This window comes from Balaenoptera acutorostrata, chromosome 3 (genome assembly GCF_949987535.1).
Source record: "Balaenoptera acutorostrata chromosome 3, mBalAcu1.1, whole genome shotgun sequence".
Classification (NCBI taxonomy): Eukaryota; Metazoa; Chordata; class Mammalia; order Artiodactyla; family Balaenopteridae; genus Balaenoptera; species Balaenoptera acutorostrata.
This window is the reverse complement of record NC_080066.1, coordinates 133,540,358-133,612,446: the sequence shown is the minus strand read 5'-3', so window position 1 is coordinate 133,612,446 and position 72,089 is coordinate 133,540,358. Positions and strand designations below refer to the sequence as shown.

General features: G+C 39.5%; 2 pseudogenes; both read left to right on the top strand.

Annotated features, from left to right (window-relative positions):
• The first annotated feature begins 41,017 nt into the window (after nucleotides 1-41,017).
• On the top strand, nucleotides 41,018-55,791 carry LOC103020939 (60S ribosomal protein L15-like; annotated as a pseudogene).
• A 2,384-nt stretch (nucleotides 55,792-58,175) lies between these two features.
• LOC103020662 (nuclear cap-binding protein subunit 2-like) lies at nucleotides 58,176-58,652 on the top strand (annotated as a pseudogene).
• Nucleotides 58,653-72,089: the final 13,437 nt, after the last annotated feature.

Below are 72,089 nucleotides of genomic sequence, written 5' to 3'. Positions count from 1 at the left end.
ACGGTGTGACTGTTGACAGAGCACGGTGCCTGCCTGTCACTCAGCCCCCCTCCTGGACTTGCATCTGATTCCCAAGGGGGTGGAGAAAATGCTGAAACATGGCGACATTGTTGGTCTCTTTCGCAGTGGTGGCTGTGTGGCAACAAGAAGGGCAGCAGTGCATCATTAAAAAATCTACAGAGAACAAATGCTGGAGAGGGTGTGGAGGAAAGGGGACCCTCCTGCACTATTGGTGGGAATGTAAATTGATACAGTCACTATGGAGAACAGTATGGAGGTTCCTCAAAAAACTGAAAATAGAGTTGCCATATGATCCAGCAACCCCACTCCTGGGCATATACCCAGACAAAACTATAATTCGAAAAGATACATGCACCCCTATGTTCATAGCAGCACTATTCACAATAGCCAAGACATGGAAACAACCTAAATGTCCATCGACAGAGGAATGGATAAAGAAGATGTGGTATATATATACAATGGAATACTATTCAGCCAAAAAAAAAAGAACAAAATAATGCCATTTACAGCAACATGCGTGGACCAAGAGATTATCATACTAAGTGAAGTGAGTCAGACAGAGAAAGACAAATATCATATGATATCACTTATACGCAGAATCTAAAATATGATACAAATGAACTTATTTACAAAACAGAAATAGACCCACAGACATAGAGAGCAGACTTGTGGTTGCCAAGGGGAGAGGGGGTTGGAGGAGGGAGGAATTGGAAGTTTGGATTTAGCAGATGCAAATTAGTATCTATAAGATGGATAAACAGCAAAGTCCTACTGTATAGCACAGGAAACTCTACTCAATATCCTGTGATAAACCATAATGGAAAAGAGTATGAAAAAGATGGTATACATATGTATAACCGAATCACTTTCCTGTACAGCAGAAATTAACACATTGTAAATCAACTATACTTCAATAAAATAAATTTTAAAAAAAAAAAAGGGCAACAGCGGCCTTGGGCAGTGTCAGGGCTGGCGCCACCAACCTCAGTCTGAGGGTCGGCAGTACCCACAGGGGCACCGTGCCTTCGGGGTAGGAGGGGAACCTGTGGCACCACTGCTGCCTTTGCCATTGCTGGGAAAGAGCCATCATCACTATTCCAGTGACCCAGTGTAGCAAGAAGAGAATAGCAGACCTCATGTTGTGACCAGAGACTTAGTCCTCAGAGAACTTGAATACCACAGGCCGAATAATGACCCCTCCAAAGATGCCTGTGAATACATTACCTTACAAAGTAAAAGAGACTTTGCAGATGTGATTAAGGATCTTGAGATGGAAAGATTATCCTGGATTATTTGGGTGGGCCCAATGTAATCACAAGGGTACTTGCGAGAGGAAGGCAGGAGAGTCAGAATCAGAGAAGATGTGACAACAGAAGCAGAGGTCATAGAGAGAGATCTGAAGGTGCCGCACTGCTGGCTTTAAAGATGGAGAATGGGACCCCCCAAACCAAGGAATGCAGGTAGCCTTTAGAAGCTAGAAAAAGGCAAGGAAACTGGTTCTCCCTTAGAGCCTCTGGAGGGAGCATGGCCCTGCTGACCCGTTTTAGACTTCTGACCTCCAGAACTATAAGAAAATAAATGTATGTGGATTAACTGTGTGGTAATTTGTCATAGCAGCAATAGGAAATAATACACTGGTGACACATTCCTTTAAGAGCTTTCAGAATCATTTGTGAGAATAAGGAGATTCAGATTCCCAGAGAACAAGGAGAAGCAGAGCCAGAATGTTTGAGGGTCTTTCTCATTCCATCTGTGTGAATAGTAGATGCAGGTTAGGGTAGGGTAGACTAGGTCCACAGGTTTGCTTTACACTCCAAATTTTCTCAGCAGAACACTTCATCTTAGATCTCACCTGGAATCTTCATTCAAATCATCAGCATCTGTCTTCTGCCACACTTAAGATTCCAGACCAAAACATGCATTACTTTGCTCTCTTCCCTTCCCTTTAAGAAGTTCTGAGAGGAAAGTCGTGTCGTGTGTCCCTCAAAAGATACCGCTTATATCCATAAATGAGTTCCAAAGTCATTTGAAACCCTGGGACCAAAGCCCATCCCTATATTTTGGATACTAACAATTTAGCATGTCTCAACCAGTTGCTCTAGATTTTAGCTCAACCCTTAAAAGCATTCTGCTGACGAGACATTCTAGAAATGTCTTCAGAGGTTTGTTCTAAGACTACAGAAGAAATCCAACCCACCCACCTGAGGCTCAAGACTCTTCAGCCAGGTCATCATTAAAGATGGAGGACTATTTTTCAGGGCCCAGAAAAGTATTTGAGTTGGCTGTACTCATTCAGTACTTTCTGCCAAATGAACCAGTTGTTTCTTCCCAAAATACAAATGTGTCCTAGATCTGAAAAATATATACAGTCCTCCTATTAGTAGCCATTACAGTATATTTTACTAATATCCAACTCTATTATCTCTCATAACAATAGAGACCAGGGAACACACAAGAGATTGCAATTGACAAATGATTTCCAAACTTCATTTTATCATTCATAAAATTGATCTTAATTCTTATACAAGAGCTATCAACAAGAAGGAAAAAAATTATTAGCTTGTTCAAATTCCTTTTATTATTTTCCCTGACCATCTTTTGGCAAAACTGTTAGATAATACAAAAATAAATAATGGTAGGGCAAAAGCAAAGTAAACATTTGACCATGACTTTCAAGGACTGGAAACAACCTGCTCTGTGGTTCATCCCAGCTGTATTTATCCTCTGAACAAGTTAGACAATCTTGGACGAGTCATAATCTCTTTGAATTTCTTTCTCCTCCATACTTCAGGTTTGTTTTAATATTGAACATTTAATTTACCTGCCAGGTAAATTGTTTACCATTTCTTCTTCACATTTTCAAGTTGAAATAGGCACTGGAGGAAAATGCTCCCCATTTATAATGTGGGCTCAAGGAACTCCACTGGGGAGACAAGTGCCCTAGTTTGAGAAGCATGGGCCATTATACCTGTTACCATGCCTGCTACCTCTAAAACCACAGGTACCCATATGCCGTATATTCCCATCTGCATTGCTTTGGTTCACTTCATTTGTTCATCTTCTACTTTCTTCACCATTTGGAAGTGCCCTCTTCTTCCACCAATTTCCCCACCTTTGAAGGCCAGCTTATGTCCCACCTCCTCCAGAAAGCCTTCCCTGATCACAGCTGTTCAAAGAAATCCCTCTCTCCTTCAAATTCATGGCACTCATTCTATGTAGCATTCAGTTGGAATATAAATTTATCTTCCTTGTGATGCGTTTTACTGTTACTTAACTCTTAAGTTATTTCCCTTGTTTTTTTACACCTCTGGTCTTCCAGAGATCAGAGACCATGGAAGCTATTGTTTTGTAGTCCCTACAACACCTAGATCTGTGCCTCGCACATGAAAAGTACTCATTCGTTTATTTATCCATTCAACATTTATGTATGAAACTATGTGCCGGGACTTCCCTGGTGGTCCAGTGGTTAAGAATCCACCTTCCAATGCAGGGGATGCGGGTTAGATCCCCGGTCAGGGAAATAAGATCCCACATGCCATGGGGCAACTAAGCCCATGTGCCACAACTACTGAGCTCGCGCTCCACAACTAGAGAGCCTGTGTGCCGCAAATATTGAGCCCGCGTGCTCTAGAGCCCGTGCACCACAACTAGAGAGCCCATGTGCTGCAACTACTGAGCCTGCACGCTCTGAAGCCTGCACACCACAACTAGAGAGAAACCCGAGCGCCACAACAAAAGATCCTGCATGGAGGGGGCTACTCTAAGGGGTCTAGGCCAGAGATGGGTTTAAATGCAGGTTCTGGTTCATCAGGTCTGGGCCAGGCCTGGGGATCTGCATTTTCACCATTTCCCAGATAAGGCTGGAGCTCTGGCCAGATGTCTGGGCAGGAGGGCCGCTAATATTCTCCCTGATCCACACATCTTAACCCCAGTCCTCCCACCAGAGAAAAATCGGTTCTAATATTCATCATGCTAATTAATTAGTGTGTCTAGGATTGACTGGTGACTTAAATAAATAAATAAATAAATAAAGATCCTATATGCCGCAACAATGATCCCATGTGCCACAACTAAGACCAGATGCAGCCAAAATAAATAAAATAAATTTTTTAAAAAAGAAAGCAACCATTAAAGTTTCTTTAAAAAATTTTTTTTTTAAATAAACTATGTGCCAATGAATGAGAAGCAAAATAACTCATGTGATCTAAAAACTGAATAATTCAATTCTTAACTCAGAATTTATCCTTCTCATTTCAGATTTACTCTTTGTTAACATTATAGGGTAATTTCTCTGTTGGCAAATTTAAACTGCAAATATTCTAAACAGATTTCAAATATGGGATGGTTGTACATGTTCTTGTAATGACAATTGACACAAAGTGCTTCAGGTTAACTAAGTGCCTAGTTGAACAGATTTTGTAGATTTATGAACTGCAGAAATTGCCAAGACTAACAGGGAGAAAATAACACTCCCTACAAGTAATTGGTAAACTGTGTGTTAAATGACAACATACTTGCTTTTATTTAATCACATTTTGTCTTTATGGAACATAAGTGTACGCTTGTTCAATTCCTTCAGGGGCAATAAAATAGATGCCCTTGCTCCACTTTGTAACCAGAATTAATGGCTACCTGCCATTTCTACCATAAATCTCGAGTTTCAAGCATTGTAAGTACATAAAAATCATATTAAACTAAAATTTACCATCAAAATTATTAAATCAGATTCTAGTGATTCCATTTTAATAAATATCAAGGTGGATTACATTGATTAAATAAATTGTATACCTAAGGCCAGAAGTCCCAAAATAGTCCAAAGAGTTTTTCCCATATTTTGTCTCATAAGCTACATAAAATAGCCTCCATTTCAAAAATAAACGTATTTATGTCACTTTATGAACTGCTGCCTTTTGCAATTTCACCCATGTAGAAGCTGGCAAATTATTTCACTTTAGAATGAAACTATGTGAGGGTTCTGAGCTGTCAGTGTAATTGGAGAAACTTGATCAAGTGCCACCTGGTGGTCAGATGAATATTTTTCCTACCATAGTGAAGGAGAGTTTTGGTGAGAAGCTAGGCAAATATATTTTTAGTAATAACCAAAAATAAATCATTATAATCACTAATACTTTTTAAAAATATTTATTTATTTATTTGGCTGCATCGGGTCTTAGTTGTGGCACATGGGACCTATCATTGCAGTGCAAGGGCTTCTCTCCAGTTGTGGCACACAGGCTCCAGGGAGCATGGGCTCAGTAGTTGTGGCACGCTGGCTCTCTATTTGTGGTGCATGGGCTCTAGAGCATGCAGGCTCAGTAGTTGCAGCACGCTGGCTTAGCTGCCCTGTGGCATGTGGGACCCTAGTTCCCCCGCCAGGGATAGAACCCGCATCCCCTGCACTGGAAGGCGGACTCTTAACCACTGGACCACCAGGGAAGTCCCATAATCACTAATACTTTATCAACCTTTAATTTTGTGGAGTATTGAGCTACTGGAGGAAATATTCAAATCAGATTGATACTGGTTCAAACCTCAGCTCTAGCAATTTTGTTACCAGTTTCTTTACCTCGGGCCAGTAACTCAAACTCTCTAGGGCTCAGTTTTCTCATGCATGTCATAAAGTTGATGTAAGGAATAAGTAAGAAAAGACATAAAGGGAATAACATAATGCCTTGGATATGATAGGTATCAATAAGTGGTACCAACAATTGCTATCATCATTTTATCAGCAAAATGTAACTATTGAATCCTTATTATATATCATATATATACACATTCTTTACTTACATTATCTCAGTTAATCCCCACAAGAACTCTATCAAATTGGCATTATTATCTATCAGTTTAAAAATTAGGAAGCTCACAATAAGTTAAATGATTGACGCAGCATCCTAAGTGGAGAACAGCCAGGATTCAAACTTGACTGTCCCGTACCAATGCCATGAGCCTCAACACTATGCTTATACTACTATTACTGTGATGAATAATGATCATGATGGTAATGCTGATCATGATAAAAAATATTTCATGGGATTCCCCTCAGAAAAATACCTTTTCCTTGCACAAAGGTCATTTGAAATGTCAGGAGAACATTTCTGTCTTTTTTCTCCCAGTGTACAAAAAACATGGTGAAAAGCTACCCATTCTATCGAGGATGATAATTCTATTTCTTTGACAAATATTATCACCTCCTGATATTTCCCCTCAGGGGGATATCTGAGATGCCTCATACACTTTTCTATTAGAATTTTTTAGCAATAGAATTCATTTAGATAAGCATTTGTTTTCAAGTCACTTTGTTTCCAAGAACTACCCAGAGGAACTCAATGTTCTGCGCTCTATTTGCCTCCTTGTAATTAAAATAAAATACAATAAAATAAAAAATTTTGAGATATTGTATTTAACATTTTGTTACAAAATAATATCTGCCCATTGTTATAATTTTAGGAAACTATAAATAACCCCAAAAAAGATAAACATTAACCGTAATCATACCATGCAGGAAACATTATTAATATTCGTGCTACATGTCCTTTAGACCTTCTTTCTCTTTGCAAATACATTTTTTAAATGGGATCATGCTATACACCCTGTTTTAAACCTCAATTTTCATTTAATATCAATTGTTAAGAACTTGCTCTGCCATATGTGAGTGCCAGCCAACCTCCATCTTTCTAATCCAGAAAACATTGTTACTTAGGTGACTTAGAAGCCCCTCAAGCATTTTAAGTTAGAGACTGAATAATTCTGTCTGAAGGCGCAGATTGAAAACTTGTGAAATCCAACCTCAACTTTGCTATATACAACTTTCTTCCTTGTCTTTAAAACATTCCTTTATTCCATCTAGTATTATTCATTCAATTAAAAGATAAATTAAACACCAGTTAGGACAAGATCCTGTGCCAGCACGTAGTGGGCACCAATATGAATCAGATACATCATCGTGGCCTGTTGGGGGAGCCAGGTGCTATGCTAAGTACTTCATGAATATCAAAGGCGTGCTGTCTGGAGTGAGGCTGAGATATAAATGTGTTTCAGGTCTATAGAAGTAAGGCTAGGCAGTTCTTCTTCCCCATATCTGTTGCATTCTCCAGTTTTTTTTTTTTTTTTTTTTTTTTATTTACTTATTATTTATGTATGTATTTATTTATGGCTGTGTTGGGTCTTCGTTTCTGTGCGAGGGCTTTCTCTAGTTGTGGCAAGCGGGGGCCACTCTTCATCGCGGTGCGCGGGCCTCTCACTGTCGCGGCCTCTCTTGTTGCGGAACACAGGCTCCAGACGCGCAGGCTCAGCAATTGTGGCTCACGGGCCTAGTCGCTCCGCGGCATGTGGGATCTTCCCAGACCAGGGCTCGAACCCGTGTCCCCTGCATTGGCAGGCAGATTCTCAACCACTGCGCCACCAGGGAAGCCCCCCATTCTCCAGTTTTTAATGGAAGCTGAGAAGTTTCCTGGGGGGAAAGTTAAAAACCACAAGGTGGGCTTCTGAAATACAAGAACATGTGGGAACCAAGAAGTAGAGCAAGAAGGTCCAAGAGAATCAAATTGAAAAGTTTTCCCTTTTAGGGCTTCTGAAAGAAAATCATCATAAAGGAAGCCAGACTCCACCACCACAGGGCCAACACACAGAAGGGGGCACTGGTTTCAAGATGCAGAAGTGGCCTGTTACTGTCTCGTGAACCTGCCCTCACAGTCCTGTGGCTGGGTCAGGGTGCATCTCGGGTGAGAGACTACAGAGCTCACACCAGATTATGCAGTGATCAGGGCCCACCGAGCTTCAGTGCAAGACCCATCGAACAGAGCATGACACTCTCTGGGGAGAGACTATGTCCCTGCACAGACAGCAGAGGTAGAACCATCATCACAACACTGAGCAGATTGCCAGCCCTGGTGGCTGGGGTCATTGGTAGAGAGCTACATCCCAGAGAGCAGTAGTAACAGCCGCTGTGGTGGCAGCACCTGGCTCAGAGTGACAAACACAAGGACAACCACAGTGTAGTAAATGTGAGATACTGTCCTGGGGACTCAGGAACATGCAGGTGGGCAGAGAGCCTGCAGGCATGCAGCTGGAGGCTAAAGAGGTTGTTCAAGCGCTGTGAACTCAAATGCCTGTGGGCCAAACCAGTAACCCAAACGAGCCATGTGGACTGAGCAGTGCCCGCGGTGAATGGGCCAGCACATGTCCTCTCCAGCAAGGGCCACTGCTCCTCAGCCCCAGCTGATGGAAGCTGGGCCCACCCAAGGGAAATGCTGGCCATATCGGCAACAGCATCGGGGTGGGAAGAACTTGGACACGGCTGAAATAAGAGAGGTGTTTACCCAGAAGCAATGTAGCCAGACTAGAGGAACACAATCACCTCCCTGGTGAGCCAAAGCCATAGCCGAGGGAAAAGGGGTGAAGCATCAATTTTCAAAGAAGAGGCAAGAAACAGCATATCGGCATACCGGATGTGATGAGATATTCACGAGTGTCTCTTCTGCGTCTAATTATTGTCTTGTGACCATTGCCCGGAGGGATCAGAGAACACGAGACCTCCAAGGGCTCAATGAGAAGTGGAACTAGAGAGTAAATGTATCAAACTCTTGGGTTTTGAGTACAAAACACAGAGCAAGCAGCCAATGGAGAGGGTAGGAGCAGGTGATCTGCAATTGCGCAGTTGTGAGTAGCCGTTGAAGCCACACCCATCAGCGGAGAGGGGTGTTCAGCTTAAGATGAAGCACGGACAACATGTAGCACTTACCTTCACATGGTATAAAATAAGGGAGCAACCAAATACCCACACTCAAAATATATCCCTGAGGAGTCTGATACTGGACCGGAAATTCCAAGGCTTCAAGTCGCTGATTAACATCTTTTTTTTTTTAATTATTATTGGAGTATAGTTGATTTACAATGTTGTGTTAGTTTCAGGTGTACAGCAAAGTGATTCAGTTATACATATACATATATCCACTCTTTTTTAGACTCTTTTCCCATATAGGCCATTACAGAGTATTGAGTAGAGTTCCCTGTACTATACAGTAAGTCCTTATTAGTTATCTATTTTATATAGAGTAGTGTGTATATGTCAGTCCCAATCTTCCAATTTATCCCTCCCCCTCTTATCCCTTGGTAACCATAAGTTTGTTTTCTACATCTGTAACTCTATTTCCATTTTGTAGGTAAGTTCATTTGTACCCTTTTTTTAGATCCCACATATAAGCGATATTATGATACTTGTCTTTCTTTGTCTGACTTACTTCACTCAGTATGACAATCTCTAGGTCCATCCATGCTGATTAACATCTTCAGTTTGGTACCTCTAAAACTATAGATATGTCATGAAATACTGGCTTCATTCCCCACCAAGAGCTTAGTGACACATGCTTTCCCTAAAGAACCAGGAGTTGCCTATCGAGGTTCTGGAACAAGGAGATAAGTGATGAGAGATGTCAGGGTCTCAGTGTGGGCCATGACCACAGCACCATGGGAGGGCAGCTCACTTTGGGGTGCTGCATCTGGGTTTAAGACCTGCTGGCTAAGCTGAAGAAGGGCAGGAGGAAAAATAACAAGGTAGATAGGACTTTCCCATTAAATCCAGGGAAGGTTTGGGTAACTCAGCACATTTATAGCTAATGGCAGTGTAAGCTATCCAAATGCCCTGGAAATGACTTTAGTACATCACAGATAGCTCACTTAGTGCCCACCTGTGCAGCCCTCATGGATTAGTGCAATGGTCAGCAGCAGGTAGGGTGGGCACTGTGGAACAAAGATCACAAGCAGGCCATGCACCTTCCCTTTGTCTGTGCCTCTTCTATTATTCTGCCATTTAATCCAGTTTTGTCCTCTCACATTTTTTGAATGCTACCAAATGATTATTTTCCATTAGAATAAATAGACCTATGATTATTTCATTGATTCAAATGCACAGTGAACATTAGAGCAACTCAGGGAGCATAAATCTCAGATAGATGTGGGGTCATGCACCGGAGCTAACCATGTTGACCAGTAGAACAACCATGGCAAAGACCAAGAAGTTAAGACATTAGGCAAATAAACCTCTAATTAACATCAATTGTAAGCAATACATTGATATTTCAGGAAGATATCTCCATGGAGATCATGCTGTGATGACCTCATGTTGTTCCAGATTTAGTCAGCACTTCCATTTCTAAGCAGACATCTGATTTGAAACAGTATCAGAAACTGTAGAAATGATGACCCATTGGCCTAGTAATTTCCCACCCAAGGAATTTAACTTGAGCAGACAGCAGAATCACCCATAGAGCTTGTTAAAACCAGATTCCAAGGCCCCATCTCCACCAATTCCAATTCAGTAGGCCTGAGAATTTGCATTTCAAATAAGCTCTCTGGTGATGCTAATGTGCCTTTCTGCAGATCACATTTTGAGAACGTTCTTAAAGGATCTGCCAATCTCTTTTACTTTTGCCCTACATGTTGCCTTCAGAATCTAATGCTAGTATAGTACTAGGTTCTAAAGATGAGGTATAAAGTAAGTGCCCAGAAGATGCCAGGCCAAAACAGGGCCATTATCATATATTGGACAATAAAATTAAACCATGTAGTATATAACAACATACAACAGTATATTACCCTAAATAGTTATATAGAAGTCCCTGTCTTTCAGAGAGCTCTGGGTACTTCCTGTGTCTTCTTTTTACTGAATATATAAGAATTATAAAAATGTATTTGGTAAAGAAGGAATTTACAAAAACAATTCCCAATTCAGCAGCCTGTGACTGCTCAGACCATGAGACTAACCACTGTGCTTTTCATTATCTAGCGCAATTAACTGACTTAAGAGAAAAATTTAATGGTGTCATTACATCTGATAGGATGCAAACAATTAAGGTTTACGTTTGATAGGATATATACAAAAAAGGTACTTTATTATCAATGTATCAAAATAATTGGATCATGTCATTAAAATCAAAGAGGAAATTTAATTCAGGAAAGCAGGGACATTTTGATCTTGAAACACAAAGACAGTGTTTGTCCACTATCTAATGAACTATAGCTATTGCTGTAGAATTTTATTGTCAGATCAGTTATTAAAAGATAGCTATTGCTGTAGAATTTTATTGCCAAATTTTTACTCCAAAAACAAGCACCATAATTACAGCATTGGAAATACACATTGTATATTCCATTAATTCTGATGCTCAAGCTTGTGTGTGAAGAAGAAAATGTTATTTGGCAGCAAGAAACTACTCTCTGAAATTTTAGTTTAAAATGTAAGAATTCAGGAAACTGATTTAGATGAAATTTATAGAGAACAGCTGAAGGAAACAACAAATTGCCTTAAAAGGATGTTTTCATAACTGTGGTTAATTTTGACCTATTCTCAATGCAGGATACCCTCCCTAAATGCAAGGAGAGCATTTCCCAAAATATTTTCTGAAAATTCCATTTAAAGATCTTGAATCTTTAAATCCTAAGGGTTTTCTATATTTTTTCTTACAAATGAAATATGTAAACCAATTAGTAGATATTAAGGAATATAAATTCTGTTACGTTGAGGAGAAATTATAATACATATTTTGTGTTTCGTGTTTGTATTTTTATACACCTAAGCAACTTTACAACATAAACCTAAATTTTAAACATTAAACTCTACTTACTGGCAGTTCAAATATTTTTCTGACCTTATGCTAGTAGACACACATTTAATAAATATTTACTGGGTATGTACCATACGTAAGTAAGGCTTATAAAAAAAAAATACAGATATAAAATCCGCCCTAAAGGAAAAAGCAAATTGCTTTAAAGGGAGGTTTTCACAACTATGGAATTTAACATATGAACTATTTTTAATGTAGAATACCCTCCCTTTATGTAAAAGAGAGGCTCTAGCACAGAGTTTTCCAAAGTATTCTGAAAATTTCACTACCATATAAGTTTCAGACACACTGACTCGCATTTGTAGAGTTATAAGTTATTCTGGTATATGATAGAAAGTGCAAAGGATCATAAACACTAAAAAACATGACTTTGACCGCACATGGGCTGGGCCTGCAGGTCGGCGAGGAGTGGGAGGCTGACGCAGGGGAGGTGCCGCGGGCAGCCGGGGCGCCTGACTTGGCCATAACCCGGTCCAGAGCCCGGTGGGACCGCGAGGGCCCATGGCCGAGCCGGCTCCGTTACCTCTGACTTTTGAGGATGTGACCATTTATTTCTCCGAGCAAGAATGGCGGAACCTAGAGGCATGGCAAAAGGAGCTTTACAAGCAAGTAATGAGAACCAATTATGAGATTCTCGTTTCTCTAGCGAAGACCCAATTAAAGTAATTGAATCTATAGAGAAAGAAAAATAAACTTGTGTCATGAACACTGTGCCACCCAAAAAGAATGTTCCAAGCATCAAGATCAAATGGACGTGGACTTCCATGGTGGCGCAGTGGTTAAGATTCTGCCTGCCAATGCAGAGGACACGGGTTCGAGCTCTGGTCAGGGAAGATCCCATATGCCCTGGAGCAACTAACCCCATGCGCCACAACTGCTGAGCCTGTGCTCTAGAGCCCACGAGCCACAACTACTGAGCCCACATGCCACAACTACTGAAGCCCATGCACCTAGAGCACGTGCTCCATAACAAGAGAAGCCACCGCAATGAGAAACCCGTGCACCACAGTGAAGCGTTGCCCCTGGTCAACGCAACTAGAGAAAGCCCACGTGCAGCAATGAAGACCCAACAAAAGATCAAATGGATGTGAAGTGATGTATCAATGTGGGTTTGGTTTGCATTTCCTTAACGACTAATTATGTTGAGCATCTTTTCATGTGTGTATCTTCTTTGGAGAAATGTCTATTCAAATACTTTGCCCATTTTTAAAGTGGGCTATTTGTCTTTTTATTGTTGGGTTATAAGTGTTCATTTGTTCTGAATACTGAACCCTTATCAGATATATGATTTGCAGATACTTTTTCCATTTCTTGGGTTGTCTGTTCCCTTTTTGATGGCATCCTTTGAAGCACAAAAGTTTTAAATTGTGATGAATTCTGGTTTATTTTTTCTTTTGTTGCTTGAGCTTTTGGTGTCATATCTAAGAAGCCATTGCCTAATCCAGAGTCACAAAGATCTACTCCTATGTTTTCTTCTAAGAGTTTTATAGTTTTAGTGCATATATTTAGGTCTTTAATCCTTTTTTTCCTTCTTTGATCCATTTTGAGTTGATTTTTTTTACACTGTGTGATATAGGGATCCAGCCTCTTTTGCATATGGATATCCAGTTGTCCCTACACCATTTGTTGAAAAGACTATTATTTCCCCCATTGAATTATCTTGGCACCCTTTTGGAAAACCAATTAACCATAAATGTCAGAGTTTATTTCTGGATTCTCGATTCTGTTTCATGGATCTATATGTCTAGCCTTATGCCAGTACCACACTGTTTTAATTACCATTGCTTTAGGATCAGTTTGTCAATTTCTGCCAAAAAAAAAAAAAAAAGGCAAATGGGGTTTGGGGAATATTGTCATCTTAACAGTACTAAGTCTTCCAATTCATGAACATGGGATATCATTTCATTTATTTAGTACTTTTCTTTTTTTTTTTTTTTTTTTTTTTAAAGTGAAACATAATTTTTATTCATGTGTTTAATATTTTAAAGGGAAAAATGGCAGAAAAGCAAATGGAAATACACATGGACAAAATATACAATAGTTTAACTGTGCATACTAATGGGAAAGGAAATGAGTGTTCATTTATTTATTTCTGTTTAAGTGTGTGAAACGGGAATGCCAGAGCTAAAACTCCCCTAGTCCAGCCTAGTCAGGCCTCCATCAAGCCATTTTCTCGTCCTCCTTTGGCCTACAGAACTTTTTATGTACAACTTTACTACTTACTGAATAACCATGTAACAGTGTATCTGTGTGTCCTCATTTGTAAAAGTGGGATAATACTGATCCTTACCTGGTTGCACCTAAGATGTTTAATCATAGTGCTTAGTACATAGCAATTAACCTGCTGATTCATTATTATTAGTGTATAATATTTATAGATGGAGATTTGATAAATTTCCTTGGCATCAAATTCCAGCATCAGTCACCACTTCTATCAGTTCTTTCTCCAGTTATACCTAAAAGTTTTTTGTTTTTTGTTTTTTTTTTCCACACGCACACACTGTATTTTATTTTTACAAGAGATAGATAGACTGACACCAAGCATTGTACATGGATGACCACAACAAAAGCAACAATGATTGCAATTACCAAACATGAAACACACTTATACTATGTCATAACATTGACATTCAGTCCAGTAATCCTCCACTGTAACAGCTCCTTTACTTTGCAGTGAAAATTGATTTGTATATTCTTTTCCTCTGAGTCCTTGTGGGATTTTTTTTTTTTTTTAATTCAGACAGAAAGTCACAAAAATTATACTCATCCTCATCAGTTCACTCAGTCCCATGTAATTAATTTCTTTTTTTTCATCTTGAGCTTTTGTTAGCACTTTTATGAGTTCATCAGTTTTTCATTAGAGTTCTGAAAATGCTTATTCATTCAGTTCAGCAGTACAGTCAGTTACCAGAAACCTGTACTTGTCAGAGTCTTTTCCATGAATTTCTTGAAGATGAAACTCTTTTATAGGAACATATTTGCAAAATCATCAGAGTACACCCAGAACTGTCTGTAAATGACAAAAGACTTAAAAATGACCATGGTTAAAGATTTGATGAAAGTTCATAATAATGCAGTTGACAAGAAAATTAGTTATTTCTGAGATATACATTTTAAAGTAATAACTAGGATTATTACTTATAACATTATACCAGAACATATAAGATTTTTAGACGTTTCCTGTAATGTCTGAAACATTTATATTAACATATTTCCATACATATTTCCATACAAATACAAATATAAGATTTTTAGAAATTTCATGTAATGTCTGAAACATTTATATTAACATATTTCCATACATATTTCCATACAAATACAAATATAAGATTTTTAGAAATTTCATGTAATGTCTGAAACATTTATATTAACATATTTCCATACATATTTCCATACAAATACAAATATAAGATTTTTAGAAATTTCATGTAATGTCTGAAACATTTATATTAACATATTTCCATACATATTTCCATACAAATACAAATATAAGATTTTTAGAAATTTCATGTACTGTCTGAAACATTTATATTAACATATTTCCATACATATTTCCATACAAATACAAATATAAGATTTTTAGAAATTTCATGTAATGTCTGAAACATTTATATTAACATATTTCCATACAAATAACCCAATGAAAGTTTAGTATTAGTTGTTTTGTTTGTTTTTTTATACTGCAGGTTCTTATTAGGCATCAGTTTTATACACATCAGTGTATACATGTCAATCCCAATCGCCCAATTCAGCACATCACCATCCCCACCTCATCGCAGTTTTCCCCCCTTGGTGTCCATATGTCCATTCTCTACATCTGTGTCTCAACTTCTGCCCTGCAAACTGGCTCATCTGTACCATTTTTCTACGTTCCACATACATGCATTAACATACGATATTTGTTTTTCTCTTTCTGACTTACTTCACTCTGTATGACAGTCTCTAGATCCATCCACTTCTCAACAAATGACTCAATTTCGTTCCTTTTTATGGCTGAATAATATTCCATCGTATATATGTACCACAACTTCTTTATCCATTCGTCTGTTGATGGGCATTTAGGTTGCTTCCATGACCTGGCTATTGTAAATAGTGCTGCAATGAACATTCGGGTGCACGTGTCTTTTTGAATTACGGTTTTCTCTGGGTATATGCCCAGTAGTGGGATTGCTGGGTCATATGGTAATTCTATTTTTAGTTTTTTAAGGAACCTCCATATTGTTCTCCATAGTGGCTGTATCAATTTACATTCCCACCAACAGTGCAAGAGGGTTCCCTTTTCTCCACACCCTCTCCAGCATTTGTTGTTTGTAGATTTTCTGATGATGCCCATTCTAACAGGAGTGAGGTGATACCTCATTGTAGTTTTGATTTGCATTTCTCTAATAATTAGTGATGTTGAGCATCTTTTCATGTGCTTCGTGGCCGTCTGTATGTCTTCTTTGGAGAAATGTCTATTTAGGTCTTCTGCCCATTTTTGGATTGGGGTGTTTGTTTCTTTGATATTGAGCTGAATGAGCTGTTTATATATTTTGGAGATTAATCCTTTGTCCGTTGATTCATTTGCAAATATTTTCTCCCATTCTGAGGGTTGTCTTTTTGTCTTGTTTATGGTTTCCTTTGCTGTGCAAAAGCTTTGAAGTTTCATTAGGTCCCACTTGTTTATTTTTGTTTTTATTTCCATTACTCTAGGAGGTGGATCGAAAAAGATTTTGCTGTGATTTATGTCAAAGAGTGTTCTTCCTATGTTTTCCTCTAAGAGTTTTATAGTGTCCAGTCTTATATTTAGGTCTCTAATCCATTTTGAGTTTATTTTTGTGTATGGTGTTAGGGAGTATTCTAATTTCATTCTTTTACATGTGGCTGTCCAGTTTTCCCAGCACCACTTATTGAAGAGACTGTCTTTTCTCCATTGTATATCTTTGCCTCCTTTGTCATAGATTAGTTGACCATAGGTGCGTGGGTTAATCTCTGGGCTTTCTATCTTGTTCCATTGATCTATGTTTCTGTTTTTGTGCCAGTACCATATTGTCTTGATTACTGTAGCTTTGTAGTATAGTCTGAAGTCAGGGAGTCTGATTCCTCCAGCTCCATTTTTTTGCCTCAAGACTGCTTTGGCTATTCGGGGTCTTTTGTGTCTCCATACAAATTTTAAGATGACTTGTTCTAGCTCCGTAAAAAATGCCATTGGTAATTTGATAGGGATTGCATTGAATCTGTAGATTGCTTTGGGTAGTATACTCATTTTCACAATGTTGATTCTTCCAATCCAAGAACATGGTATATCTCTCCATCTGTTGGTATCATCTTTAATTTCTTTCATCAGTGTCTTATAGTTTTCTGCATACAGGTCTTTTGTCTCCCTAGGTAGGTTTATTCCTAGGTATTTTATTCTTTTTGTTGCAATGGTAAATGGGAGTGTTTCCATAATTTCTCTTTCAGATTTTTCATCATTAGTGTATAGGAATGCAAGAGATTTCTGTGCATTAATTTTGTAACCTGCAACTTTACCATATTCATTAATTAGCTCTAGCAGTTTTCTGGTGGCAGTTTTAGGATTCTCTATGTATAGTATCATGTCATCCGCAAACAGTGACAGTTTTACTTCTTCTTTTCCAATTTGTATTCCTTTTATTTCTTTTTCTTCTCTGATTGCCGTGGCTAGGACTTCCAGAACTATGTTGAATAATAGTGGTGAGAGTGGACATCCTTGTCTCGTTCCTGATCTTAGAGGAAATGCTTTCAGTTTTTCACCATTGAGAATGATGTTTGCTGTGGGTTTGTCATATATGGCCTTTATTATGTTGAGGTAGGTTCCCTCTATGCCCACTTTCTGGAGAGTTTTTATCAGAAATGGGTGTTGAATTTTGTCAAAAGCTTTTTCTGCATCTATTGAGATGATCATATGGTTTTTATTCTTCAATTTGTTAATATGGTGTATCACATTGATTGATTTGCGTATATTGAAGAATCCTTGCATCCCTGGGATAAATCCCACTTGATCGTGGTGTATGATCCTTTTAATGTGTTGTTGGATTCTGATTGCTAGTATTTTGTTGAGGATTTTTGCATCTATATTCATCAGTGATATTGGTCTGTAATTTTCTTTTTTTGTAGTGTCTTTGTCTGGTTTTGGTATCAGGGTGATGGTGGCCTCATAGAATGAGTTTGGGAGTGTTCCTTCCTCTGCAATTTTTTGGAAGAGTTTGAGAAGGATGGGTGTTAGCTCTTCTCTAAATGTTTGATAGAATTCACCTGTGAAGCCATCTGGTCCTGGACTTTTGTTTCTTGGAAGATTTTTAATCACAGTTTCAATTTCATTACTTGTGATTGGTCTGTTCATATTTTCTGTTTCTTCCTGATTCAGTCTTGGAAGGTTATACCTTTCTAAGAATTTGTCCATTTCTTCCAGGTTGTCCATTTTATTGGCATAAAGTTGCTTGTAGTAGTCTCTTAGGATGTTTTGTATTTCTGCAGTATCTGTTGTAACTTCTCCTTTTTCGTTTCTGATTTTATTGATTTGAGTCCTCTCCCTCTTTTTCTTGATGAGTCTGGCTAATGGCTTATCAATTTTGTTTATCTTCTCAAAGAACCAACTTTTAGTTTTATTGATCTTTGCTATTGTTTTCTTTGTTTCTATTTCATTTATTTCTGCTCTGATCTTTATGATTTCTTTCCTTCTGCTAACTTTGGGTTTTGTTTGTTCTTCTTTCTCTAGTTTCTTTAGGTGTAAGGTTAGATTGTTTACTTGAGATTTTTCTTGTTTCTTTAGGTAGGCTTGTATAGCTATAAACTTCCCTCTTAGAACCGCTTTTGCTGCATCCCATAGGTTTTGGGTCGTCGTGTTTTCATTGTCATTTGTCTCTAGGTAATTTTTGATTTCCTGTTTGATTTCTTCAGTGATCTCTTGGTTATTTAGTAACGTATTGTTTAGCCTCCATGTGTTTGTCTTTTTTACGTTTTTTTCCCTGTAATTCATTTCTAATCTCATAGCGTTGTGGTCAGAAAAGATGCTTGATATGATTTCAATTTTCTTAAATTTACTGAGGCTTGATTTGTGACCCAAGATGTGATCTATCCTGGAGAATGTTCCGTGCGCACTTGAGAAGAACGTGTAATCTGCCGTTTTTGGATGGAATGTCCTATATATATCAATTAAATCTATCTGGTCTATTGTGTCATTTAAAGCTTCTGTTTCCTTATTTATTTTCATTTTGGATGATCTGTCCATTGGTGTAAGTGAGGTGTTAAAGTCCCCCACTATTATTGTGTTACTGTCGATTTCCTCTTTTATAGCTGTTAGCAGTTGCCTTATGTATTGAGGTGCTCCTATGTTGGGTGCATATATATTTATAATTGTTATATCTTCTTCTTGGATTGATCCCTGGATCATTATGTAGTGTCCTTCCTTGTCTCTTGTAACATTCTTTATTTTAAAGTCTATTTTATCTGATATGAGTATAGCTACTCCAGCTTTCTTTTGATTTCCATTTGCATGGAATATCTTTTTCCATCCCCTCACTTTCAGTCTGTATGTGTCCCTAGGTCTGAAGTGGGTCTCTTGTAGACAGCATATATATGGGTCTTGTTTTTGTATCCATTCAGCCAGTCTATGTCTTTTGGTTGGGGCATTTAATCCATTCACGTTTAAGAAAATTATCGATATGTATGTTCCTATGACCATTTTCTTAATTGTTTTGGGTTTGTTTTTGTAGGTCCTTTTCTTCTCTTGTGTTTCCCACTTAGAGAAGTTCCTTTAGCATTTGTTGTAGAGCTGGTTTGGTGGTGCTGAATTCTCTTAGCTTTTGCTTGTCTGTAAAGCTTTTGATTTCTCCATCGAATCTGAATGAGATCCTTGCTGGGTAGAGTAATCTTGGTTGTAGGTTCTTCCCTTTCATCACTTTAAGTATTTCATGCCACTCCCTTCTGGCTTGCAGAGTTTCTGCTGAGAAATCAGCTGTTAACCTTATGGGGGTTCCCTTGTATGTTATTTGTCGTTTTTCCCTTGCTGCTTTCAATAATTTTTCTTTGTCTTTAATTTTTGCCACTTTGATTACTATGTGTCTCGGCGTGTTTCTCCTTGGGTTTATTCTGTATGGGACTCTCTGCGCTTCCTGGACTTGGGTGGCTATTTCCTTTCCCATGTTAGGGAAGTTTTCGATTATAATCTCTTCAAATATTTTCTCTGGTCCTTTCTCTCTCTCTTCTCCTTCTGGGACCCCTATAATGCGAATGTTGTTGCGTTTAATGTTGTCCCAGAGGTCTCTTAGGCTGTCTTCATTTCTTTTTATTCTTTTTTCTTTAGTCTGTTCCGCAGCAGTGAATTCCACCATTCTGTCTTCCAGGTCACTTATCCGTTCTTCTGCCTCAGTTATTCTGCTATTGATTCCTTCTAGTGTAGTTTTCATTTCAGTTATTGTATTGGTCATCTCTGTTTGTTTGTTCTTTAATTCTTCTAGGTCTTTGTTAATCATTTCTTGCATCTTCTCAATCTTTGCCTCCATTCTTATTCCGAGGTCCTGGATCATCTTCACTATCATTATTCTGAATTCTTTTTCTGGAAGGTTGCCTATCTCCACTTCATTTAGTTGTTTTTCTGGGGTTTTTTCTTGTTCCTTCATCTGGTACATAGCCCTCTGCCTTTTCATCTTCTCTGTCTTTCTGTAACTGTGGTTTTTGGTCCACAGGCTGCAGGATTGTAGTTTTTCTTGCTTCTGTTGTCTGCCCTCTGGTGGTTGAGGCTATCTAAGAGGCTTGATGGGAGGCTCTGGTGGTGGGTAGAGCTGACTGTTGCTGTGGCGGTCAGAGCTCAGTAAAACCTTAATCCACTTGACTGTTGATGGGTGGGGCTGGGTTCCCTCCCTGTTGGTTGTTTTGCCTGAGGCAACCCAACACTGGAGCCTACCCGTGCTCTTTGGTGGGGTTAATGGCAGACTCTGGGAGGGCTCACGCCAAGGAGAACTTCCCAGGACCTCTGCTGCCAGTGTCCTTATCCCCACGGTGAAACAGAGCCACCACTCGCCTCTGCAGGAGACCCCCCAACACCAGCAGGTACGTCTGGTTCAGTCTCCCCCAGGGTCACTGCTCCTTCCCCTGGGTCCCGATGCACACATTACTTTGTGTGTGCCCTCCAAGAGTGGGGTCTCTGTTTCCCCCAGTCCTGTCACAGTCCTGCAATCAATTCCCACTAGACTTCAAAGTCTGATTCTCTAGGAATTCCTCCTCCCTTTGCCGGACCCCCAGGTTGGGAAGCCTGAGGTGGGGCTCAGAACCTTCACTCCAGTGGGTGGACTTCTGTGGTATAAGTGTTCGCCAGTCTGTGAGTCACCCACCCAGCAGTTATGGGATTTGATTTTACTCTGATTGCGCCCCTCCTACCGTCTCACTGTGGCTTCTCCTCTGTCCTTGGACGTGGGGTGTCCTCCTTGGTGAAGTCCAGGGTCTTCCTGTCAATGATTGTCCAGCAGCCAGTTGTGATTCTGGTGCTCTCGCAAGAGGGAGTGAGAGCACGTCCTTCTACTCCGCCATCTTGGTTAATCTCCTCAGTACTTTTCTTTTAGGACTTTTAAAATTACTTTCAACAACATTTTATGATTTTTATTGTGCAAGTCTTATGTTTCTTTTATTAAATTTATTCCTAAGTATTTTACCCTTTTTGATGTTCTTGTAAATGAACTTGTTTTCTTAATTTATTTTTTGAAAAACAGTTTTATTTTAAAAGATGCTGAGAGTTCAACCCAGATGAAGACTGAGAATAAGTGTATGGATTTTTTTAAATTAATTTTTATTGGAGTATAGTTGCTTTACAATGTTGTATTAGTCTCTGCCGTACAGCAAAGTGAATCAGTTATACATATACATATATCCCCTCTTTTTTAGATTTCCTTCCCATTTAGGTCACCACAGAGCATTGAGTAGAGTTCCCTGTGTTATACAGTAGGTTCTCATTAGTTATCTATTTTATATATAGTAGTGTATATATGTCAATCTCATTCTCCCAGTTCATCTCACCCCTCCTTCCCCCCTTGGTATCCATACTTTTGTTCTCTACATCTGTGTCTCTATTTCTGCTTTGCAAATAAGTTCATCTGTACCATTTTTCTAGATTCTACATATAAGCGATATTATATGATATTTGTTTTAGGTGTAAGGATTTAAATAAAACATGATTCCTTTTTTAAAAAAATTTAAAAAGTAAAAAACATGACTTTTATAGAGTTGACTCCTTCATTTTGCCTCACTTTCCACCAACCAATCTATCACTAAATCATGTGGTTTCTACTTAAATGTATATCTCCAGTCAGTTTGTGAAAAGACACCATGCAATAATAACCAAAGGATTTACATCATATAGTATATGTCCTCTGACTTCATTAAATTATAACTCAGTAAGATAACTAGAAAGATAACTAGAAAATCTCCAAATGTGCAGAAATTAAGTAACATACTTCTAAATAACCAATGAGTTAAACAGGAAATCATGGGTAAAATAAGAAAATGTTTTGATCAGAGTAAAATGAAAACATGACACATCAAAACTTGTGGAATGCAGCTAATGCAGTGCTCAGGGGAAATTTTATAGCTCTAAACACATTTATGAGAAAAGAAAGAAGGTTGAAAATCTATAATATAGCTGCCAAATCAAGAAAAAGAATAGCAAATTAAATCCAAAGTATAAAGAAGTAAATAATAAAATAAGAGCAAAACTCAGGGAAAGAGGAAATATATGTGTAATAGAGACAATCAACAAAGACAAAAGTTGGTTCTTTGAAAAGAGTAATTAAATCAATAAACTGCTAGCAAGACTGATCAAGTAAAGAAAAAACACAAATTACAGATAAAAGAAATGGAAAGTAGACATCACTAATAAATCTATAGACTAAAAAGATAATGAGCCTATTATGAACATTTTGGTGTCAATAATTAAATAATAATTAATCATTTCATCTGAAAAATCAAATGAAATGGACAAATTCCTTGGAAAACAAAAATTGACACAAGAAGAAATAGAAAATCTGAATAGTCTTGTATCTATTTTAAAAATTAAATCCATAATTAAAACTCTTCCAACAACAAAACTCCAAGATTTAATAGCTTTGCTGGTGAATTTTCCAAATATGCCCAGAGCCACACAACCCTGTCTCATCCTCTATCTTCCTTCTGCCCCAGTGCTCAGATCCTCACCATCATGCTCTGCTTTGAGACCAGGGGGACCAATGCCACCATTTCCAACATTCCTGTGTATGTTAGTTGCTATCTGAAGCCCAAGGTCATCTCCCAACACCCTCATCTCCACACAGCTCTGTACATTTCTTAAATGAATCCATTTCTAATGCTTCTCCAACTTTCAAAAACCTTCAGCTGTGCCCTCTGGAACTTAGCTCACCATCAACTACACCACCCATAAATACAACCTCTTATCTGAATAATCCCTTCACTTTGTTGCTCTAATTGAAACTGGTTCTTACCTGAGGACACATTTTTCCCTCGCAGATGGTGGCTGTTTTCTTTCCCACAGTCCTTGTATCTGGGTCTAGAGTATGAATAAAGCACTAACTATACTGGAGTCTAACAGTCTAGATCTATACTGGGGTATAGGTAGAGGAGCCCTGCTTGGTCGCACCTTCTCCTCTTACCTTAAATTCCTTCCCTCTCTACATAACCAATTTATGACCTTACTACTATTTCAGTGAGAAACTATTTCAGTGAGAAACTTCACTATGAGAACTTCTATATAATTTCACCACTACATCTTCCCACAGCTATACTCTGGCTTTCCTCCTGTTACTATGGGTGGATTATACATGCTCCTAGCTAGCCAACACTAAGGTCACCAGGTCAGATCCCCTTTCACCTACTCAAGGACATCACACTAGGAAATGTTCCCTCTCACTCCTAAATCATCGAATGTTTTCTCATTACTGGATCATTCCCATAAATATGCTATAATATCTCCCATCATAAAAAGAAAAAAATTGACCCCACTTCCCCCTCTAGTTACCATCCCATTTCTGTGCCCTCCTTTCCATGAAAATTTCTTGAAGAAGTTATCTATACTCACTGTCTCCACCTTCTCTCCTTTCATTCTCTCTTCAAACCACCCCAGCCAGGAGTTTGTCCCCACCATTCCAAAGCAACTGCTTTTGTCAAGGTCATCAGTGATCGCAAGTCTAATGGCCAATTCTCAGACCTCATTTTATTCAACCTCACAACAACATTTGATCCATTGATCTCTAGCTGCTTTCTCCTCTTGGTTTCTAGGACACCACTCTCTCTCTTGGTTCTTCTCCTACCTCACTGATGGCTGTGTATCAGTTTCCATTGCTGGAAACTTCCTCTCTTTGACCTCTAGCCATTAGAATTCCCCAGACTCAGCCTTGGACCTGTTTTCTTCTCTATTTATACTCATGCCTTAATGATCTCACATAATTCCATAACCTCATGTTATGTAACTATTGACAATTCTTACATTTTCTCTCAATCCCTGGCTTTTACCTTGAATTCCTAGCTTGCACAGGATCATGTTAGGTCCTAGAGGACATTCTCAACCCACAGGGAGTGAGTTGAAATCAGAGGCACAACAAAGGGTAAGAGGTGGAACAGGGACACCAGAGTTCCAATAACTGGAAGACTTCACATTTTCCTTCAAGGGAATATGTTATAACATAAATGGTTTAACATTTAGCAATTGTTAGATCTATAACTCTGAAATATAAAATTATTTGTATGATGTGTAGAAAAAAAGGCAGACCAGATACAGATTATAAATTCTGAAGGAAAACATTCTGAAAAGGTCAGACCTAATTAGGTAGTTTTATTGTTCTACCTAATTTCAAATAATTTAGCTGACAGTATCAAAAGACAAGGAGTCTTCTAAGCAATTAAAATGGAATAAGTTTGCCTGGACAAATGTCATTTAAAAAAACAAAGCAGTAGGGGAAAAGGTAGATTTCTCAAAGCAGTTAGCTTTCAATCGATATGAAAAAGTAACAAATAGAACCAAGTAATAATATATATCTTCTGATGATAAGCAATAATAACTTCCAAAATGATATATACAAAATAGGTCTGTGATTAGTGGTCCACACTTAAGAAAAAAGAAGATTTTAAGGGAACAGTTAAATTAAAAGAGTATGTAAAGCTCAAATATATAAAGTATCCAGAGCCTCATAGACACCGGAGATCAATGGAGGAATGAGAGGAAAACAGAGACCTAAGTGGAGTAAAGATTGTCTTGCAAGAGGATGGAGAGAAGTGTGTGATAACCTCCCATATCCTATTGTCTGACTGGCTTGTTCATCTGCAGCAAGTGTGACAAGTGGTTTCACAAGTCCCATCCCTTGTCCTGTTAACCAGAGGAGAATATTCTGATGAGCTCCCACAGGAAACAGAGGATATATTTATACTACCTCCAGTTGATCAAGCCTGGAACTAACTCCAGTTGGAACTCAACATAATATTAGAGGTTGCAGACTTTGAGGGATTGCTATCAACTGCAAGTATATAGAGGCGCAGCAGGACTGAGAACTGTTGTGTACTTATCCTTTTTTTTTTGAGTCCTTCAAATGATACCTAAAATGTATTGCTTCTTACAATGGCAGAGTAGGCCATTTTTAAAACAACCCCCTTGCAAAGAACAAGTAGAAAAGTTAGATGAAATTTTTTTTTTTAATCTATTGAAAGGTTCTGGAGATCTCTCTAAATGGAGAAGATTATAAAATCAAAAGAGAAAGGAAGCCAAGAGAGAGTAGTATAGCATTTAAAGATGCTTTTTCAAATTTTCTAATTCCAAAAACAGCATCTGAGAGTCTGAGTAGCTGAATAAAAACTTTGTAGGGACTCACTGAGAACCCCAGAATTGGTGTAAAGATTATTTTAAGCAGAAAACATTTGAGACTCAACAGATGCAGAAAGAAGCTTCCTTCGAGCTTCACTTATCTGACTAAAGCAGAAACTTCTCAGAAATGAGGCTGTTATAAATTCCCTTTTCAGGGTAGGTCTATTTCCAGGAGAGAGACTAAGAGTAAACCTACCATAAATCTCCTCTCCAGGGAGTTTCATGGCTATGACAGAAAGACCACTTGCACCTGCATAAACAAACATTGCAAACCTTCTTAGCTTTCGTTTGTTCTCCTAAAAACCCATTTGTCTTTCCTAAAGAAACCTATTTGTTCTTTATAGAGGAGCCTTTTCTCCCCACTCCCTTTCTCCTACTATGTTAGGTGTATAAGCCCCAAGTTCTAACCACCCATCTGAGTTAGTCACCACTGGGCACTCCTGCATGTATGCACGTTACACACATAAGTAAACTTTTTCTCCTGCTAATCTACCTTTTGTCAGTTTAATTTGCACCCGCCCAGGACATTAACATAAGAGAGTAGAGGAAAAGTTCCTCTCAACACAAACTTCAATAAACTAATGGGGCCAGGAGGACAAAAGAGGAGGCTCAGTTTCCCAAGGAAGAGAAATTCTAGTAAGTACAACAGGTTTTGAAGAGTGACACCAAAGAACTATACTCCAGGTTAAGAATGAACACATAAACAGACCGGTCTTCACAGGAACTGAAAACCTTATTTGAATCATTCAGTCCTGGTTAGTGTCGTGAACTGGGATTGATTTCTGGTGCCATGGCTTGCTGAATGCCAGAAGCAAAAGTTAATCCTCTCTAGAGTAAGATATCATCACATAGCATCTGAAATTATCTTTACACAGTTTTCATATTCAATGTTTGACACTCATGTTTGTATGAGTTTGTATATAAAAGGCATACAAAAATACAACATGATTGAAACCCAAGAGGGGAAAAAGGCAGATAAAAGAAACAGACTTCAGAGAGCGGGGAGAGCAGAAAATAGGGAGTGATTGCTAACTGATACAAGGTTCCTTTGGGGGGAAGATGAAAATGTCTTAAAGTTAGACTGCGGCGACAGCTATTCAACACTGTAAATATACTGAAAACTATTTAATTATACATTTTAAACAGGTTGATTTTATAGCATATAAATTTTATCTCAATAAAGCTCTTTCTATATTCATTAATTAATTAATGGGGGAAGGATATGACTGTGAGAATTTTGGCTCAGGACCCTGGAATCGGGGAGACATCGTCAACTGAGATGGAGGAATCTGTGAGTGGAGCCAGTCTAGGGGAATGAAGATCAGGAGCTCAGCTTTGGACATGCTGAGTTTGAGATGCCTGTTTTACATCCAGTGTAGATATCAAGTAGAGAGTTGAAGAGATGAGTCTAGAGTTTGGAAGAGAGATCTGGGCTAGAGATAAAAATTTTGGAGTTCTAATATATAGACAAAGTTTAAAGCTGTGAGACAGGTGGAGATCACCAATGGAGTAAGTACAGCTAAAGAAGAGAAGAGGTCAAGAATTTAGCGCTGGGAGAAAAAGAAAGAAAGACGAAAAGAAAGGAAAGGAAAGGGGAGGGGAGAGAAGGAGAGGGAAGGGAAGGGATGAGAAGAGGAGGGAAGGGAAGAACGGTGGAAAAGCAATAAAGAAGAAAGAGAAGGAGCAACCAGTGAGTGTTCAGTGTCTTGGTAGCCAAGTAAAGAAAGTTTATCAAGGAGTAGGGAATCATCAACTGACAGGCCAATAAGCTGAGGAGTCACAACACTGGATTTAGCAATGCGGTGGCCACTAATGACATAAAAAACGCTTTCTGTGGAGAGCTAAGAGAGAAGGACTGATCGGACTGAGTTTAAGGAAAAAATTAATGAAGACAATTAGGAAATTTTTAGAATAAATAATTTTTTAAAGATATTGTGGAAAAGAGAAGCAAAGGAATGGGTATATAGCTAACAGAAGAGTAGGATCAAGAAATGAACTTATCCTTTCTTCAATGTCTGGTCTTAAATTTTCAGTTGATGGTAAAATCGTAATTTCACTACCACAAAAACCAGACCCACAGATAAGGAAAGTATCAGGTACAAACTTTAAAATAATGATGACTAATATATTAAGGGAATTAAAACATAAGATTGATCATTTTAACAGTTAAATCCAACTATTTTTAAAGAACTGGGAAATTCTACAACTGAAAAAATACAATAAATGAAATTAAGATCTCAGCAGATGGATTTTTTAAGGTTAGTTCAAATATAGGGGTTCCATTTCTGTTAATAGCCAAGTAAATTTCTCTTGTACCAACCATTTCAGAAATAACAACTCTAGACGAATAATAAAACAACTACCTGCAGGCACTGGAGAGGGACCAAAAGCAGGCAGGCTCTGAAGGGGAGTCAGCACTTGGAGGAAGGACCTGGCACTGAGTGTTCCCCCGTTTTACCATTTCTAGCTGGAGGAAAGGTACCAGTCAGATCCCTGCAGGATTTTTTTAAAAAAACCTCACCATCTTTCTGGCGTGAGGAGCCAGAGCACAGAATTTAGAGCAGCCACAGCCGCTGTGAAGTGAGGAGGGAATCCCAGACAGGGAGCGGAGAGGGGAGTCCCAAGTCCTGCTTTAACTTCCTGCTTTCCCTGTGTTATCAACGTGTATTCCTAAACCTAGAAATTCCAAAAGTGACTGTGCTTGTCTCGGGGGGCTAGAGGCACCTGTAGATTGTATTGGGCTCGGACAAGGAACCCTGAACAGAAGTAGTAGGTGGTGCCGAGGGCAGAGAAGCAGGCAGCCTTATCTTTGCTGCCACTGGGAGGAAAGGAAGAGGACCACCAGGGAATCCTCGGCATCTGCGCAGGAGTAAGCATCCCACAGGAGGTCCCCAGCACCCGTCCCCCAACTCCTACAGTATTCAGTCTCCAACTCTTTCTGCATCCTCTCTTTTACTCCAAATTTGGAGACTTGCCTTCACAGCATTAACAACCTCTATGACTTGGAGTATAAAGATTCCCATTCCAACTGCAGGGAAGAATGAAGGTTGCTGGCATCCACTAATATGAAGCTTAAAGAGTTTGATGTTATCAGTTGAGGGTTGAAAAATGTAGTGCATACCATTGTCTTTTCTCCTCCACTAAATATATTGATGTTCCCACCTTTGTTAACTTATATGGTGGAAATAAAACTTTTCCACACCAAGTCATGTTCTGACTCACATAAGAGTTCATAATAATAAATAATGACTATGCGCTTCACACCTATTAACTCAGTTCGTGTTCATAACAACGCTGTGATGTAGGTATTATTCTTATCTTCATGTTACATATGACAGAACTGAGGCATAGAGAGATTAATTTATACAAGTTCAAATTACAAATTCCTAGCAAGTAGGTAGTCTGGATTCACACCTGGGCTCCAGAATCCATGCCCTTAATCACTATACATGCAGCTTCTCATGGGTTCACAAGAACCTTCACCAAAAATATAAAATGCAAGAGTACATTTTTATTCCAATGGGCATCAAAAGATTATAGATTTTTTTTTCATTTTTCACAATTTTGCCCATTGATCAATACCTGCATTTTGTATAATCCTATGCTAGGTTAGAAAAGTAGAAAGCTAGAAAAGAGGTGAGAAACACAAAAGAAAGGGCTAGAATTGAAAAGGCAGCCCGTGAGTTGTATGAGTCTAGTTTTTATGCAGATAAATAAAGAACTATGGAATATTAATACATAGGGACTTCACAGCATCAAGAGACATTTTGAACTGGCTGAACCTAAACATATCAAAGAACAGTGTTTCCATGAAAAAATATATTAGGATTGGCCAATACAGCCTAAATTTTTATAATTAAACTTTTTGGTACCTCAGACATACCTGTAAGACAAAAGTAGGTATTAGAGCATAATTTTGCCTCATTTATTTGTATAAATGTGTATCTTTATTTGTATAAATATTTGTACCTTGTCGATTCATTTGGTACACTTTTTGGCCAAAAATCCTGAGGAAAGAAGTATTTACAGATTGTCACAGAACATACGGGGACTTGAAAACAGTCTGTTAACCGAAAGACTTTTGATTGGTCATGTGGTAATAGTTGGGTTTGATGCGCAGAAGACTTTTCATTAGTGAATTGATTCTTAGCTAAATCCACTGAAAGCCACGCTTATTGTGGCTGAGGACCTTAATCAAGCACCACCTGGCAACCAAATAAATGCATCACCATCCCCAGGACTACTCAGAAAAGCTTCTCCCCTGGGCTTACCTGTGATTCTTCCTAGACCAGGGGATACCTGGCCTTTCAGAAAGTAGCATCCTAGTATATGGTTCTCCTTCCTTCTGTCATGGCTTCCCAATCTCAGCTCAGTTCTGTCTAATTCCACTTAACACACACTTACTGATATTTACAACGCACCAGATGCAGCTAAACACCAGGGATGCAAAGATGGAGAAAGTATGGATCTTGCTCTCAGGGATTTTACAATCAATAGGAAAGACAAGTGTCTAGAGATGACTTTAATTCAGAGTGGTAAGTGACCAGATACAAAGATATTCACAGTGTGGGAGCCCAGGGGAGGGGCCTTTAGCTAGTCTGGGGTTTAGGAATGGCTTCTGGGAGAAGCTGAGTATTAAAGGATAAAGGATAATAAAGGGAAGAACAGAAGCAAGGGCGCCAGCAGGAGGAGCAGCATGGTGTCCTGAGAAACCAGGACGCCAAGGGGTGAAAGAGGAAGCCGCATAGGGAGAAAAGGGCAGGTCGTGGAGGAGGGTTTGCTTTGCTGCAGAGAGGTAGGAAGCATGGGAAGGTTTTAAGCAGGGGAGAGTCACGATCAGATATGCGTGTGGAGGCTGGATCTAGAAGTGGCAAGGCCTCAGTTGGCCTGAGGCTACTCAGTAGCTGGATCTTCTCGAGCGAGGGAGAGCCTGCTCTAGATAGGGTTGGGGGGCTCGAGGGCCCCTGGGTTTTATTTCAAGAGCAATAGAAATCCATGTAAGGGTTATAGCAGAGGAATGACATGACTTCCTTCCTTCTTCCTTCCTTTCAACACATATATACTAAATACCTACTACACAGACCCTACACAGATCTTCCAGTAAAGAAGATATACAGTTAAACCAGCAATTCTTTTTTGTTTGTTTGTTTGTTTTTAACCTGTGCTAAGGGTTATGATAGGAGAAGAACCTAAAAGACCTAACCTGACTTCTAATGGGTCAGGGAAAGCTTTGTCGCAGACAGGGCATTCAGACTGAGCCTTAAAAAAAGACAGAAACTGAGAGTGGTCCGGGCCACTACTATGTGAATGTCCTGTCTGTTCCTCCTCTTTTCTTCTTCAGTCTTCCTTCAGAGATGTTAACTTCCAGGTAGGATACCTAAGTCTGGCCACCATCAAGAGCACCTCAAGACTCTTTGCTGCCTAAATCTAATCATCTTCTTCTAGAATGAGTTTAATTATAGCATAAATTGTCTTCAAAAAGATTACACTATGATTTGTCATTGGTTAAAAAAAAAAATTGCATATACAGAAAGGCAGAGAAACAAGGCAATTGAATGTAAATTTGATATTGGGATGCAAATACTCGGATACATGATTGCAATTCTTATTTTGTTGCAAAACAACAACCAAGTGCTCTCCTGGACCTAGAAAGAAAGAAACACACTTGCCACTGTGAAACTGTTACATTATTTTACTGACTCCCTTGGGAAAGGATTGCCCATCACTTGCCAAGCGTTGTGATTAAAGGCAAAAGGAAATTTCAAGTCTCTCAGTGTAGATAAAAAAGATTTCACTGCAATAAGAGGCTGTTATGATCGATTCATGCCTTCCGCAGAACTATCATTAAGGCATTGTATCATAGTCTTAATGATACATAAAATAATAGTGCATCTTACAACAATGGCATCTTCAAGTTGATAAAATACAGTAATCCTAAAGCCAGGCTTTATTGTTGACAGAGAAAAGAGCTTTTAATTTTTTTTGCCGCCTTTAGTATTTCAAGATTCAACCTTAGTGCCCTAGATCATGAGCTTATTACGGGCTTTACTAAAACAAACTCACAATATAGAGGAGATAGAAGGCCTGTCCCTTCTTCCCAAAGGACTGTGAAAAGGAGAAAGGTATGGCTGCAGGAAGAACACATTGCAAAAATATGTATGATGACCACTCCACATCTAGTGAAAATCCTAGAGAGATTGTGTTAATATAAACCGTTGGGTAATCTGGAGGGCCCCAGGGAGACCGGTTTGATTCTCTGTCTATTAGGCAGCTCTGAGCTAGGTGGAGAAATAGTGGCAGAGGTTGATACATTGATTTTTGTTCCCTGTGGGAGGCATAGCCTGAGAAGAATAGCTGGGGAAAATCAGGTGATTGGGAAGCTCATTTTGGGAGGAGGGTTTCCTGAGTCTCTTGGAATGTAGTTAATTAACTGTGCCCAATAGCTCGGAGTCAGCCAGGCATTTCCCAACCATTCAGTGAGGAAACATAGATCAGGATATAACTCTCTGCCTGGTGTGGAGTAAGCACCATATGATCATGATGTTAATAACCAGGCCACTGGACTTTCCATATGACAATTTATTTAACTAACACTCTAGGGAGAGAGAGTTAAGTTGTATCAGATGTTTTTCCCAAAATAAAGAGAGGTGCAACTCACACCCTTGGGAAGTACTATGCCTGCATCAAACTCAAGCGCCTGGTTCTCTTCCCCCAGACTTCCCCAGCTGTCTGTCTTCTCAGCTCCCCACTGAGACTAGGGTTGAGCCCACCAGACCAGCCCCAGCAGGGAACACAACTTAAAGTCGGGTATGATTCTCTGCTCCCAGAAGTTGGAAATCAAAGTCACCGGAAAAGTCCAGTGACCTGGTTATTAACATCATCATCGTATGGTGCTTACTCCACACCAGGCAGAGAGTTATACCCTGATCTATGTTTCCTCACTGAATGGTTGGGAAATGCCTGGCTGACTCGGAGCTATTGGGCACAGTTAATTAATTACATGCCAAGAGACTCAGGAAACCCTCCTCCCAAAATGAGCTTCCCAATCACCTGATTTTCCCCAGCTATCCTTCTCAGGCTATGCCTCCCACAGGGAACAAAAATCAGTGTATCAGCCTCTGCCACTATTTCTCCACCTAGCTCAGAGCTGCCTAATAGACAGAGAATCAAACCGGTCTCCCTGGGGCCCTCCAGATTACCCAGCGGTTTATATTAACACAACCTCCTGTGCTGGAATGAATCAGAACTACAGCTTCAGGGTGCTAACTCTGGGGATGCAGACCAGGGTTACTAAAAGGCCTCACATATCCTGAGTTGTCTGCCCATATGGTTAGAATGTGCCCCAGACATGGGGCACCACAATGTTTTAGATAAGAAACGCTCAGCAGGATCTAAAAATAATTAATTTATTACGTAACTGATAGCCCCAAACTAAAATAATTAAATATATGCATTGCTTAGAAATTACTGTGGTAAGTAAATTTTATTGATTTATATAACATTAATTATGGATCATTCCAAGCAATTTGCATAGGTGGGTTTATTTTCTTCTTGTACGCACATTAATTTTTCAGCTCAACGATGTTAATGCATTTCATTTAAATAAATTTTTGTGGTTCTTCTTTTATTCTGAAAGATTGTGCTCCGGAGAGAAAATTTGAATAAAAGTAGATTTATGCCTTATTCATTGTAGTGGTTACCATTTCAAGGTACCACTTTCTGTATTAGTTGTAGTAACAACAGCTATACCAAATAACTCCAAAATGTATACTAACTTAACACATGAGAATTTGTTTCCCAGTCCTCTCCAGTCTAAGCAGTAGTGTGGGAGTGGAGGGGAGGCTCTGCTCCACATGGTCATTCAGGGTCCCAGGCTGTTGTAGGTCTGCCATCTTCACCAAGGTCATCCAGGGCACAGACATCCAGGAGAAGAGAGAGAAGGAGATTTCAGAGGTGATTTGGACCAGGCCCCAAAATAGGGGACATCATAGATGCCCTCATTCCACTGGCAAGAATCCACTCGCTGGCCACACCTAGCTACAAGGGAGATTAAGAAATGTAGTTTATCTGGGATTTCAGGAGGAAAACCACATGGTTTGGTAAATAGCTAGCCAATCTCTGCCTCACCCTTTGATCTAATAATGTCATTCCTGGAATCTATCCTAAATAATCAATCCAAAATATACAAAATTTTACACAAAGAAGTCTTATAATAGTGAAAAAAAACTGGAAGCATACAATATATACAAAAATAATTTAATTAAATTCTACTTCAGTCATTTGATACACTGAATTTCATGCATTTTTAAAGTGGTATTATTGAGACTATATAGAAACACTTGGAAATGCTTAAACTACAAATAGGATGAAGTCAAAGCAGAGCCCAAAATTTTATATACTTGTTACAACTATATTTAACTGTTCGCAGGACAATAAAAGATTGTAGAAAAAGCGCTAATAATTTTTAAAGTTATAATAATGATCATTTAAAGCATGCCTGAGATGGGCTAGGCAAAGCACTACCAGCATTTGTATGTATTATCTCTAACGCTAACCACCCTATCAGACAGATATTACCTGCAGCAGACTGAGTTAGTTGCTGACAGGTCTCAGCCAAGAAGACAGGGCTCAACCCCATTCCCACCCTCAATCACTGGTTGATGGGTCCAGAGATGACCCAATTCTGGCCATGAGACATGTCAGCCAGAGACCTTTTGGAAAAGAGTTTCTTCCCACATAAAAGTAGAATCTTCTGAGGAGAGAGTCCTATTGCCCCCATGCCTTGCCTTTCTGCTCTGAATATAATTATGTGAGGCTTTATTTATTTATTTATTTTTGGCCACGCCCCATGGCTTGCTGGATCTTAGTTCCCCAACCAGGGAATCCTGAGGCGTTATTTCTGAGCTAAGGTGGCCATCTTGGGACCATGACTTGACCAGCCTAATAATGAAAATACTTTGGATGTCAAAGAAAAAAAAAAAGAAAATAGAGCTTGGACCCTTGATGACATTGTTGAGATGCTGCCTCAGTCCTGCAGAACTGACCTTCAGACTTCTTTTTAAGGGATATAATTTAATGTCTTTACACATATGGTTGGGTGTTCTGTATGTTTAGCTGAAGATATTCCCGAGTGATACTTCATCCTTCCTTTACAGGCCTCACAGCCAGCTAGTAAGAAGCAGAACTGGGATATAAAGCAGGTTGCTCTGGCTCCAAGGTCCAAGAACTCTCTACTCCACCACCAAATGGTGAAATCAAAGCATTCTCCCCTCGCTCCTTTTCCTTCAAGTTATTTCATATACACGTACACACACAGCAGCCATAGCCAAGAAAATCCCTTTCCCTCTCTCTCCTCGTTACCCTCGGATGCCTATCAGCTTCCCTCATTAACTTGACAGTGTTTTCCGCTGCAGGTGTTTCCGAAATGTCTGTCAATACTATTCCTTTTTGGCATGTCTCTTGATACAGTGATCTTGGAGGTAGATGTTTGAGAAAGGAATGATATCCCCCAAAACATCTTTTTCTGGCCTTGTTTCTGACTGGTTTTGTCAGGTTCAACAGACTGTACTTGAACCTTCACTTTATTCAATGTATTCAATCACTATATACCTTTGGTTTTGAAACTACACTTTCTCCAATGCTGTACTTTATTTCCCATGTGCTATCTATCCTCCAGCTGTTTGCTCAAAACAGAAAACAATCTGAAAGAAATCTAAAATGGTAACAAGTACATAGCTGAAATACTATCTGTACTGCCAAAATCACCTTCAGACAGATTCCTACCCACTTTGTGTCTCTGTAACACATTTTTCACTTTTTTCTGCTTCTTTTATGCACTTTTCTGCTTTTTTATGACTTCATAAAATGAACTTCCTCCCTCTGGCTACTGGTCTCTCTGGCACAGGTCTCCTTTGTTCCCATTTAATTTCTACTCCCTTTTAACTAGAACACAAGAAGCCAGAACATCATGTAGAGAGGACATTAACTTGCTCATCTGGAAAAAGGGACATTTTGTTGTTTACACCCAATGTCTTAACCTCAGAGAGATGCTTTGGAGGGCCCCACCTGTGATGATCTTTCAGATTAAGAATTGTGTTGGATATTTTGGATGCATGCAATCAAATACTGTGTAACAAGCTTCTATAGATCCTTTGCCACCACCTATTGTAGCGGAGAATGCATGATAAAGTTGAATTCCCCAGATATAAAAACATGTCCCACTCCCGAGAAGGGCAAACAAATTGATCTGCAAAAGGGAAATTGCATCTATGAACATTCTTTCCTCTAAATTCAGAGAATTACCATGCACCTCAAGTCCAAGTCTAAAATTGTAAAGTAGAAAGACACAATTTAAATTTTTACCTTATTTACTACTCAATGAAACCAAATCATAGAGAATGAAAGAGAAAAACTCAACTGCTGCAAGTTGAAATAAAGCACTTCAGAGAGAGTCAATGGAAAAGAATTCAGTCTAAGTATTTGGACACTCAGCTTTTAGTTTCTCCTCTGTTACTAACAAGCTGTGTGTCCTTAGGCAAAATACTTAGTCTTTCTGAACAGTCTTGGTTTTCTCATAGGTCAAATGACAGTAACAATGATAACATATTTATTCTGAGCTTCATGGTTACAAGGTCCTTCTACATATTTTGATACAACAACCCTGGGAAGTGGGTTAGACAAATCCCCATTTTTAGAGATAAGGAACCAAGACTCAGGGAGTTTAAATGATTTGGCTGAAGTTCATACAGTTGCTAAATATAAGATGATATACAAATATAGGTCTTCTAAGTCTAAAATCAATGGTCTTTCTGCTAAGCCCTATTGAGCAGAAAGATACCTATGATGCTATGATCAAAATTCCAAAAAAGTAAGGTTAAATTATTTGTGTGTATATAGAGAGATTAAGTCCTTGGTTTTCATTTTCTTTTTGTTACCTATATCATTCTTAGGACAAAGGCCACAGAAGTGAAGTGAGAATATGCCAACCTTTAGAAATAGGAGAAGGGGCTATGTAATTACATAAGAAGAAGAGAAAGAGAGAGAGTAATGACAAGTTCGGGGCACGATGGAAGGAGTTGTTGAATACTTCCAAATAAGAATTTTTATAAGGCAAGGAATCATTTTGATTCCAATAAATCAGTCTACTTTTTCTCCCTTGGGTACTTTGATTAAAGGATTTTTTTGTTTAAATTTTTTTTATCCACTATTCATCACAGGCATCTTTATCATCTCAAAAGAAAATCCTGCTGTCAATTAAACTGTGCAGCATAATCAGCTACTATTACAAATATGTTTCCCCTTTAAGTCATCATCCTCTTGGGATATACAAAAGTAATAAAATGAAATAAGTTAGTGTGCTTTATTACTCCCCCATCTAAACTGTTGCCCATTCTGAAAAAGAGAAGGAACCAGTATATAAGATTTCCGAGAGTTGAGGGATGAGGGGTTAGAATCTCAGAGTTATGGGGGAGGGGAACTTATATTAATTTTTTCCTTTGTGAATTTATTTAATCTTTTTATATGTAAATGTACATTTTCTAAAATGAATTTGGGGCAGTTTAGGGTAAAAGACACCTATTAAGCCACTACAATTGAAATAAAAACAGCTTTTTTTTTTTTTTTTTTGGCATCACCGTGTGGCTTGTGGGATCCCAGTTCCCCAACCAGAAATCGAACCCGTGTCCCCTGCAGTGGAAACACGGAGTCTTAACCACTGGACCACCAGGGAAGCCCAATAAAAATAGCTTTTATTTTTCTCTCCATCTTAATTTTCAAGGAGTAAAGGTGTCTCACTTCAAAAGCAAATAATAGTAGAAACATATATTGCATCCTAAATACAAATTTTATAAACCCAGAAATTTATTACTAGTTTAACTAACTGTCTACTGGTATCATTGAATGAGGTGAGCAATATAAAGCAGTTAAAGATTTTGCTTCTCTGATACCATCATTGTTGTCATCAATTTTATGAAAAGTGTTAAGTGCCTAATTACAAAAGTCAATATACTTAAGGATTATAGTTTTTAAAAAGTTGAATAGACTTGGTCCCTATCATCATGGAAGCAGAATATATCACATGTGAAGCAGAACAGGAACATTAAACCAAGCCTTGACTGGACGGCAGGGTCAAATGGGATGAAGGCATCTCTTCTATGACCATCAGGGAAGGCTTTGTGGATGAGTTTTGTCTTCAGGGGCTTTGGAATAAGGGAGACAGGATGACTAACTAGTTGCAGAATAGAGACTGTTTATTAAATGGCATTGCATTGGAGGTAGCAGTGGTTGAATTAGTCTAATGATCAGTCAGTCTGGCATTGGTTGGCAGCCAGTGGAATAAGCATCTTATTGCTGGTAGGGAGAGAAGATGGGGAGTAGCCATGGAAAGTCTGCCTACCAAAGTGCTTCAGAGGACTTAGCCCAGACTCTGAAGAGATGGCTCTGCCCATATACATAAATCTCAGGGTGAAAGGAAGGACAGCACAATTATAGTGATTTAATCAAGATAGACAACCAAATTCAGATAACTTAATGACGGACAAATATTTGCCAACATTTTCCTCTATACATGTATATTAGCCGATTTTAATCCCGTTTGTGAAAATTGTGAAAGTCGTGAAATGTGACAATGTGAATTTCAATTGTGAAAATGGTATAAGTCATTCCAATTATCAGAATGCTGATAATGACGTATAATGGTGTAAGTCATTCTAAATATCAGAATGCTGTAAGAATAAAAGGAATAAAGTGTTAATAATAAAATGTCAAGTAGAACATTTGCCATAATCAGAGTTAACAATGTAACATGAAGATCTACTTCATATTTTCAATTCAGTAATGTAGGATTTAGTTTCTTCCAATTTTCATTATCAGACTTAGAGACTAAATAGCTACTTCTTAATTTTGTTTATTCAAAATACAGAAATCTCTGAGGAGAAAGAAATGAACTAACATTTTTCTATAGAAGCAAAAATGAGAAAAGATAGTAATTCTATAAAATCTAAGGAAATGTTGATATTTATGATTATTACTATGAAAAGTTTTCGTTATTTCAGAATTCTTAGTCAAATCTGATAAAATCCCTCTAACTCCCTCTCTCTGACCACTATCCTTCCAGTTCTTCACTCCTTCAATCTGACCTCACTACTTCCTACCTCCCAGGGAGAGCTCCAATCCCACCATACCCACTCCCTTGATCTAATTTATCAGCTTTCCACTTCCATAAACAGCCCAGACAGACCCAATGGTTCCTCAGTTCTATCATGCTATTGACAGAATTCTCAGACCCCTTTTTCTTCACCTAGAGATCAATCCAATTATCTACTGTGTATGTTCCTACATGTGGCAGCCAGGTGGATTGCTGCCAGAGTGAATGACTGATCTCCCACTGCAGACACTATTCTGTGTCAGACGTTATTAGGCTCAGGAAATATAGAAGTGACTAAAGTGCCTGTCTCTCTCTCTAGAGACAGACCAATAAACCAAAAATTATATGAGACTGAAATGAGATACCATTACACATCCTACCAGAATGGCTAAATGTTAAAAGTCTCACAGCACCAAATGCTAGTGAAGATGTGAAGCAACACATTTTTGGTAGGATTATAAAATGGTAAAACCACTTTAGGGAAAATCTGGCAGTTTGTTTTAAAACTAAATGTAAATATTCTATGACCATAAATTCCAATCCTAACATTTACCCAAAAGAATTGAAGACATATATATCCCCAAAAAACTTGTACAAGAATATTCACAGTAGCTTTATCCATAATAGTCAGAAACTAGAAACAGCCCAAGTGAGCATCTGTTGGATAATGGATTTTTTAAAAACTGTGATATATCCATACAATGGAATATCAGTAATACTTTTTTAAATGAGTTTCTGATACATACAACAAAATGTATGAATCTCAAGAATATGCTGAATGAGAGAAGTCTTACACGAAAGCATGTATACTGTATGATTCCTTTTATATAAAGTTCTATAACACAGAGAACTAGCTGGAAGAAAATCAGAATAGTCATTGCCTCTGAGAGAAGAGGCAACAGAGATTTCCTGAGCAGGATCATGAGTGAACTTTCCAGAGTAATGGTAATGGTCTGTATGTAGGAAGGGTTTAGGTTGCTCACATGTATGTATTTAGTGGATCTCATGGGACACTTAAGATGTGTGCATTTCATTGTATGTAAATTTTACCTGACATTTAAAAAACAAAGAACTGCAGACAAACACAGAACTCCACATGCTATGTATGAACTCTGAATGATACGTATTCTCAATTATTTGGAAGGCAGTATATTGATATCTGCAACTTACTTTGAAATGCTTTTTTTAAAAAGATGGATTGATGGGTAGATAGAGTGGTGACAAAGTAAGCACAGTAAAATGTTAATTGTAAAATCATGCAAAATTCTTTCAGCTTTTCTGTCTGCTTGAAAATTTTCATGATTAAATGCTGGGAAAAATTATATGAGAGTACAGAAGATATGTAAGGTACAGAGATGCGGACAGAAAGGTATTTCACTCTAGCTGTGGAGGAGAATGGAGCGACGTCAGAGATAATGTCAATGAGAAGGTGACGTCTGAGATGTGCTAAATGAATAGTATTTCACCAGACAGGAAAAGCCTGTCTGGTTGGCTGCAAGCAGCCTGATCTTACTGGAGCATGGGTAAGCATGTAAGGAAGAGGGATCAGAGGTCGGGATAAAGTGGTAAGCAGAGGCCAAATCATATAAAGTTGTGTGTACTATGCTAAGATTTATCCTATTACAGATGGGGAATTATTGTAGGTTTTAAACATAGTTTGTGGCATGATAAACCTTGCACTTTAAGAAAGTTCACTCTGAAAATAGTGTGAAAGAGAAATGTCCAACTATGAGGCTGGGGGCAGGAAAAAGAGGACAAAGCCTGTTGCAGGAGCTTTGATAAGGGGTAAGAGTGGCCTGACTTAAGACAATGGAAGTGCAGGTGGTGAGGAAGCATTGGATTTGGAAACTGTTTAAGATGTAAGATTGACAGGAGATAAAATTGAGAGAGTTGGCGATTGAGTTGATGTGTGGGGTGAGAGAAAGAAGAGTTGAGAATGATCCTAAAGGTCCTGAGTGAATAATGATAAAATATAAGGGGTGGGAGGAGCAAGTTTTAGGAGAGAATATGCATTCAAATGGGGACATGTTTATTCTCTAATGCCTATATGGAATGTCCAGGTGGACCTGTTCAGGAGGTTATTAAACATAAAGCCTGGGCCTCAGTAAGGAAATCAACATTGGATTGATTGATTTCCTTATTTTCTTTTTATCATCTACTCACATCTAACTCATTCCAAAGAGGATTTTGGAGATAACGACCAATACATAGTTAAAGCCATCAAATTGGATGTGATCTGGTGTATGACTAGCCCCTTACAAATTGCAAAGGGAAAAATCAATCATTACGTTCGACAGCCACTCACATACAGTTTGTGTTTTCCCCCCATGGGGATACAGTCTTCTGTGTATCCATGATGTAATAGAAAGAACACTAAACAAGGAGTTTGGAAACATGGTCTCTGGTTCCAGCTTCCCCATTAGCAGTGTGACTCTGAGCAAGTCATTTAAGCCCTCAGAGGCCTCCAATGTGAGACAGCTGAATTATTTGATCTCTGTGATCCCTTCCAGCTCTCAAGTGGGAATTTTCTTTGAGCTCCATTTCATGGGTTATTATCCAGACCCTTGTCCTCTCTCAGTGACCTTCACTTGGACTCCAAGGTACTAATTAGCACTTCAACTTGAGAAGGAGAGAAAGAAAGGTTTAAAAAAAAGTATGTGCTCTTTCCCGGATATTATGATAAGAAAATATTAAAAAGGGGAAAACTGATATCACTAAAATTGATGAGGTTTGGGTTTATACAGACTCTCCCTACCCCATAACGTCGTAGACAATGTAAATCCAGGTCCCCAACAAGAAAGACCATTTAAAGTAAGTTCATTTAAAGATAAATGAGGATGTCCATATACTGTGGTTTTCCCATGCATTTCTATAGAAATCACAGTGTTTTCAGTATAATAAAAAGAGTGTTCAGCCAACTTCAGAGTTTGATTTTCAAAAAAGAAAACAATCAAACTATCATACAACCAAACACAAAGTTCTCTTTCTAAATGTGATGAATAATAACAATCATAAAATTAAAATGCCTTATGACCAAATGACCCGAAAAGAGAAAGACAATAGAGATACATGGAACAAAATGTTGAGCAAAACTGTTGCGAAATTCCAAGTACAGTCAACACGCTATGTTCAAGCCATGAAAAACTTCATGGTACACTGTGAGTGAGCTTTATTCTGGTTTGGGGACACACTTTTCCAATGGCCTTCAGTGCTCCTTCCCATCTCCTCTGTCTGGAAAATGCTTACAGCCACTGTTTTCAGACTTAAGTGTGTATCAAATCCAATGGAGGGCTTATTAAAACACGAACTGCTGGTCCCTACCCTCAGAGTTTGTGATTCATTACATCTGCGAAGGGCCCAAGAACTAGCATTTCTAACAAGTCCCCAAGTGAGGCCGACACTGCTGGTCCAGTAACCATACTTTAAAAACCGCTGGCCTTACCTACTTCTATTTCAGAAACCCAGCTCAAATCCCAGTCCCTGGGTGAAAGTGGGGTGGAGTGGGGAGGGGTCTTACTTTCCAGTTTTCTTCCCAGAAGACTATAGACAATTCTATCTTACAGCTAGATTACAGCTCTAGTCCTGAATCTGCTCCCATGTCTCTACCCTACCCCGACCCTGGTCCTTCAAAAGTTCCTGGAAAGGAAGGCCCAAATCTTATTCATACTTTTATGTTTCCCAGTAGGTAGAGCAGTGTTTGTCCTCATCAGATACTTAAAAAATGGACCAAATAATAATAATATTATTAAATTAATAAATGGATGAACAAAAGAATGACTATGAAAGCACTTTTACAATCAAAGTGCCATGAAAAAAACATACTGCAGATGAATCTCCTCAAGATCTAGTTAAAATGCAGATTCTGATGCAGAAGGTTTGAGGTGGGGCCTGAGAGTCTGAATTTTAAAAGTTCTAAGTCAGGCTAATACCATTCACAGACCACACTTTAGGTTGCAAGAGATTGTAACAGTAGTTCCCAGCCTTGACAGTACATTAGGACACCTGTGGACCTTTGACAACATAGTGTCTGGTCTTCTTCCCAGACCAATTAAGTCAGAATCTCTGGGTGTGGGTCCCAGGCATCAGTGTCTTTTCAAAACTCCTCAGTTATTTTAATATACAGCCATAGCTGAGAGCAATTGCTATCTACAGTAATCACATATGATATAGTCACCTTACCTTAAAATCCAAACTCATGTGATCCAAATCATGGGAGTTTTATATTATTTATGATTATATTGATATTACCAAATATATAATTTTGTTCTCTTTAAATCACTTAACATAAAATCATATTGTTATCTGGCAGATATTATCTAAACCCAGCTAGAAAAGAAATTTCTGATGGCTTTTAAAATAAAGTTTTATTTAATGTTTACTTAATGTTTCTCAAACCACCATATTTTAAAAGATCAGTAACTATTTTAGACAATTATAATTATAATATATATTTTTCTTAGAAACAGGGTAATGTACCCCTAAAGAAAGTGCCTTCAACATTCATACATGCCAAATGTCAGATTTCAGGGCATCTGGCCCTGAAATACTGGCTTCCAGAAAGGACCGTTGTTTTCACAGTGTGTCTTAAAGAAGCAGAGTCTCTAAGGAGCCCGCGAGCCACAACTAAGGAGCCCACGAGCCACAACTAAGGAGCCTACCTGGTGCAACCAAATAAATAAATAAATATTAAAAAAAAAAAAAAAGAAGCAGAGTCAGGCTTTTTTTTTTTTAATCCATTTTAAGAAAAATTATCAAATAAAAATCCATAGGTATACAGAAGATATATAAGAGAGTGTTCTTTCACACTACAGAAGAAAGATCTTAATACACCCTTTCAACTATTAAGCCACCAGAGCGCCTTAAAAATAGAATCCAATCTGCAAGTCAACTTCTACCAACTTTTCATAAACACATCTGTGCCACAATGTAAGGAATGCCTCTATGATTGACTTTGATCTTGGTGTTTAAAAAAGCAGCCCAGATACTACTAAACTTTCCAAAGTTGGGGTGATCTGTTTTTTTTTTTTTTTTTAAAGCATCATATGTTCTGTTTTTTTTAAAACTTTTGGGTTTATTTATTTATTTATGGCTGAGTTGGGTCTTCATTTGTGTGTGAGGGCTTTCTCTAGTTGCGGCAAGTGGGGGCCACTCTTCATCGCGGTGCGCGGGCCTCTCATTATCGCGGCCTCTCTTGTTGCAGAGCACAAGCTCCAGACGCGCAGGCTCAGTAATTGTGGCTCACGGGCCTAGTTGCTCCGCGGCATGTGGGATCTTCCCAGACCAGGGCTCGAACCCGTGTCCCCTGCATTAGCAGGCAGATTCTCAACCACTGCACCACCAGGGAAGCCCGGGTGATCTCTTTTGATATTCCTCTAGAAATGGGCTACATAATCCATCCGAGGTCCCTGCCACCCAGGCTCCAAGCAGCAAGTTCAGAGTCTTTCCTGGCTAGGATGTGTGTTAAACTGTCATACACAGTACTAGGTAGAGATACTTGGCAGTGCTGCAGATTCTAGTGTTCTGTACCTGATTCTCAGGATAAGAAAGAGAAGCTCAATTATGCATATGGGCAAACCAAAGCTGAGTTCAGGGAATTAGGCCTCTTCCAGGCCTCTTATACTTTAAGAATAAAACATTAGAATGAAAAGACTTTAAACACTTATAGTTGAAGCTCTTTATTAGGTACAACTCTTATGATGTTCCTTTTCTGATAATCTTAAATATCCAGTCAATTGTAGTCATCAAAGACATATTTGAAACAGCATGACTTGCATATAAGTATGAGTAAGCATGGTGCCAAGTGCAATAAATTGTGCTGTTATAAAACCACCACCTGACAGAAAGGAGGCATGCCAGAAATAAGCCAAAAGCTGTCTACACATAAATTTCCTCCTGTACTGAAATTCTTATTCTTGTGGCTGAATTCAAAACAAAAAGGTGCTTTGAACACATTAAGGAAAAGCATTATGAAATCTCAGATCTGACTTTTCTTTTCTTCCAGTTAATTCAATGCCTTAAAATCCGATTTCCAGTTTTATTTATTTTTTGAAACTCTTCTAAGATCATCAATGGCATCTCACAAAAAAGAGAAAAGGTGCCAAAAATCTGAAGAATACCGTTTTTTCATTCCTGATTTTCAACAAAGGGCAGAATATGAGTTTTATAAAACCAAAGAGGTAAGGTAAGCCCACCACTGATTCTAGAAAAAAATTCTAGAATCAATTATTTTAAAGATATTAAGATAGCACAGGGAACTATATTAAATATCCTATGATAAATTATAATGGAAAAGAATATGAAAAAGAATGTATATATATGTATAACTGAATAACTGCTGTACAGCAGAAATTAACACGTTGTAAATGAACTACAATAATTTTTTTTTTTTTTTGGCTGCGTTGTGTCTTCGTTGCTGTGCACCGGTTTTCTCTAGTTGTGGCGAGCATGGGCTACTCTTCGTTGTGGTGCGCGAGCTTCTCATTGCGGTGGCTTCTCTTGTTGTGGAGCACGGGCTCTAGAGTGCAGGCTCAGTAGTTGTGGTGCACAGGCTTAGTTTCTCTGCGGCATGAGGTATCTTCCTGGACCAGGACTCAAACCCATGTCCCCTGCATTGGCAGGCAGATTCTTTTTTTTTTTTTTTTTTTTTAATTTTATTTATTTTATTTATTTATGGCTGTGTTGGGTCTTCGTTTCTGTGCGAGGGCTTTCTCTAGTTGTGGCAAGCGGGGGCCACTCCTCATCGCGGTGCACGGGCCTCTCACTATCGCGGCCTCTCTTGTTGAGGAGCACAGGCTCCAGACGCGGAGGCTCAGTAATTGTGGCTCACGGGCCCAGTTGCTCCGCGGCATGTGGGATCTTCCCAGACCAGGGCTCGAACCCGTGTCCCCTGCATTGGCAGGCAGATTCTCAACCACTGCGCCACCAGGGAAGCCCGGCAGGCAGATTCTTAACCACTGTGCCACCAGGGAAGTCCTCAGTAAAATTTTTTAAAAATATTAAACACTTAAAGAGGAAGTTGTGATCACTAGGAACTACCCTGAATTCAAGAACACTCATGACAATTTTTTTTTTTCCTAAGATTAGTGGTGTGGTAGGAATCACAGACCTGCTATAGATGTTATAAATCTGCATTTCAGCAATCATGATACCCTTTTGAACAAGATGGATAAATGTGAACCGCTTTAAAGCAAAAGTAGAGCCAAACCCGAAGAATGCTGAGTTATGAATCAAAGTCACTCCAGAGAGAAGTTTCCAAAAGCATTCAGTAGAGCTTTATCCTTGTTGCTAAACTAGTTCATGCTTTTATTGGCAACTTGAATGCGGGTATTTGTGGCCCAATGATCAAATTTTCAGGCAACTTGAAGATGGAAAAGACCAATAATGGTAAATGACTGAATAGATCACAAAAAGATTATAACTGCCTGCTCCAACTGGCCAAACCTAATTCGATTAAATTTAACAGGGTAAACATAAAGTTCCTTGATCCAGCTCATCTACTACCTCCAGGACCAGAACGGGAAAGCATGTATTTCTCAGGGCCGATGGATGGGGGAAAACGCCAGGAGGTTGCTCAGCACAGAGCCTGCCACGTAGTTAAGTCCCCCAAAATGCTAATTATTATTATCATCCTGATTACTCATTATTAGTTACTTTAGTTCATGAGGCTCTGCCAAGAAAATAAATCTGTCTTTTAAAACAAGTTTCAGACAATTGAAAAACAGAGTCACACCCTTCATTCTGTGTCATGTTTCCACTCTGGTGAATGTACGAATGGATGACCTCTTGCCTCACTTCCTGTATTGGGGGAGAAGAGAGGTGCCAATCATGTACTTTGTATCTGTATTAATATGTTAATAATTTGGCCTCCCACAAGCCCTTTACTTGGCCTTTCCTGAACTGCCTGCCGTATAGTTTTTCCTAAGCAAATCTGAGAAACATTTATAAACATAGTAGCTACCATTTATTCAGTGTTTCGTGTGTACCTATCACTCAGCAAGGTATCCACTGGTAGATTATCTCTAAACCTCACCAAAACCCAATGGGGTAGGTATTATTCCATTTTATGCACAAGGAAACTGCAACTCAGAGGATCATAGAGACTTGTGTGTGTTCAAAGAATCAGTGGTCCAGTCCCTCAGTCACCATCTCTCTCCTCCTTGAGGCCAGATAATTGTCCTCAAATATTTTAGCCATCCTGCTTCCAAGCCCCAAACCACCAAATCTCCGGGCCATTCCTAACCTTAGTAGAATATTGCACACGTGCATTTCACACTCACGGCGGAGCAGTCATAGCTTCACCTGGTCACTGAGGATCAGCCAATCACAGCTGTGGGAAGGCATCCACGATTCTGAAAGAATTCTTCATTAAAGTCCCAATTCTCATCTCTCTGGACTCACAGAGGCCATTCCTTATTGAGAGTGACCCCCCCTTCACCATGGTCACACTAGGACTTGAGAACTAAGGCCCTCCCCTCCTGCAGCTTCTCTTCCAAAACTTAAATGACCCCATAAGGGAGAATACACTTCCGGCTAAAAGCTGCCTTTGAGCCCCCAAGCCACCTCATTGTAAGAACAACACCCTTAAGGGGTCGATTTAATTGAGTTATATAGTAAGTGTCATGATAATGTTACGGAGTCCAACAAGGAATACGACTATTCCGAAAGTGGGCAGAACGAGAAGATGACAGACTAGTGTCTCCGAAAAACCATCTTATCGGGGTTTGGATGCCAGTTTCTTTTATAGAACAGAGAAGGGGAGGAGATGAGGAAGTAAAGTAAAAAGGCCATAAGTTTTGCAAATGTCCCCTGGAATGGCCAGCCTCAGGGAGGAGATGTGTTAATTTCTTCTTTCTTGCAGCCATCCACAGGTGGACAGGGTCAGGGCGCTTCCCTGAACAAAGGCACTTTGGTTTAACATTCAGGCAGAGGGCGGTGTTCCCCAAGGCAGGCCACTGTGTATAGACAGTATCCTTTTAGTGAACAAAAGCAAAGGAAAGCAAAGGTTAAAGTGAAAGAAACAGATCCAACATGTAGTCAGATTTGGCTCTTCCCTGTTACAATAATATGTAGTGGAAGATCCATTTTCAGCAGGCGGTTCCATTTAGGAAGTAATTAAAGAAGATGTTAAAGACCTCTCCATCACTGCAGTGTCACAAATTGCTTATCCATCTCACGGGGACATCTGTGATGCAGGGACATCTCACGTGAGAAACCAGAGGTAAAGCAGGCAGGATTCCAGGCTGATAAATCAAAGTCAGAATCCCAAGTGTCCAGCATTCTGGGTTCACCTTTTCTTTAACATCTAAATGCGCTGGCTAAAACCCTCATTCTAAATACTACACAATCCAGAATTGTAACAGGGAAGAGCCAATTTCGACTCCATGTTGGATCTGTTTCTATGACTTTAACCTTTGCTTTTCATTGCTTTTGTTATTATAATCATACATAATGGCCTGCCTCAGGGAACCCTGTCCCTCTGCCTGAATGTTAAACTAAAGTGCCTTTGTTCAGCTCACAGTTAAACAATCTGACCCTGCCCACCTGTGAATGGCTGCAGAAAAGAAGAAATTAACTCGTCCCCTCCCGATGCTGGCCATTCCGGGAGATGTTTTGCAAGACTGATGGCCCTTTTCACCTTACTTCCTCACCACCTCTCCCTCTCTATTCTGCCTTTTTACTTTACTCCCTCTTTGACGGTATAAAAGAAACTGGCATCCAGACCCCGATACGTTGGTTTTTTGGGGACCCTAGTCCACCATCTTAGTCTGCCGGCTTTCCGAATAAAGTCGTATTCCTTGCCTGAGCACTTCATCCCCCGATTTATTGGCCTGCTGTGCAACGAGCAGAGTGAGGTTGGACTCGGTAACAGAATCTCTGGTGGGATTTTCATTCATTCCAACATTTTTTTATTGAGTGACTATTGTGTGTCGAGCTCTATTCTAGACACTAGAGATAAAGCAAGAAAAACACAAATTAAAAAAAAAGTCCTGTCCTCATGGAGCTTACATTCTTTATGTGTGCTGGGAGTAGGGAAGTTGGGGATGGGGTAGGCTTATCTGGTGAGTCCATTCGGAAGCCTGTAGCCCCCTGTATCCTGGTAGCTGCTGCCATCTCTCTCTGCCGTGATGGGCAATACCACCCCCACTTTCTTCACTCCCCACAGAGTACCACTAATACAAGCTGGTGTATAATAGGTTTTTGTAGGGGGTGAAGGGTAAAAGCAGATGATTGCATTAGTGAAACGCAAGAAACAACTTAAAATGGAATATTAAATATTGCTGATCTAAAAAGCCACTACCCATTCTCCCTGGTGGGCTGTTTCTTGCTGGCCATATTCTCCCTCAGGCTCTGGCTTATTGCCGTCTTCTCCCACCTCTCTCCCAAGATCCTTTTCCCAGCCCCTGGTTCTCCTAGATGCCAGCCTCTGACCCTCAATTTCCTTTTACTTTTCTCATGCAAAGCAATTCACCCACAGCTTCTGGACTGTGCCCTGGGGTGAGGTGGACGGAGGGAGAGGGGCTTCACCTTTCCCATCCAAAAAGTCAGCCAAGATATTTTTTAAAACAAAGAGCCATCTTTCCCGTTTTGAATCATGCCACCCCCGTACTATGTGACGGCAGCTGCAGTCTGTTCTAGTTTCAATAGAATTTTTTTTTCTCATTGCCGTCAGCCAGCAATTGTGGGAAAACAGTATGTAGAATGAATTGCTAAAGACTACCAGTAAAGTGGAATTTTAAGCACTCTCATTAACAAAGCCTTTGGAAAATGTCATTAAAGATTCCAAACAAGTAAGCAATCAATCCCAGTAAACTCAATATAGAACAAGTAGAAAGTGAGAGCCTTTCGAAAAAATGAAGCTGGATCACTACCTCACATATTACATTAAAATGAGTTTCAAATATATCAAAGATTCAAACAGAAAAAAGGGTCCACAAAAATAATAGAACATGATTGAGGTTTCAAAAAACAATATTTTTGGAGTAGAAAAGACTTTGTAAGTATGATATTGAATCTAGAAAAATAAAAGAAAAAAGTTAGCAATCTGACTGAATATAAATATTAAACTTCCACAAAGCAAAATTACCATAAATCAAGTCCAAAAAAAGTGTGAGAAAACGTTTAATACAAAAAACAGATTAGAGAATAAATTCCTCAATAGACAAAGAACTCAAATGTCATCAAAATGAACAACAGAAATTTTAAAGGTAGGCAAAGGATGTGAACAAGCAGCAACACACACACATGGTCACTAAAAATATGAAAGTATGTTCAACTTTGCTCCTATTAAATAAATAAACATTTTGAAAAGGATATTGTTTTCCACCTAGCAGATTGGCAAATACATCAAAATTTACAATACCAAGTGGTGGTAACAATAAGAGGAAACACTCATTTTCATATATACTGATGTGTAATGTAAATTGGTGCAAACTTTTTGATAGATACTTAGGTAATATCTGACTCAAATTCTACCTTGGGAATTTTTCCTCAGATGTATGTAAAATGATGTTTTGGTGCAGCATTGTCTATCATGACAACACAACTATAACAGTGTAAATGCCTATCATAGGAGTGGTTATTTCAATTATAGTGCATTCATACAATAAAATACTGTGCCACCATATTAAAGAATGAAGATAGTTATATCATAGACATATTATTATGGAAAGAAGTAGTAATACCATTTGTATAAAGATGTATACATAGCACTTTTGAATCTCAATTCAAAAATTGAAGAGTACCCAAAAAGTGTAACTTTATTTCTTTTGAGCTGTATATAATGTCTATATTGAATTCCTATTCAACCAAATGGCAAAAACCTAATCGTAACCGATTTGATGTCCCACTTTCCTGAGGGTTGTTGTTGTTGTTTTTAGCTCTGCAAAGGGTTACTTTTAAGTTCTGGGGGAGCTTACAGCTTGGCAAGACCTTCAACAAACAAAGACATCTGTTCGCTTGAATGGTCATCTATCCACATTGGCTTCCACGAGTCATCTTTTTTCCATCTGGTCTACCATGATCAGTTCACCAATGACTAATATTTAACTGGTACCCACCCGTAAAGGTAGTACAATGTTTTAACCAATTCTTAAAATATTGAAAAACTTCTAATTGGTAAACAGACACTGCTTTAAGCACTCTCCTTCACCCACTAGACCTGGCCACCTTCCCCCTCCTCTACCCAAGGAGCCTTCCTTACCTCCTCCACAATCCAACAGCTAAAGGGTTATTGCCAGGCACAGCCAGAGCTTCCAGGAGCCTGCTCTAGGGACACAGCCAGTATGTCTTCGGATTGGCAAGTATGCTATGCCTGCTGCTAAATATTGTCAAATGCTGACTCCCTCAAAACACTGCCGAAATAGTCTGTTCATAAAGCAAAGCTGAGTTTATTGCTTACTGTAGTAAAAGGAAAGCACTACACTGACAGAGTCTTAGTTGTATTTTGAAGTGGAAAGGCAAAGTTGGAATGTTTATGAGGTTTGGGGTTTTGGTTTAAGGCAAGTCTTCAAATAAGGGGATGGTTTAATTAATATTGGGGAAGGATGATGATATAATAGTTTAGGATTGGTGTATACAGCAAGGTAAGGGGTTTTTTTTAAGTTTTATTTTTATTTATTTATTTTATTTGTTTATTATTTTTGACTGCGCTGGGTCTTCGTTGCTGCGCGCGGACTTTCTCTAGTTGCAGCAAGTGGGGGCTACTCTTCGTTGCGGTGCACGGGCTTCTCATTGCAGTAGCTTCTCTTGTTGCGGAGCACAGGCTCTAGGCATGCGGGCTTCAGTAGTTGTGGCATGTGGGCTCTCAGTAGTTGTGGCTCATGGGCTCTAGAGCACAGGTTCAGTAGTTGTGGCACACGGGCTTAGTTGCTCCATGGCATGTGGGATCTTCCCGGACCAGGACTCGAACCCGTATCCCCTGCATTGGCAGGTGGATTCTTAACCACTGTGCCACCAGGGAAGCCCAAGGTAAGGGTTCCGAGGCAAGGGTTTTAAAGAGTCTTGGAGAATAAATCATCATTTGATGTTATGTATTAAACACTTAGATGTTTATTTGAATGGGTTTTTAGGGAAGTTCTTAAAATGGGAAATACAGGTATTTGCAGTTTTTATCTTCTTGGTTAAGAGTTTCCTGAAATAATAAATATAGACGAAGACAATTAAAAGTTAAGTTACATTAATGTAGAAGACATACTGTTTATACACAGATAGTTTCATTTCTCATTGTTATGGTCATTCATAAGCCTGAGCTGAAGGGTAGGCCCTTAACATCTGGGAGTATGATCAACCCAGATGTTCACTACTCCGAGTTGTCATGACTGAGTATCATGTTTCTTAAGGTTTCTTTTCAACCTCCTTAAGTGTAAAGTTTTTCTATTTGTTCTTTGGATGGTCATTTGTTGGATCATTTGATGGATCAGTGACTACACAATGGGACTTCGACTAAGAATACCACTCATCTGAACACCACAGCACAAACAAATACTAAGAGAAGGATTTATGATCAGAGTTTGTAGTCCACTTTTCAGCCAGGATCCAATATTACCCAAATTAAACTAAGAAAAAAGATCTCATCTCCAATATGAAGAGTCTATAGAACCAGGTATGGAATATTAGCCAAATTGCCTAATTTCATAATGTCTTTGTTTGCTTCCTAGAGCTTTTTAACAATATTAAAGATCCCAAAGAGGTCTGCAGGAATATAAATACAACAATACAACATTTTTTCCAAAACCAGCAGAAGATACCATTCAAGAGGCCAATATTGTATCTAAAATGCTCTATTCTGAACCAATGCCTGTCCAATTTCATGAACCTCTTGGATGAGATCTATAGCCTTGGTAGACCTCTGGGCCACAAGATTTCCCTACTTTCTATACTTCTTATGAAATATGAAGGGAAGATGCTGAAAGAGAGAAGAAATCAGTCCAGAATTCCCCTTGGGCAGTTAGGGTTTCAATTCTCCAATCAAAACCCAAGTTTTCTCCTTGATTTACATTATCTAATAACGTCTTGTTCTGAGAGGGAAACAAATAGGCCAAAATGGGCTCTGTGTGAGGACAGGAACTATCAGTTTACCAACATACCAAGTTCCCATTTAGTTTGCAAGGAGTGTCTAGTAGCCCTTTCTATACTAATCCAATACCAGTCTTAAAGGGTCCCCTTAGATCTGTTTTTAGTCAAGATACCCCCTAAGGCATTGTCACATAGTGTTGTAATATTTTGGCTCCATGAATCAAGAATGATCCAGGGCCAGGCAATGAAATTTGCAAGTAGCAAGATCATTAGCAAAGGGACATCCCTGGTGGTACAGTGGTCAAGAGTCTGCCTGCCAATGCAGAGGACACAGGTTCGATCCCTGGTCCAGGAAGATCCCACATGCTGCAGAGCAACTAAGCCCGTGCACCACAACTACTGAGCCTGCGCGCCACAACTACTGATGCCCGCACCCCCTAGAGCCCATGTGCCACAACTACTGAGCCCACATGCTCTAGGGCCCGCGTGCCACAACTACTGAGCCCACATGCTGCAACTACTGAAGCCTGCGTGCCTAGAGCCCATGCTCCGCAACAAGAGAAGCCACCGCAATGAGAAGCCCGTGCACCGCAACAAAGAGTAGCCCCCGCTCTCCACAACTAGAGAAAGCCCGCGCACAGCAACAAAAGACCCAACACAGCCAAAAATAAATAAATAAATAAATTTTTTTTAAAAAAATTGAGGCTTTATAGGGAACATAGATAAAGGTAGCCTTATATCAGCAAAAGAGGCAATAAGATAGCTATAAAAACAAAAATCAAAAGAATACAGGTTAAAACATGACAATATATGATCTTGTTCAGTGGATCTTGGGTAGAAGCTGTCTATGTCTCATGTAGTCTTCTGTTTTATCTGGAAGTCTTGGATGAATGGTGTCTCTTTCCAAAGACTTTCTACTTTGGAGAGTTCTTAAGAATCTTCAGTTTGAGTTCTCCTGCAGTGACTTTATTGCAGTGATTCAAGGATGGTTTATGCCTCTTTAATTAAGAGGCATGAATCCAAGGAACAATGCTTTGGAATATCACTACCATTCTAGTTAGCTAATAGGGTCTTTTCCACCAGGGTTCAAGAGCTGTCTTTCTGTTATATTTCTTCCAAAGGCCAGATCTTCAAGTTTTAGGTCATAAAAGGAATATTTAGATGTTTAGGAAAGGCTACTCATAGTTGCTGATAAGACTGTGTGTACTATATGAATTCCCTGCATGTCTACTTGGTCATGTCTATTTGCGATAAGATGGACTCTAAAATTGGGGGAAATATTCCTAGATGCATGGCTGGCCTGTTAGTAATCCATGAGAAGAGAGTCAGTGAAATTCAGAAGAAAAACTGAGTTCATTGTCATTAAAGTCAATAGCAATGTCTTAGGACATAAAAATACAGGAGTCTCTAAGACCTTTGCTAATAGAGTTTTGCAATTCGTTTTGTATTTTCTGCCACTCCTGAAGATTGTACATAACATAGAACAGTGAAGTTTCTGTTTAAGTTGCAGGCTTTGCAACGTTCTTAAATAATAGTCTCAGGAAGGGGAATGGGATTAGAGACATAGGTTGGAATTCCCCAGGTCAGAAACAAAATCAAATAAGTTTGTTTGCTATTGTTGGAGCCATAGCTCTCTGACAAGGAAAAGATTCAATCCACCCTGAGAATAAGCAAACAGGAGTTTGCCTCTGTCTAGAATGTAGAAAGCTGGAAAGAGTTTCACTCCCATCCTAACAACAAGAAAATGCCAGATAATGATATTTCTTAAACCCATCCAAGACCTGAGGTCATAATGCAACCAAAAAGGCTGAAACCCAAAAAAAGACATACCCTTCCAAGAAGAGATGGGACATGAGCACTGACTCACATATGGCAGAGTACTGGGGAAAAAAAGACACTAGGTGCCATAGATGCCTGTAGGAAGAATCCAGCTAATATTTATAATGAACACTAAAGTTGGAGTGTGGACTACCATGAGAGGATAAAGCCGTAAGAGCAGTAGACACAAATGGAGTTCACACATACTCACAGGATCTTCTCCATGAACCTCCACCAGCTGCTGACAAGCATGATTGAAGCAGAGCAGGAAACTGGCAAATCCTCCTTCAGTGAGGCATGAATGAAGAGAAGTGGCCACCACTATGCAAACCCTTGGGACTTCCCTGGTGGTCCAGTGGTTAAGACTCTGAGCTTCTACTGCAGGGAGCGAGGGTTGGATCCCTGCTGGGGGAACTAAGATCCCACATGCTGTGTGGTGTGGACAAAAAAAAAAAAGTGCAAACCTTATCCAGTCCCTATTCCCCTATGGATGAAGAGACTTAAGATATTGGAAGAGCAGAGAGAATCCTGTAATATCCAGGGCACTGGTGATGACCCATTGCAACTGGGGAAAATGTAAAGGAAAAAAACCCTCTACTGCTGAGAGTGGAGCAAGAAACAGTCCTGTGCCCAGATCACTAAAGATCTCCTAGGATTAACAGAAGGGCAGAAACTCTCTCCTATACAATATCCACCAAGGTCTGGCGGCAGCCATCAGGTGAGCCGAGGTGGGCACTTACAAGTACATCCAGGAGCTATGGAGGAAGAAGCAGTTAGACATGATGTGCTTTCTGCTCAGGGTGCGCTGCTGGCAGTACTGCCAGCTCTCTGCACTGCACCAGGCCCCCCTGCTCCCCCCCCCACACACCGGGCCCAAAGAGTTGTGCAGGCTGGGGTACAAGGCCAAGCAAGGTTATGTCATATACTGGATTCGCGTGTGCTGCAGTGGCCGCAAACGCCCAGTTCCTAAGGGTGCCACCTACGGCACGCCTGTCCACCATGGTGTCAACCAGCTGAAGTTTGCTCGAAGCCTTCAGTCTGCTGCTGAGGAGTGAGCTGGACACCACTGTAGAGCCCTGAGGGTCCTGAATTCTTACTGGGTTGGTGAAGATTCTATGTACAAATTCTTTGAGGTTATCCTCACTGATCCATTCCATAAAGCTATCAGAAGAAACCCTGACCCCCAGTGGATCACCAAACCAGTCCACAAGCACAGGGAGTTGCGGGGACTGACATGCGCAAGCAGAAAGAGCCGCAGGTTCCACCACACTATCCGTGGTTCTCGCTGCACAGCTTGGAGAAGAAGCAATACTCTCCAGCTCCACCGCTACCACTAATACAAGTAATGTTTGTAAAATTCTTACCTAATAAACAGTTTAGGACATTCATGTCTACTTAAAAGTGTTTTTTGGTTTTTTTTTTTTTTTTTTTTTTTTTTTTTGGCTGTGTTGGGTTTTTGTTTCTGTGCAAGGGCCCTCTCTAGCTGCGGCAAGCAGGGGCCACTCCTCATCGCGGTGCGCAGGCCTCTCACCATCGCGGCCTCTCTTGTTGGAAGCACAGGCTCCAGTCGCGCAGGCTCAGCAGTTGTGGCTCACGGGCTTAGTCGCTCTGCGGCACGTGGGATCCTCCCAGACCAGGGCTTGAACCCGTGTCCCCCGCACTCGCAGGCAGACTCCCAACCACTGCGCCACCAGGGAAGCCCCTAAAAGTGTTTTTTAACTTGTCTGTTTAACTAGTTGTCTGCAGATTGACTCATTGAATGCACTGTCAAATTATGAAAGTTAAAGTGCAATCATGTTTGAAGACTTTAAGTGATGGTATATCTTGTTTCTAATAAGGGAAATGCCTGTGTTTTTGCTTTATTAGGGAGTTGATATGTCCGTGTTTAAAATGCTGTTTGGTACAATAGGTGCCAAATAAATTCTGTAAAATAGGAGTGCAGAAACTAGTCACGTAGATTTGTTGGTGCATGTGATGAAACCTACAGCTTTACTGGGTGATGCAATGCTCTGCTGATTTACTCTGAAGTGGCTGTTTTATGGAGTTTGGCAAGGACAAACTTTTTAAATTGGATTTTCCTTGGAATTGTGAAGGATGTCCTGATCCTTTATCATGATCATATGCAGAAAAATAATGAAAGTTGACTAGGGCCCACATTTTTAGACTTAATCCAATATTCCATTTGTGTAACTGTTGCTTCTGAAAGGTGAAAAGTAATGCCACCATTTTTAAGAGAATTGAATAAACCTGTTGCAAGAGGGTTCTCTTACAAACAGAACAGATCATAGTTAACCTAAATTAAATTGCCTTAGCCTCAATGGTACCTCTGAAGTTCACATAAAAGGTGGGAGCTCCTGGTTCAATCCCATGACTCTGGGATCTGTAGAATACTTAACTTCATGCAAAATAGTCATGGTATTTACACTGGTGTATCTTGAAACTAATGGAAATTGAACAGTAGATAAATGAGAAGGGAGTTATTAGCCCTAAGGTTTGTAAGCTAGTGATGCTAGGATTGGGAAATTGGTGTTCAACAGATACCTTTCAAGTGTGGGATGACAGAAAAAGCTTGGATCAAAATTTTAAATGTTTTATCTGTAGTATTAGTTTGTGACCATTATGAACTCTCTAAGCCACCTTCGGGGGGAAAATAGGGTTGGTTTTATTTAAAAGTAACATTGCTAAGTCTAATCAGTGTTATCTTGGGTCAAGCCACTTTATCCGTTCCCATAAGGCTACTGAGAAAAGTCATGTAGTTGGTGTCAATACAAGTTCAATTGGTTTCCGGAAAAAAAAAAAATCCACCAAATACAAGGCAGAGTTTGACGGCCAAAGGAGATTGAGCAGGATCATTGAGAAAGCTCTACCCCAAAAGACCTAGATACACTGCCTAAGATTGAGACTGGACAAGAAAATAGAGAATCCCCTCTGTCCTCTACCATCAGGCTATTACGCACCAAGTAATAAGCTACAGCAGCCTAGCCCTTGGGGAGAGGTAAGAGCATGGAGAGAGATCACCTCTGTGGCAGTGGCACACAGGGAAAACTGAGGTAAAAAAGCTGAGGGTAGAATTGAAACATTAAGAGAAATCCATTAATACTAAGTCCTTCCTCTAAGCACAAGGTAATGCTAAAGGAAGTTGAAGTTTGTAGTGTGCTTTGAAGGTAACCACAAAACAATAACAAAACCCAAACTCAACTCAAATCCTGACTGTATTGACTCAGTCCCCTGTGCAAACAGCCTAGAACGAGAAGTGTGCCTATTTCCTGGCCTAAGTACTATTTACCTTAGTCTCTACTATATTACACAAGAAGTACATCTTTCAACAACAAAAAAATATGAAACACAAAGACTCAAATGAAAGGAACCCACTGTGTAGAGACAAAGGAATCAACAGAACAGACACAGAGATGAGACAGATGTTAGAATTACCAGAGGGGGGCATTTAAAATAACTATGATTTATATCTTAAAGGCTCTAGTGGAACATTTGTGAGGTTTCAGCAAAGTGATAGAAACTCTAAGAAATAAAAACTATTAGAAATAAATTTTAAAGTCTATTTAGAATATAGATAGCAGAAACACAGACGAAGGATAGGCTCCTAAATAGACTCAACATAGTTGAGGAAAGAATCAATGAACTTGAAAATAGACCAATAGAAATTAGCTAAATGGTTTCATTATTCCTGGAGTGACGGCGCCCTCGGCCACTTCTCTGCACTATGTCAGGTGGCCTCCTGAAGGCACTGCGCAGCAACTCCTACGTCAAGCTGAGCCAGTACTGGGACCAGCACTTCTGGCGTGACAATGAAGAACAGGAAAACTTACTGAAGAAAAGCTGTACATTGTATGTTGGAAATCTTTCCTTCTATACAACTGAAGAACAAATCTATGAACTCTTCAGCAAAAGTGGTGACATAAAGAAAATCATCATGGGCCTGGATAAAATGAAGAGAACAGCATATGGGTTCTGCTTTGTGGAATAGTATTCAACAGCAGATGCAGAAAATGCCGTGCAGTACATAAATGGAACGCATCTGGATGACCAGATCATTCGCACAGACTGGGACGCAGGCTTTAAGGAGGGCAGGCAGTATGGCCGTGGTCGTTCTGGGGACCAGATACGAGATTAGTATCATCAGGACTACAATGCTGGGAGAGGAGGCTATGGAAAACTGGCCCAAACCTGTGAGTGGTGAGAGCCCCATCATGAAAAACTCACTCCTTTGGCCTGTTGAATTTGACACGTGTTACCCAAGGTCTGCAAACCTTCCCATTTTTACCAAGCTTTAATCAATGTCTCTACTGAGCTGGAAGCCTCTTCATGGTTTTCCTCTTTAAAATTATTAAAGGACAGAATCCAAAAGAATGCCTTTAATTCTATAGTCTTAGCATCTTGGTCGTGTGTCAGATTACCAGAATAATTTACCAGGTCAAAAATTGTGTTCCTTAGCAACAGACTTGATGTATAATATTGACCTATCAGCCAAAAACACACTTCTTTTAGGAAGATGGGAAAAAAAAATTTTAAGTGTTTACCATGTTTACATCTAAGTAGGTCTACCTTGGGGCCTGGAATTACTATTTTTAAAATTTTAAGTTTGCATGAGATAAAGTTTAATAAGTGGAGTTTTGCTATGTAATGTAGCTTTGCTCTAAATTAGGAATAGATGTTTGATAACTGAATTTTTTTCTATGTTGAATTTTAATCTCAAAAGGAAAACTTAAGAGTCAAGGGAACTTTCTAAATAGTTGGTGCAAAAGTAAGCCTGAGACAGTCGCAGGGGACACCACCTCTTATATGCTTTATATATCAGGAAATTAGGTCAGGACTTGAAGGGTATTTACTAAACACATTTTTCAAAATATGTGTTTTAGCTAACACTAAAAAACCAAGGGTCTGTATTACAGGGAACCTCAACTACTCTAAGGGCAGGGGGGACGCTGTCAGTAGGAAATGGGGAGGAAATATCAGGAGACGTGAGTTAAAACATTGCCTTGACATGATGAAGGTTGCTGTGAGAGCCATTGGATCTATTTTTTTCATTTTCAAACTGATCTTGGGAATTGAGTGGGTTTTTTTGTTTTTTGGTTTTTGTTTTGTTTTTAAAAAAAGAACTTAAAAAAAAAAAAAAAAAAGAACTTAAAGATCAAGAGAATGCTTAACAAAAACAAAATCAGAAATGCTTCCCTGGGGAAATGTTTTGGCTAATTGTCATACTGAAGTCTGTCTTGTTTTTTCCCTAACTGTGCTAAGTTTCAGAACCTGGATAGTGAGCTGGTGGTCTCTACAGAGAAGGGAGTCTAGAGGATTTATTTTGCATTTGTAAGGCAAGAGAGAATTTCTCTAATATTATGTGAACTATTGCTCATTTTAAACTGGTAGTCTAGTATAATTTTCCCTGACATAAGTGACATTTTTTCATCTAGCAACAAAGTATCTCTTAATTTCCAGTAGCTTGTGAAGTTGGGGCTGAAGTATCTCAATGTGAACATCTTTCAAGTTACAGTAAATGTATTTTTTTCTCAAATTTAAACTGGCTATTTGAACTTTAAAAGATATCTAAATTAGTTGTAAGTATTTAGGAAAATATTTGTAAATATCTAATTTAATGAGGCCATATAATTCATTATTAAAATCTTTTTACATTGTAGTTTGAATTAATATATTATATATTTTGCAGTAAAACATAACTCAGATTTCTATAGACCTTAAAACCACAGCAGTGGTTCCTATTTGCATTGTCTTCTGTAAAAGATTTCAATTAAAAAAAAGACCAACTTAAAAAAAAAGAAAGAAATTAGCTAAATGGAACATGATGATAAAAAAAGAATTTTAAAAAAACAGAGAATTCAAGATCTGTGAGACAATAATGAATGTTTAATCTACAAATACTGGAAGCCTAGAAAGTGAAGAGGGAGAGAACAGGACAGAAGAAATACTGGAAGAGTTCATGGATGAGAAATTTCTAAAAATAAAAAAAGACATCAAACTACAGATCAAGATGATCAGAGAATCCCAAGTAGGACAAACACTGAGGAAAAAAAAAACAAAAACAAAAAACTTCTGAAACCAAAGATAAAGAGAAAATCTTAAAGGCAACCAGAATAAAAAGATCTATTATATATAAAGAGACAAAGACTAACATTAGCAGGCTTTTAGTCAGAAACTGTGCAAGCCAGAAAACAAGGGAAGCACTTCTTTACTGAAAGAAACTGTTGGCCAGAATTCTATACTCAACAAAAAGCATTTTTTTCAAAAATGAAGGTGAAATACTTTTTAGTTAAGCAAAAGCAGGCCAAATTCATTACCAGCACATCTGTGCTGCAAGATATGCCAAAGGAAATTCTTCAGGTAGAAGGAACATAATATCAGAGATTTAGATCTACATAAAGAAATGAAAAGTGCCAGCAATAGTTAAAATGAAGGTAAATGTAAGTTTTTGTGTTATTTTTAATCATCTAAGGATAATTAACTGTCTAAAGCAAAAATATAGAAATGTAATGTGGTTTACAACACAAGTAAAAAGTATGGCATTAGCACAAAAGATAGGAGAAGGAAACTCTCTCCTGCATAAAACCTGCCAAGGATATAAGTCAAAGTTTGACTGTCACAGGAAAGAAAGACAGGATCACTAAGAAAGTCCTGACTCTGAGAAAGAAAGACTATTCATTGGAGGAAAGGCAAAAAAATGTTCTTTTCAACAAATGATTCTGGAACAAGTGGACATCCATACAAAAAAAGAGAATTTACCCATACTTCACACCATTTACAGAAATAAATCCACTGGAGAATGGATCACAAAACTAAATGCAAAACCTGAAACTATAAAGTGTCTAATGGAAAACATAAAACTTGTTATCTTGGATTCCTAAATATAACACAAGCCACTGCCTAGGGGAAAGTATTTGTAAAACACATATCTGATAAAGGACTTATATCTAGAATATAATATTAACAATTCTCAATGTTCAATAATAAAAAGACAAAGACAAGTTTTGAATGAGTAAAAGATTTGTGTAGACACTTCACTGAACAAAAATTTTAACTGTCAAGTAAGCCCATGAAAAAATGCTCAACATTATTTGTCATGAGAAAAATGCAAATTAAAATACAAAGAGATACCACTACATAACCTATTAGAATAACTAGAAAAAAAATTGTTAACTGACAATACCAAGTGTTGACCAGGATGTGGAGCAACTGGAACTCTCATACCTTGCTGTATGAGAAGGTAAAGTCACTTTAGAAAGAAGTTTGAAAGTTTTTTACAAAGTTAAACATGCACTTACCATTACAGCCCAACAATACCACTCCTAGGTATTTACTCAAGAGAAATAAAACCCTATGTTCACATAAAAGCATGTATGTAAATGTTTGTAGCAGCATTATTTATAACCACCAAAAGCTGTAAATAACTCTTCTTCAACTCATGAATGGATAAGCAAATTATGGTACAAGCATTCAATAAAAAAAAACTATAGATATATACAATGACACAAATGAACCTCAGAATAATTATGCTGAGTGAAAGAAGCCAGGCTTGAAAGGCTACATACTTTAGCTTCTGTTCATATGACATTCTGGAAAATGCAAAATTATAAGAATAGAAAACAGATCAGTGGTTTCTAGGGGCAGAGGCTAGAAGGAGAGTTGCTGACAAAGGGTAATGAGGGAATCATTTCAGGCGATAGAAATGTTCTATATCTTGATTCTGGGAGTGATTACATGACTGTATGTGTTTGTCAAATCTCATAGAATTGTACGCTGAAAGAGAAACTTTTTCTGAATGCAAATTATAGCTCAATAAATTTGACTTTTAAAAATACCTTTGCCAGTAGTTATGAGAAATCTGTTTGGAGGTGTCTATCTACTACCTTCACAATTTTACCAAGATTATGCTGGTGACAAATGAGTCATGAACCAGAAACACCCTCAGTAGTTTGACACTAATATAGATTAAGTATAGTACCCAATTTATCCTTACTCTGGTGGACAATTTCATGAAAATTTTTTGCAAGGTCCTATTTGAGCATCTCTGTTGCTAACAAGAAGCCAGAGTGCCAGAGACTATTCTCGTGTGATTTGCATCCAGATTTCTCCTAGTATCTTTTTCTGACTCTGAAGCTAACCACTGCCATTCTAGAATAGATTTCTTGAACCTCTGCAAAAACTTGGTCTCAGAGTTCCATAGGGGCTAGGATATTAGCAAGGGCTGACTATGAGGCATAATGATCAGCCTGAGCATTTCTTTTAAGCTTCCATGTTTTCCTCCTTTGCATGAGCTTCTAGCTTTAGAGTAGCCATCTCCTTAGAGAGCATTAGATCACTCAAAAGTTCTTTAAGCTGCTGACCATTTTTAAAGGGTTTCCTACCAAAGTTAAAAACTTTTGTGGGGGCTTCCCTGGTGACGCAGTGGTTAAGAATCCGTCTGCCAATGCCGGGGACACGGGTTCGATCTCTCGTCTGGGAAGATCCCACATGCCGCGGAGCAACTAAGCCCGTGCGCCACAACTACTGAGCCCGAGTGCCTGCCTAGAGCCCGTGCTCCGCAACAAGAGAAGGTACGACAATGAGAAGCCTGTACACCGCAATGAAGAGTAGCCCGCGCTCGCCGCAACTGGAGAAAGCCCGCGCACAGCAACAAAGACCCAACACAGCCAAAAATAAAAACAAATAAATAAATTTATTTTTAAAAAAAAAACAAAACTTTTGTGGTATCCAAAGCATTTCAAAACCATGAACTTATCCAAAATCATATCTACTCTCATTGTATGTGTTAAATCTCCTAGCCCTAGCTAACTGACAAGCTCTGATGGGTACAATGAGTCCTGCCACCTACACAAATTTTGCTTCTGGCAAGAGGTCATATTTTGAAGTGTGAAGTCACACCTGTTATAGTGCATCCAACCTGTTTCAGTTTTAAGGTATGACTTGTCAACAAATAAGATTCAGTCTGAATTTCCTGAAGTGATTTTAGTAAATCAGTTTGGGGCACAGTTCACAAGCAGAGGTTGAACATTTATGACTTTCTCCTTCTTCAGATTATGGAAGAATAACAGAATTTTTAAAACCACACTGATGACTGGAAGAACATAGTAGGATTTCATAAGAAGTAACCCTACTTGCTGAGAGTGTTGCATGTTATCAGTGTGCAATGAAGATTATACAGCATGAGGGACCATTAGGTTAAAGGACACCCTAGAACCAAGTCAACCGAAACCTCCACTAGTTTAGCTGCTGCAGCTGTTGCCCTTAGGCAAGGCCAGCAGGTTTTGCCACTGAGTCAAGAGACTGTAGTAGCTATTGGTGTTTGATGACTGCCAAGAAGGTGAAAGAACTCCAAGGGCTTGTTCAAGGGTTTACAGAGAAGTGGTTTGGTTACCCATTACTTAGTAAAATCATATGATGGTAAGGCAATTTCAGTAGCCAGTGAGATCCAGGAATCTTCTTAAATGTCTCTTTGTACTAGTCCAGGAAATTTTTTAACAGGTTGTAGTCTGTCAAAGGTAAGGGATTTACTGCTGGATAAGTCATGTTTTAGCTAATAACAAAATTGTAACTTTGGTTGGGGGGGGGAGAAATCTTACATCTTTCCAAGCTAAAACAGTAAATCCATAGCCGGATTAGTCTTACAGCGCACCTCATCTTTGGAACACAACCCAAAGGTCATCCACAAATTACATGAGAACAGAACCACAAGTTGTGGTTGAGGACTTGTGAAAGGAAGAAGGATACCTTAATAAACTCCCGGGGCCTAATGGTTCAGGTATATTATTGACTTTCCCAGGAGAAGGCAAATAAGCACTGACAACTTTGATCTAAAGGGACGCTAAAGAAAGCAGAACACGGATCTATAGCTATAAAACATACAGCCTCTAAGACACCAAAGATGACATAGTCTTTGGGTTTGCACTATGATGTGTATAATAAGAAATCTGACTGGCCTTTGAATGCAGCTGTATTGCCCAGTGGTAGAAATAACCCACTAGTTCTGTACCTATGTAACTGTCAACCTAAATAAAGAGGTAAAATGGGGCAAGCTTGAGTTACCAGAAATTGAATTTATTCAGGAATAGCAGAGGAGTTGCAGTTTGGGGAATGCATGCTGCAGCAAGCTACAGGTAAGTCTGTTGAGGGTTTGGGGAGGACTGTATTTATTCACAAGGGGTACAAAGATTGGGGAGTCCAGCCAGAGTCCAAGTAGTAAGTACGTTGGCTTGAGGATGGGGAGAGATTCTTAGTAGATGTTCATGGGTCAGGAGATAAGTCTCAGTCTTCTGTAAATCAGGCTTTTAGGAAAATCAGTCTCTCAGTTGTTAAGTTCCTTTCTTCTGATGGTGCATGCATGAGATTCTCCATTTCATATCAGGGTTCCATTTTAGATTGAAATCCTTTTACATAACCATACCCTATATGAGTAGATGTGGCTGAAGGGTGAGGCAAGGAGGGGGGGAATTGCTAGGCTGATACTGCTGACTATGATCTAGAACAGCATAGTGGCCTAACCTAACATCCCTTCCAAATTTGGAAAAGTTTGTGTTTAAATAAAGAGAAGGAGGAATCTTCTTAGCTGAGGGAAAGGAATAAACAAATGGGTTATGCAATGAGGGAAATACAATGCTACCTACATTAACACTTCAGAAGAGGCTCAGAGCAAGAAATGATATTGTCTCTTAGCTCAATCATACCGGATGCCTGAAAAGGTGAAGCTATGTATTGTTGAGATCATTTCTGCTTTTGGAACCTGACAGGATCGAATGGAAGCCTGAAAACCTGACTGACCTCACCCTGGAAGCCATTTTTGTCATGTGATAAGATGATGGACTGGACTAATTATTAATGACTAAATAGGACTGTAGTAATGTGCCAGTATCTTTTGACTTTATTTTTCAGGCTACATCTACCATATTGTACACTGGCATTGTTAGTAAGATTATAACACTGAATATAATACTGATATTGATAGTCAAATGTATTAGGAGATAAGAGTTAAAATCCTGCTGTCTCTACCCATCACTGGCTGCTCCAAATGTTAGGCGTATAAAAAGAATGATGGCCAAAGGCCAAGGGGTGGCCTGCTGTGTAATAAAGAATTTCACTGGCCTTTACCACTGGCTCCTAGGAGAGAGACTCTAAATCCTTGCAATTTCCTGAGTGATAGGAGTTTCTTTGTTATTTATAAGCCCCTTGGATCACACCTGAGTTTATGCTAAGAGATAAGATGATTCAGGATGGGGCCTGGTCACCAGAAAGACCAGCCATGTGATTAGATAGTCGGGAATTTGAACCAGCCTGACCTCAGGGGAGGAGAGGAGGACTGGAGATTGAGTTCAGTCATGTGGCCAATAATTCAATCAATCATGCCTCTGTAATGAAACCCCAATAAAAACTCTAGCTTCCTGGTTGGTGAACACATCAATGTGCTGCGAGGGTAAGGCACCCTGACCCCATAGGGAGAGGGTGGGAAACTCTGTATTTGGGACCCTCCCAGACCTCACCCTATAAGTCTCTTTACTTGGCTGGTCCTGATGTGTATCTTTTATAATAAAATTGTAAGTATAACACTTTCCTGAGTTCTGTGAGTCATCCCAGTGAATTATCAAACCTGAAGGGGGTGATGAGAACCCCCTGGATTTGTAGCCAGTTGATCAAAAGTGTGGTGGCCTGGGGCCCTCACTTGCAACTGGAGTCTGAAGTGGAGCCGTTGTTATGGACTCTTCCCTTTAACCTGAGGGTCTGACACTAATTCTGAGTAGTTAGCACCAGAATTGAACAGTTTTGCAGCACACCACTTGGTATCAGAATAACAGTGTAGTGTGGAAAGACTATCTTGTTTATGGCCCCCAGGACCTGAATGAATTTACATCCCTGCCCACTGGGTTTTCTGACTGAGAAGATAGGAGTGGAACAAGGACAAGAACAAAGTATAATAATCCTCCCATTCATTAGCCTATGAAATTACCCAGCCCATAAAAACTAACCATGGCATATTTCAGGGCCTCTCGCCTTCTGAGGTGGCCCACATTCTTTCTGTTAGTGTGTTTCTCTCTAAATAAATCCACTTCTTACTTATCACTTTGTCTCTCTCACTGAATTCTTTCTGCGAGGAGACATCAAGAACGTGAGCTTCATTAAGTCCTGAGACCAGGTGTGTAATCTCAAAAGACCGTGGGTTCAAGTATCAATCTGAGTTGCAGTTTCTAATAGGAACACCATCTATAGCATCTGTAAATTCCTCTAATTTCCTTCACACTCAGCATCTTTTAAGTCATCCCAATGTCATCTTATTCTGTCTTTTCTATCCACTTATTTTGCATCTGAGGTTTCCTCTAATATATGACCTATTATACAATCTTACAATAATGCAAATTTCTTTGCAAATTTCTCTTTATTTTACGTAGGCTTTCAAAAGTCTTTAAAATGTCTCTCGGGTCAGAGTGAGACTAGGGAATAAAATCAACCACAAGTGATTTTTCCTGCTCTCAGTTAAGGGTTAACTGGTGTTTGGGGGGTTTCTGGCTGCCCAAGAGAGAAGGGGAGCCTATCAGGAGATACAGGGGCAGAGGGAAATGGAGGAGTAGAAATAGTAGAAAAAAGCCCATTAGATTATCTCCTGATTTGTTTAGATTACTTTATGTTTTTCAGAGTTTTGTTTTATGCCATGGTCAAGCAATCCTTTCAGGAAGCAATTTTGGAATCTGAATTTCTTCTGGTGCTTCTTCATAACAACCAAAAAATGTAGAACATTGGATGTTTTAGATTTTGTTCTCTTTTTATTCTAAGGCACCTCTAAAATGAACAATTTTGTCCATATCAAAGGGTCCCCAAAATAGCCACTGTAATTCTAAATTATCATTGATGAAATTGTGCATTTAGAAAGATAAGTATACAAGACTGTGTTATAGCTTAAACATACATAAGAAATAGGAATCTGGCTCAAAGTATGTATTAACTCAAGTTTAGACCAGAGTGGGCAGCTCATTGGCTATTTATATAAATAAAGTTTTATTGAAACACAACCTTGTCCATTTATTTACACATTGTCTATGGCTGTTTTAACAGGACAGTGGCATGATTGAGTAATTAGAATGAGACTGCACGGCCTACAAGTCTGTAATATTTGCTACTTGACCTTTTACAGAAAAAGTTAGCAGGTCCTCAGTTAGACTAATTTAAACCCACAAGAGCCTGGAAATGGTCAGCTGTTGTTGCAATTAGATCAGCTGACTCTGACCACACCATTGTGACACTTGGAGCTAACTAACTATGTAATGTTTTTGGCTTTTTGGACCATGGTGTACCTTTTATTACTGAAGCCACTCAGCCTAAGTGTTTGATGGACCTTCCACGCTTTGTACTGTGCACAAGAATCTGGTTTTGTTGAGCTTGGAAGAACCTCTGTAAAAATCAGCTCAGGGAGACTCTATCTTCCTCACCTCCCCCTGGTCACTGAATTCAGCTGTCTCCAGAAAGGGATCATCATCTCTCAGCTGCTTCCAGAGTAATGGCCAGGATGAAAGTGGTATGGGTTTATATAAACCCATTTCGAAAATCCAGGATTCAATCCTGACCGCTGGGCATACTTCTTTCTTTCCCTAATGGCAACCCCACGTTGGCCTGATTTGTACATCTTCCAGGTAAAGATGCCCAGCCAAAAGAGGGCCTGGGGCATTCAAACTAATTCTGGTTCAGCCACCTGGATTCTCTTGTTGGATCAACATCGTTGTACATCATTAGGATAATAACCACTTTGTTGAATACACTGCTCACCAAGTCCTTCTATAGCAGCCCACATGGGCCAAAGTAGGGGATATAACAAGTATCTATGATTTTTATAAAAATCCTTTGTCCATCTTGTAACTGAGCCTTTCAGACAAAATGTCTGGGTGCAACGGGGGATAACTGGGGGAGAGGGGAAGTGAAGTTATAGATACCGGAATGGGTCACACTGGTTTTGTGCTGGTGGAAGGAGAACAGCACTTGGGTCTTAGGAGAGACCACCTCAGACTCCAAAGATATGGAGGAGGAGGGTCATTAATGATCTCTGTCTTTTAGAGTCACTCTAGGGGCCTTCCTCACAAGGAAAAATGCCCCGATTATAAGCAGGAAAAAGTCCCACGTTAGAAATGGTTATAAGCCCCTTAAATTTGACTTACTGATGGCTTTCTCATTCCCCCAACAGATGGCTCTAACCATATTTAATTGCCATTTCCCTTAACCTTATCAAAAAGTCTATCAGAAAAAGCAGAGGATGACCCCAGATCCTGCATCTCTCATGCAAATCACTAATTACTACCTCTGATATCTTCCTCACTTCCATTCTCAGTCATTTTATGGGGTAGACAGATGTCACCTGGTTAATGGCTGGACAAACAGGACATGTTGGACTGACTGCCTTCAGACAGTTCCTCCCAAAACAAGGATTAGACTCAATTACTGGCACTAAACCGGGAGCCTTAAGGTCTGCCAGGTGACAAGGACTGTACATGGAGGTGCTGTCAACCTGTGCACTGGACTGATGTAAGTCACACTTGGAGGAACCTAACAACCATAAACAACGTTTTCCTTCCAGGCACACCATGTGAGCCTCCAGAACTATATTTCTTGTGCAGAAGCCAGGCATAACTTGCCTCTCTCTCAAAATCAGGGTGACTTTGCCCCTGAGGGGTTGTCTCAAGAGACCTTTGGGTTTTTAAGGAAACATCACCAGTAGATCATGTAGCCCTCAGATGACTGTGAAGATCTGTCCAAAAAAGAGGCTGCCCTTGCTTACTGGGAGGAGTCTCCCAGAGGGATGACTGACTCGTTTCTTACGTGCATCCTTTTAGACGTTATCCCTACGAGGGGTATCATTGAATTAGAAAAGGTTATGTAAAATTTGTCCCAGACTTTAGCTGACATGATCAGTGACAGGCCGGGGTTGAGGCTGTAGACCCCTATGGCCTGTGCTGTTTCCATGCAGGGTGGCGCTGCTGACCTTGCTGGCATGAGGGGTCCAAAGGTTGTGTGCTAGGAGGTCTGACCTTATTATAGCAGGTCTGGGATAAAAATCACAACAGGTAATATTTAGGAAGTCCAGGTGTGCATAGAGAGAGAGAGCTGGAGGTATAAGTTCATGAAGTTGGCCAACTAGTAATGAGTCAAGGAATCTTCCACCTTGTAGCAAAGCCAAGTACAATGAATATGTTGAAACCTTGCCCTTGACCTGGCTGTCCTCCTACAGACTGTGTTCATATGCTAAGGCTGAACAGCTCTCTCAAGTCTGTCTATAGGTATTGTAGGCATGTAGCTCATCAAGGTACTGGTCACTGGCTGCATACTTGAGGGAAGAGACTAAAAGAATAATAATGCAATCCATAGTTTTAGTAGAAGGATTTGTTCTAGGTAAAATTATAGAGAGAATCACAGATGGGTAGTGGGTGATTCATCTGGCTGGGAATTAAGGTCTAGTACACAGGCACTCCTCTAGTATGTGGTTAAATCCATTTTTCTCCAGCAACTGAACTGGGGGAATTATGGTAAAAGAGTGGATATGTATTTGGGAAGCCTTGAAACTGATCTCCAAAACATGACTAAAAATTAGAGATCCTGGTCTTAGATGACGGAGTTGGGGAAACCAGCGACTTGAAAGACCTTTGATAGGATCTAGCCGTGATATCTAGAAGTTACAGGGATATCAAGCGACAAATGTGGCCATTCTGACCAATTCGTCAACAAAGACCAGGTTGGCATTGTGGCCCTGGCCTGGGCAAAGTGGACAGAGAATGCTTGCTCTCCTCTTCTCTCTGGAAATCTGCTGGAGGTTCACCTCAGAGAGCTCGCACCACCAATGCAGTCATCACAGTAGAAGCTGGTAGTAGAAGAGAAGATCCAGGCAGAAAGCACAACCTAAGATAATACCTCCTGGCAGACTCCATCCTACAACCATGAGGGCTGTGAAAGAAATCCTGAATGTTACCATTTCCAAGTAGGGAGCTGGAAGTGAGAGCGAGTGAGCCTGCCATGGGCCATGTGAGGAGGCCCTATAGCTGAGGCTGCAAAGGGCTGGCCCCAAACCAGGACCAGGCTGCAGTATGAGCAGGGCCAGGGCTGCCCAGTTAGCTGGCGAAGGCTGACAGCCTCCCCTTGAGCAGTCTTGCTGCATTGTCAAGGCGGAAGTCATAGACAAGTACAAGAGCAGTGGATGTCAGCAAAAGTCGCAGCCACAAACCAGACACACACACACACACACACACACACACACACGCACAGGCACCTGGAGTAACCCCTTAAGACATAGCAAGAAGGGAGAGAGAGGGAGACCTGAACATGCCTGGGTCCTAAGACTAAGTTTAAACCAGGAATGACTAAGTTCATTTAAATGACACAAAACCATCAGAGGAAAAGAGATCAGAGAGTAAAAGACAAAGTCTTGGCTGTTTCTTGAACACACCAGGCACATTCCTGCCCCAGAGCTTTGCCCAGATTGCTGTCTCTGCTCTTTCCCCAGGTATGTACACAGGACTAACTTGCTGACCTCCCTCAGACTTTGCTTAACTATCACCCTTATGGGCCCACTCTGATCCCCCTGTTTAAAGCCAAGGTCCTCCCATCCCCTGAACTCCTGATGTGCTTCAGCCCGCTCTAGTTTTTCCGTGGTACTTTTAACCTTCTAACATACTATGTCATCTACTTCTTTATGGTGATTATGGTTAATTGTCAATCTGCTCACTCCCCAAGAGCAGGAAACTTCTCTGTTTTTTTTTCACTGATGTGTCCAAAACACCTAGAAGAGGACCTGGCACGTCACAGGTGCTTTAAAAATATCTATTGAACAAGTAAAGAACTTTAAAAAGTACCTGGCTTGTCCAAGTCCATCCAGGCTGCTATAACAAAATACCGCAGACTGAGTAGGTTATAAACTACAGAAATTCATTCCTCACAGTTCTGGAGGCTGGAAGTCCGAGATCAGAGTGCCAGCATGTTTGGCTGAGGGCCTTTTCTGGTGGCAGACTTCTCACTGTGACCTCACGTGGCCAAAGGGACAAGGGAGCTCTCTCAGACTTTTTTTTATATGGATATTAATCTCATTCATGAGGCTCTGTCTCCATGACCTCATCACCTCCCAAATGCCCCAACTCCTACTACCATCACTTTGGGGGTTGGCATTTCAACATATGAATTGTGGGGCAGGGGGACACAAACATTCAGACTATAGCATGGCCCATAGTCAGTGTTATATAAGTGTTAGTTCTCAAGGAGGAATATCTAGAGGAAAAGAAAGAAGAAGAAAGAATTTTTGAACATAAAAATAAAATTCTCAGTTGTTAAATTAGCAAACCTAACCCTTCCTTAATTCACTTTAATTTAGGAGAAGCCAGTTGGTAAAGTTACATTTGCATGTAATTTAAAAGAGTTTTGTTTCTTACAACCCTAAATAACAATTCTTTTAACAGAATGTCCAGGCAGCAGTTCCTCTGGATCTGCCTTAATGACACATTTTAATTAGCAGATATTGGCATGTAAACAGGAACAGAGTCAAAGCCCTTCATAACATTCCTTTTCAGATACAGAGGAAAAGTTGATATCTTAAAAACATCATCTCTACAGCTACACTATGTTAGTTTGCTAGGGCTGACATAACAAAGCACCG